Raw genomic sequence first — 72,089 nt, forward strand, 5'->3', positions numbered from 1 at the left:
AGAGAAAGAGATTCTTATGATATATATATATATATATATATTATTTAATTATTGTTTTATTTACATTAAATTATTATATATGTCATGATATATATATGTTTGTATATTTGTGTGTATATATTATTATTATTATTATTATATTAGTTGGATTTAGGTTATGATTTGTGGGTAGCTTATATATATGTGTAATAGTTAGATAATAGGGTTTTCAGTTTCTACGTGAGTTTTGAGAGAAGAAGAAAAGGGGGCTTGGCATAAGAAGAGAATGAAGAAGGTGATCGGAATCATTGCCGAAGTTAAGGAAGATGACCGAAGAAGAAGCATAAGGTGTATAATTTATAAGAACTATGGGGAGGGAGTAGAACATAGAAAATCAAAGAGGCAAGTTCTATGTTCTACTCATCCCCATAGTTCTTATAAATTATACACCTTATGCTTGACTTTAGAGTTTAATTTAGAGGAAAATGTATACGATTACATGTTTTAAAGTGATATATATTAAATTGTATATGCATGTATATATATGTATATATATTTGTCTTTGTTTCTCTAAAATTATTAACTTAGTTTTGAAAACCCTAATTTGATTAATTGTTATTGTTGGATGAATTTAAACCTTGTTTATGTTTTGATTAACTTTAATTAAGTGATTAAATTGTTCTGTACAATTATTAAGAAATAATCTTCAGGCGATGTAAGGCAGAATATAATTATGTTTGGGCAAAATTTTGAACAGCAGTTCGATAAGTTCATTTTTGACCAGATAATAGTATTTTTTGGGTGAAAAAAATCGATTGAGAAAAATCCACTACATTTTGCTTATGGGCCATGTTAGTTTAAGGCCAAAAACTATCGTTTAGGGTTCCGAAATCGCATTTTGTAATTGTTAGGAGACATCAAAATATTTTGTGATTTTTGTTAGAGGCTAACACAAAGTCCGATTGTCCTTATATTTTAAATTTGATTATTTTTGTTGATTATGTTTCTTATTCTTCTTTTCCAGAATTTTTAGAGAAAATTTATTTTTATACTTATTTTTAGAATTGCGTTCATCGCACTAAACTCGATAAATTTTAAATGTTGAGTTAAATATAGCGTGTATGTTTAATAAATAATATTAATCATATTGAAAATATACCAGGTATTGTATTAGAAGATAATAATCATAGTTAGAGAATATGGTATAATGTGAGAAGCGTTATTAAGTGTAATTATTCATTCTCGTTGATAAATGATACTTATTATATTATTGTTATTATTTGATATTTTGATAAAAAAATATTGATCATATTTTAAATGATGTTAGTTATAATGTAATTTATGATATTAATTATATTATAAGTGATATTTATCATAATCGGGTTTAAAGGTATTTATGATATTAATTATGTTACTTATGATGATTAATCGTAATGAGATTATAATTGTGTTTATGATACTAATCATATCAGATTACTATGGGATATTGTAATAGATGATGTTAATCATGTCTTTCTATTTTTAAATAATAATTATCATATTAATGATTTGTACTCTGCACAAGGACGAACTTATTTGACTTATAAGTTGTAAATGATAATAATTATTCATATATGAGTCGTGTGCATTATAGAGAACACGTGGGTTGATTAATAAAAAAAGACTTGCTTTTATTATCTGGTTTGATTGATTTTTCTGTTGGAGCCATTATCAGGATATGGATATGTTATATTGATGTATAGGTGGACTACCTAATAAGTTAGATCTATTCTATTTTATGCCATTGTCAAGATATAGCTGTGTGATATATGATGTGTGGGTGAGCTGGTTAATAAGTTTTCACTCTGTGTTATGCCATTGTCATGACATGGCTACGACGTTTTATATATTTTGCCATTGTCTGGATATGGCTATAATATTTTATATGATTGTTGTGCCATTGTCAGGATATGGCTACGATATTTTATATGTTTGGTGTGTCATTGTTGGGATATGGTTATACTATATATTTATGTAAATGCTCGATACGAGTTTAAGATCTCGAGATTGGTGGGTAGGACTGAGGCATATATTATTAGTTGAAATGGGTAAGTGGATATAGGAAATGTGTGTGCCCTGGTAGAGGGGGACTCTAGACCAGCTTGTCTGCTATTTTTCTTGAGATACACACTATTCGGTTGAGTCTGCCATATATAGTCCAGTGAGAGTCTTTAGTATGTATATATATATATATATATATATATATATATATGTATCGAATACGTAGCTATGGCATGAGTTTGGCTAGTGGCGTATCGTTTATCGGTTCTCTGATTCAGTTGTAGTAGAAAGAACTCGTTTGTGGGTCTGACCCACTATTTATTTTTCAGGTCCACATCAGTTCTAGACTTTGAGTTCGTTCGTACTAATCAGAGAGCATTCATATTCACTCTTACGGATTGTCGATGTAGGACATTACTTTAGATCGATTTCATTTATTGTTTATACTTTATTAGTATTTTAGTTTTTTGATTTATTTAAGGGTCCTGTATTTATATATTCCTAAGTTGTATTATGAAGAATCTTATTGATGGATATTTATAGAGATTATTAGCTGAGGAGTTATTATTTATTTATTATTTAGTTTTTCTTTCAACGTATATTTATTTATTTTATTTATTCTCTTGTATTCTGTATTCGTTTATTATTAATTGTTTTGATATCCTCCAATCTTCGGGTGCAGACCTGATCAATCCGTATTCGAAAATTGGAGAGTATCACAACAATGGACTTCCTTTGGAGTTTAAAAGGGTATAATGGTTATTATTACGTGGTGAAAACGGCATTTTAGTCATATAAAAATTAATAAGTTGGCACATGATAAACACATGCTCCTTTATTATGGCAACTAAACGGAGTGTGGTAATTTGATAGATTTTTGAAAACTAACAAAGTTTTTAGTAATTCAATTTTTTGGGTTTATATAATTGTTTTGGGATGATAGCATAGGTTTTAATTTTTTTTAATGATTTTAACACATAAACAAATAAATAAAACTCAAAAGTGATTTCAAAAATAAATTTGTAACACAAAATTTAAAAAATAATTACTTCGTCTTTATCATTTAAATAAATTTAAAAAATAATTACTATGTCTCTAACATTTATTGTCTTTCTTATTATACTGATTTTTTTGTTTTTTATTTTGGAAAATAAGGTAAGTGGTAGTAGCCTGCTGACTTTTTCTCATTTCCAGGATTTTTATGACTTTTACAATACTTATGTCTTCAACAAATGTACTCCATCCAAACAATTGATGTGGAACAATAACAAATGTACACATCTTATTTCATTATTATATTAGAGATGATATATGTATACTTCCCCACCATTTATGATTTTGTAGGTGAGTATGTACCCAGGTCACATTTGATTTGACAATTAAAAATGACACATTCATTTATTATTAGTCCACATTAAAAGTGAGGACAATGCATAACCACATTAGAAGTATTATCCACTTCTAATTAACATCTCTTTAATTAATTCATAATTTTTAAAAATAATACTGTCTCTAACATCTTTTGTACTTCTTATTCTTATTCTACTGATTTCGTATTTTTGGTAAATAAGGTTAGTGGTAGGTATTTTTATTTATTTATTACCAAGCTGGGCAAGCAAGAGCAATATATTAAATTATTAATAGCATCAAACATGGTAAGTGTTGTATACTACTGATTTTCTCTCTTCATTCTAAGGATTTTCTTGAATTTTTCCAATGACCATGGAGCTCTCTTTCATTAATTGACAAATTTAAAAAATAAATATAAAAAATTAATAGGTAACCGAACTTTGAACCGTCACAAATCTACGGCTATTCTAACCTCATTCTCCTATGAAGTGAAGATTCTCATCTAAATTCTAATAAATCAGATTGAAATGTCTTAACACTTAAGAAAATTTCTCAAATAATATTTTATTCCCAACATTTACGCTTTCTCTAATTAACATATAACCGCAATCCAACTCTACTTTTTTATGCATCCACATCACATAGTAAGATAGTAAACCCCGTATAAGTTTAAATGGAGTAGATACATAAATAATAATAATAAGAAATAAGAAATAAAAAATAAAAAATAAAAAGGTTAAGTGTGCAAACAAATGCTTGACCCATTTAATACCCTTTGTTCTTTCATCATTTAATACCCTAAAAATATGCATGTAGATATTATTTGAAAAATAAAAAAGAAAGACTCACGAGTCAAGACCCTCCCATCTTCTGGTATGTATATAGAAGCATAGGTGTGCAGAAATGTGATCACACAGAAAACCAAGAGGTTTTCTTTTCCTTAACAAAAATACCTAGGGAGAGAGAGGAGAGAGAGAGAATGTGTGGCACAGAGAAGGCTCGTGTGGTGAAAAGCTTCTTGTCATCTCCTGGTCTTGTTCACTCTGAACTAAGAGAGAATGGCATAACCCTTTCATCTCATTGTCATTGTACACACAAATTTTGTAATCTGAATAATAAGAAACAAAATATAGGCAAAATAAAATTTTTATTAATTTGTAAATTTAGAGTACAATCCTTTGTAATAATATTGCAAGAAATAAGGTCCTCTGATTCGATCTCCTTTTTGGTTAGTTGAATCCAATGGCTGCACGAGCTTGATCTTGAATCATCGTAGAATTTGGATGAAGAACGGCACGTCTTTGGATGTACTTGTTGTTGATGATGAAGAACGACACGTCTTTAGATGTGCTTGATATTCTTCGCTTTTGGGTTTGGATTCTGAATTTGAATTTCTGGATTTCTAAGTCTCTGGATTTCTGGACTTCTGAATTCTGAATTTGTGTGTCTGAATTTCTGGACTTTTGAATTCGTGTCTGAATTTCTGAACTTCTGAATATGTGTCTGAATTTCTGGACTTCTGAATTCGTGATTTGTGTCTGAATTTTTGAACTTCTGAATTCTGAATTTGTGTCATTTGTTGAATTTAAGGAATAACGGCACGTTTTTGGATGTGCTTGTTGTTCTTCGTCTTCAGAGAGAAGAGAATTTGTTGAATTTGGTAAAGAACGGCACGACTTTGGATGTGCTTGGTATTCTTCGCCTTCAGTTTTGCCCTCGGGATTTTCGGCCCTCTGAATTTCTAATTCTCTTAATTTATGGACCTTCTGGACTTCTGAGTCTCTGGATTTATGGACTCTGAATTTGTGTCCCACTTCCTCCTTCCTCCAGGCCTCTATTTATAAACTTGTTGGATTAATAGGATGATGACACGTATCCTCTCCTGATAAGAAAAAAATCATAACTGGGCCGGGCCGGACCGGTTATATTATGATAATTATCCTTAAAAATAATTATTCCAAATATATTTTATTAGGAATAATTATCTTTCCATTTAATCATCTGGGTTGGGCTAATTAAATAATTTAAGTGGATCAAGATTGGGCCAATTAAATAACTTAATTAAACATTAGGCCCATATTTAATGGGTCCATTTGTCAAAACCAAAGCCTACTAAAATTTTAGTGTCTACAAATTGCTCCCACTTCGAGTCTCAAGATTGACAGAATTTATCTCCTTTTTCAAGTGGGACTTGAAATATCCAACTTTCCTTTCTTTTTCTTTTTTTTTCTTTTTTTTTTTCCAATTTCCTATCCAACTTTGGATTGTAAGATTTCCGCTTTTGCTTTTCCATCCAACTTTAGATTGTAAAATAAGATTGAAAGGTTTCTTCTTTCGCTTTTCTTTCCAACTTTGAATTGGAATTTTACTTTCTCATTTGAACTGAATTATACAAATCCCAGTACAAATAGGAGATATTTGGTTGCCTATATATACCACCTATGTCATATTGTTTGACATTAATTCCAATATTATTGAAGATTTGTGAAGTTAAAGCCATCTCTGAAAACTAGTTAGATCGCAAACTCAGCCCAAGTAAATAATTGGTATGTAATGCAATTTTTTTTTTTTTTTTTGGTTAATCTCTTCTTCTGTCGTGTATATCGGAAAGTTTGTCTTGTGCAGTCATGACAAACTCTGCAATTTTTTTCTTCCGCTTATAACTTGGCATGTAAATTTATTTGGACATACATGACATGCACATGGTACTTGTTTACTTGAATAAATAAAACTAAGTAAACAATTATCATGTATATATCCTTTTGCTGCCAAGTAATCACTGAATGCGTCTATAAAGAATAATGGGATTTGAGTAAAGATTGCATCCAACATATTTGCTTCTCTCTCATGCTGCTACTCGTGGGTTTGACTTGTAACATTACAATGTTAACAAAATCAACTTCTTTATGGTCTTCAAGGAAATTTTGCTATTTCGTCTTTTTTCCATTCACTTTATTCACATGCGAAGCTATCAAATCCATATACAATATAACCATGTATAATGCATAACCACTGTGCGCGCCAAACTAGAATAAAGGATTAACAAACTTTTTTTTTTCTTTCTTTTTCTGCATTGCTTTTTTTTCACAAATTTTTTTTTTTCTTCCTTTTTTTTTTTTTTTCCTTTCCTTTTTTTTTCCATGCGTTTTTTTTTCCACGCACTTTTTTTTTCTTCCTTCTTTTTTTTTTTCTTTCCTTTTTTTCCGCCTTTTTTTTTTCTTTTTTTTTTCTCCATGCGGTTTTTTTTTCCACGCACTTTTTTTTCTTCCCTTTTTTTGTCCTTACTTTTTTATTTTTCCTTTTTTTTTTTACTTTTTGTTTTTCCTCCTTTTCACGGGTTTTTTTCTTTTCTTTTTTTTTTTCCTTTTTTTTGCTCTCTCTCTCTCTCTCTTTTTCTTCCTTCTCTTTTGTTTTTTTTCATGCGATCTTTTTTTTTTCTTCTCCTTTTCACGTTTTTTTTTTTTTTTTTTTCTCTCTCTTTTTTTTCACAAACTTTTTTTTACTTATCTGTAAGGTGTTCCGTAAGGACCCATTGTTCATTCAGAACGCAACTAGTCTATAAGGACCCATTATTCCTTCGGAACGCATCTAGTCCGTAAGGACCCATTGATCCTTCGGAACGCAACTAGTCCGTAAGGACCTATTATTTCTTCGGAACGCATCTAGTCCGTAAGGACCCATTGTTCTTTCGGAACGCAACTAGTCCGTAAAGACCCATTGTTCCTTCGGAACGCATCTAGTCCGTAAAGACCCATTGTTCCTTCCTTCGGAACACAACTTGTTTGTAAGGGTCCATTGTTGCTTCGAAATGCATTTAGTCCGTAAGGACCCATTGTTCCTTCGGAACGCAATTAGTCCGTAGGGACCATTGTTCTTTCGGAACGCATCTAGTCCGTAGGGACCCATTGTTCCTTCGGAACACAACTAGTCCGTAAGTGTAACGACCCAGCTCCTCATGGATCTGGATCATTAAACGGTTCCTTACCCGACCCAAAAACGTCCGAGGGTAATACGGTCATTTCGTGCTAAATTTAAATATCAAAGTCCAAAAAGGGCAAGATGGTAATTTGCTATAATTCAATAAATTGAGACTCAAAGGGGTAAAACAGTCATTTACTTGCATCACATAATATATATAAAAAGAGGTTCGAGGTTCGGGGCAATATAGTCCTTTCGGTGGTCAAAACATAATTATTGCATTTATTTGGGTCATAAAATAATTATGTGTAACCTCACTTGGGTACCAAAGTGTAATTTAATAATTAAAAATAGCAATTACATGCAAAACAGAAACTGGTCGACCTTCGTACGTCAACTGTTTTGAGATGTGAACAGTAGTGATACCCACTGCCGAGATACCGGTCGACGTATGGGAAGCCATACGTCGACTGGTTTCGAACGTAAGTTACAATGGATACCGGTCGACGAAAGCCATACGTCAACTAGTTTGCAACGTGAGCCACAATGACCCACACTGTGAAAATACCGGTCGACGTATAGGAAGCCACACGTCGACCGGTTCTGGAAACTCTCACTTCTTTTCCCAGTGATAACCCAAATACACCAACATTGGTAATTCAACCACCCACGTCACTACACTTACATGAAATTTTATTCACATTTTAACATCAAATAAAAATACAACAACCATTAAAAACATAAATCGTAACACGTTACTTAAAACCTATTAAAGGATTTAGTGTAAATCAAATTTAATTACATTACTCCAAGGGTCATATACAAAATGAATCTAACCATTTTGCATGTTGCAAAAAAAATACATATTGATAACAAAAATTTTGTAGGATACATAACAAGTTCCAATACATGACCGAATTACATAAGTTTCATTTTATACAATATCCAAGGATTAAATACAAGGTTGGGGCCTCCATAGCCAATATTCACAAAACTTTAATATAAACAAGATGGAAGTGAATTTCCTAACTACATCAATGTCCATGGATGCACATCAACTACCGGCTCATCTCCAAGTCCCTGAAAAATGTTAATGTTAATGGGGCGAGCTCAACTGCTCAGTAGAGTATAGCCTAAATCACATTCCTAAAAATCCTGTGAGCCATAACCAAAGAATGGGATTCAAGAAAAGGGATCATGGGATTAAATCATTTCAACATTCATGAAATTCACAATTTCACAGATTGTACCATCAAATATGAAATGCAATGTCTCCTTCTTTCTTTCCAACCCAACCTCACTACCACCTTCCTAACCATCACCTTGGCTTACCACACAAACTCCCGTCTCATTCTCTAACCCTCTTTTCCGCATTAACCTTCATCTTCTCAACTCACCCTCATGCCATGAATATGCATGTCATACAACCAATCATCATTATACAAGTTATATTTTACCTTTAAGTTATGATATCAAACATCCAAACATAGAATTTGATAACATAAATCATACTTTTACATTTTCTCATAGAAAAGTAGCATGCTTGGTACAAATACAAGAAACCATAATTTTCTCATTCTTCAACAATTAAATCATCACAATTCATGCTCAACATCACCACCAAAATTTTAACAAACTAAGCATGCTTCACAACCTTAAAATTATCATGCAATGAGACATATAGAAACTCACTAAAACCATAGGAAATTTGTACGTTAGACTTCCCTTACCTCAAGATAGCAACCAATCAATGGCTTAAACCAAATCCTCTCTAGCATGAACAAATTTTAGAGAGAGGGAAGAGAGAGATAGAGAGAGAAAGAAGAAAATGGAGGAAGAGAGCTTGTAGGGTGGGTGTGGTCCGAAAATTGAAACAAGAAAAGAATGGGTTAAAAATTAAAGCCATACTCATGTCTCTAGAATTCTCTAGACTATTCCATGGAGCTAAAATGACAAAAATGCCCCTTTGAATTTCTTTTTATCATCAACCTTGCCAATAAATACCACCCTCCATATAATACCATTAAATACAAATACATATACACGTGTGAAATGCATATAACGCCCCTCGGGGCCGGCATGGCACGCAAAACGAGGCAAGGATTAAACTAATCCAAAAAAATCAAATAAATTCAGAAATCAGAAAATAGGAAAAATCGATAATGTTACCGTAAGGACCCATTGTTCTTCGGAACCAAAATCTTCCATGCATGCCATTCCACACTTTTAATTTTATTTATTTATTTATTTTCCAGGGGGTGCTAGTTAACCATGGTGTTTTTCAAGAGTTTCAAACCCCATACTATCACCGTGTTGGAGCGAGAACAGACTCTGAGAGGTCATGCCACCAGCACAGACAATGTCGTCAGCAACCACGAATCCACTCGGAGAGCAACGAGATATGTAGACGCAGGGAAGCTTTACCAACAGCCCAGACAATGTTATCAACACCCATTGCCAGAGCGTCTTCATTAGTCATGGATCATCCAAAAACCATTGATAGAGCGAGAACATACTCAGAGAGGTCATGCGACCAGCACAGAAAGTGTCGTCAACAGTCATAAATCAATCCAGAGAGCAACGACAGATGTAGTCGTCATTAGCCACAGATCAGACAACAACCATTCAGAGAGTAAGAACAAACTCTAAGAGGTTATACCACTAGCATTGTTAGCCATCGCCAAAACGTCATCATCAGCCATGGATCATCTAGTAGTCATTGATAGAGCGAGACTATACTCTGAGAGTTCATAACACCAGCATCATTAGCCATTATCAGTTTTGATGATGATTTCAAGTCGAAGCTCTACCAAAAGATCTGACTCAGTGTATAAGTTTACTTATGCACCAGACACCAGTAGTCACTTAACATAAAGTTACTGAGTTACGTAAGTGTGCTTGTGCATATCTATCTTGAAGATAGAGCTCTGTTGCAGATGTTGTAAGGATATGACAGACAAAGCTTACACGCCTATGCCTCCGTGTAGTGATTTGTTTTTACTTCAGCAATATCTTGACAATGCCGTGAATTTTTCTTGACGCAATACCTCAATAGAAAACCAAATTTCTCTTTCAGCAACACCTCGGCGGCAAGCAAATTTTTTTAGCGACACCTCGACGATGAGTCAAAACTTTATTGCAGCAACACTTTGGTAATGACCCGGATTCTTCAGCGACGCCTTCGCAGCAAGTTAAAATTGTCTTTCAACAACACCTCAATGGCGAGCAGAATGTTTTTTTAATGACACCTCAGCGGATAGCCAAATTTCTCTTTTAGAAATACCTCGGCGGCGAGGAGAATTTTTTTCTTCAATGACGCCTCAGAGGAAAGCAAAATTTCTCTTTTAGCAATACCTCGACGGTAAGCAGAATTGTTTTCTTCAATGACACCTCAGTGGATAGCCAAATTTCTCTTTCAGAAATACCTCGGCAGCGAGGAGAATTTTTTTCTTCAACGACGCCTCAGAGGAAAGCAAAATTTCTCTTTTAGCAATACCTCGACGGTGAGCAGAATTGTTTTCTTCAATGACACCTCAGTGGATAGCCAAATTTCTCTTTCAGAAATACCTTGGCGGTGAGCAAAATTTTTCTAGGTAGCTACAGTTTGGCGACAAACCAAAATTTCTTTTACAGCTACAATTCGGTGGCGTGCTAAGTTGACAGGGTGCGACGAGCACTTTTGATATTGCATAATGAGTGACAATAATATCTTGACAACAAGTGAAGATGACAAATTGCGACTTGCCCTTTTGATATCATGTGACGAGCACACTTTGCTATTTTGCAACTCTAAGGAGTTTTTTTTTTTTTTTTTTTTTAGCATCATACTGAACTTAGAATAAAATTCTAAGCTGTCTACGTACCCTCAAAAGAGGGAACAAGTCATCACGTAGTTCAATAGAAACATTTTTTTTTCTTTTAGGGAGACAGTTTAAACTCGTATCAAGGAGTTTTTGATATTTTTTTTTCTTTAGGCGGACAATTTATACTCGTGCCAAGGAGTGTTGTTTTTTTTTTTTTTTTTTTTTTTTTTTTTTTTTTGTCTTCTTCAGATAGACAGTTTATGCTCATATTAGAGAGTGTTAATTTTTTTTCCAGGTAAACAGTTTAAACTCGTGTCAAGGAGTGTTGTTTTTTCTTCTTCAGATAGACAGTTTATACAGATATTAGGGAGTGTTACTTTTTTTCTAGGTAGATAGTTTAAGCTCGTGTCAAGGAGTGTTGTTTTTTCTTCTTCAGATAGATAGTTTATACTTATATCAGGGAGTGTTAATTTTTTTTTTTTCAGATAGACAGTTTAAGCTCGTGTCAAGAAGTGTCATTTTTTTATTTGGGAGACAGTTTAAACTCGTATCAAGGAGTTTTTGATTTTTTTTTTTTTTTTTTTTTTTTTTTTCCAGTAGACAGTTTAAACTCGTGTCAAGGAGTGTCATCGACAGTTTAGGCTCGTATCTGGGAGCACTTCGACAGTTTAGGCTCGTATCTAGGAGTATCATCGACAGTTTAGGCTCGTATCTGCGAGCATCATCGACAGTTTAGGCTCGTATCTGGGAGTATCATCGACAGTTTAGGCTCGTATCTGGGAGCATCATCGACAGTTTAGGCTCGTATCTGGGAGCATCATCGACTTTAATAACTTTCTTCAACTTTGCAAGAGTCAAACGACAATCCAAGCTTATGCTGAAGGGTATGGACTATCTCGGCGTCACTTTGAGGATTTTTTTCTTGGTTTCCTTGACTTAATGCCCCTTGTGATTTTGCACTTTCAGTTGAAGTCATTGTTGTAACATGGTGCGTTTCTTGATGCAAGTCTTTTGAGATGATGCTTATAATGATAGATGAAGTTAGTTCGTCATCCGAGTTAGGAAGTATATTGTCTTCTTCTTCGGACTCACTTCTCTCATCTTCTTGAAGGTTGTCGGATATATCAAGAACATCTTCTCTAGCACCATGATTTTCCATGCTAAGCTCCATGTCGTAGGTTCGAGTAACAAGCTCTTCAAATGTACGAGGCTTAATCCCTTGTAGGATGTAAAGAAGCTCCCAGCGCATGCCTTGCATACATGCTTCAACTGTAGAAATTTCAGACAAACGATCCTTGCAGTAAAGACTTAGAGTTCGCCAACGGTTGATGTAGTTAACCACGGGTTCACTCTTCATTTGTTTTGTATTTGTAAGCTCCAGTATACTAACAGTACGACGAGTGCTATAGAAACGGTTGAGAAATTCTCGTTCCATCTGCTCCCAATTATCAATACCTCCAGCTTTGAGGTCTGTGTACCAATCAAATGCATTCCCTTTGAGGGAACAAATGAATTGGTTGACAAGAAGATCTCCTTCTGTACCAGCATTGCCGAAAGTCTCTACAAAGTGTGCGACATGTTGCTTAGGATTGCCTTTTTCGTCAGCTGTTGAAGCTTTGGAGGTTGATACCCAACCGGCATTTTTAAAATGTCAATTCTTTCTATGTAAGGCTTTGAGTACATGCGAGCACTTTGAGGGACGCCATTGTATTGTTCTCTTATGCAATTCACTATTATGTCTTGAAGTTGTTGGACAGAAAGTGAGGTAACAGAGGCAGCATTAATTGTTGGATTGGCGGACACGTCATTTTGATCATCAATTGGAGTGTTCTCTAGTATGCAATTAGAATGAGGAATTCGGCCTTTGCTTGACTCAGCATTGTCATCACACAATTTTAACTTTTCTGTCAGCGAGACAATTTTTAGATCTTGCTCCTTGAGAGAGTGTTGTAATCTTTCAATTGCACAGGCTATAGTCATCAATTGCTCTTCGTACGAGGTAATACTCATCATCATGACTGGCATAGTGATGGAGTCAGAAAAAATCTTTGGCCTTGGGTGGACTAGCCTTGAACTTGTGACTGGAGCAACCTTTGAGGTTGTAGGAACCTTCCTCCTTGCCCCTAGCGAGGTGGAACTTGAACTTGTGACTGGAGCAACCTTTGAGATTGTAGAAACCTTCCTTCTTGCCCCCAGCGAGGTGGAACTTGAACTTGTGACTGGAGCAACCTTTGAGGTTATAGGAACCTTTCTCCTTGCCCCCAGCGAGGTGGAACTTGAACTTGTGACTAGAGCAACCTTTGAGATTATAGAAACCTTCCTTCTTGCCCCCAGTGAGGTGAAGATGGTATGAGTTTGAGTTGTTACTTTGACAGATTTGGCAGAATTGACTCTCATCGCATCATGCTGTCTTTTGCCAGGAACTGATGATTTGACCATGCTCCACATCATTGAACTTGCAGAGGTGTTGGTACCACTTGACGAAGTTGCAATCTTCTTGCCAAATTTTGTGATGGTATTGATGTTGTCCGTCATGATCGTGATGTCTTTGGTAGTATTCTTGCTCTTCGTCTGAATCTTATTGGAAGTTATAGAATCTGACGATGAATTTGTTGAGGATTTGATGTAGGAGAAAGAGATGAGAGGTAGAGGATGTCCCACCGGGCGTGCCAGAAATTTGTACAAATAAATTTTGTAATCTGAATAATAAGAAACAAAATATGGGCAAAATAAAACTTTTATTAATTTGTGAATTTGGAGTACAATCCTTTGTAATAATATTCCAAGGAATAAGGTCCTCTGATTCGATCTCCTTTTTGGTTGGTTGAATCCAAAAGCTGCACGAGCTTGATCTTGAATCACCGTTGAATTTGGATGAAGAACGGCACGTCTTTGGATGTACTTGTTGTTGATCACCGTGGAATTTGATGAAGAACGGCACGTCTTTAGATGTGCTTGATGTTCATCGCTTTTGGGTTTGGATTCTGAATTTGAGTTTCTAGATTTCTAAGTCTCTGGATTTCTGGACTTCTGAATTTTGAATTTGTATCATTTGTTGAATTTGAGGAAGAACGACACGTCTTTTGGATGTACTTGTTGTTCTTCGTCTTCAGAAAGAAGATAATTTGTTAAATTTGGTGAAGAACGACATGACTTTGGATGTGCTTGGTGTTCTTCACCTTCAGGTTTGCCCTCGGGATTTCTGGCCCTCTAGATTTCTGATTCTCTTAATTTCTGGACCTTCTAGACTTATGAGTCTCTGGATTTCTGGACTCTGAATTTGTGTCTCCCTTCCTCCTTCCTCCAGGCCTCTATTTATAGACTTGTTGGATTAATAGGATGATGACATGTGTCATCTCCTGATAAGGAAAAAATCATAATTGGGCCGGGCCAGGCCGGTTATATTATGATAATTATCCTTAAAAATAATTATTCCAAATATATTTTATTAGGAATAATTATCTTTCTATTTAATCATCTGGACTGGGCTAATTAAATAATTTAAGTGGATCAAGATTGGACAGTTAAATAACTTAATTAAACATTAGGCCCATATTTAATGGGTCCATTTGTCAAAACCAAAGCCCACTAAAATTTTAGTGTCTATCGTCATTAACCTTGACCAGTAAATCCATATCTCAATCTATATCCATCCATTTTTTTGGAATGGATTCAATTAGATAACGAACATATGTTGATCGGTTAGACTTAAAACCCTGTTTGAATGTTAGTTATACTGTTGGTACCAAAATCAAATTTGTAGTGCTGCATGGAATTACAATTGCAGAAAATCTAGTTTATAATTTGAACGAATTTTTTTCAATTCTATTTTCAAGACACAAATTTCATAAGTAGCCCGACATAGCATAAGTTCTATTTATATAAACTAAAGTCACTGATGGTATGATTAAAGAAAAATGATTTTCAAATTGAATACTAATGCGTAATTGTCCGACAGAATTATTTATAATCTTCTGATACATTAAAGTTAGGTTTTTAGTATGACCCACTTTAAGACATCTTACGGTAGTTATTACTTTGGTGAGACTATGACATATAAGCCTAATTATTATTTCATTAAAAATATGCATTATAACTTGTTGATATCTGTTGAATCTCCCATTTATAAAAGCCGGAAGACAATGGATCAAATTTCAGTTTGAACCAATGAAAAAAGAAAGAAAAATCTATTTGTTGTGATACACTACATCAAATTAATTCATTTTACTTTATTTAATTTAACTCCTGGTATGGTGATTAATTAATAGTGCTAATATGAATTTTTTTTTTGGACAGCGGCGATCCAACCATGTGTGAGATTTACTGGCAGCGGATGGGTGACAAGGGTACGGTGGTGATCTCGGGCACTCAGTCACTGAGCTATTTTGTCAATATGATGAACTTAGGTTGGTTTTTGCAGCCAGAATTAGAGGAATCGATCAAGCGATTGCATCATGTGGTTGGAAATGTAGTGACGAAAGATTATCATGTGGTGGTTGGGACGGGTTCCACCCAGCTCTTTCAGGCTGCATTGTACGCAATCTGCCCTTCTGATGCACCAGAACCTGCTAGTGTGGTCTGTGCCGTTCCTTACTACTCGGTGAGCCTCAATCGGAAACACTTCATGTGGCAATTTGGATTTTTAAGATTTTAAATTTAATTATGTCAAGATTTTTTTTAGGTGTCAAGATTGACTGTTTAATTTTAAATTTGTAGATTTACTTTGGAGTTTCGGTTTTGATATTACAGTTTATAAAAATTAAATTTTGGGTGATTAGTTTTTGTTTCATCTGCATATATATATAAATATATATTTGTAGCATCTCTTGAAGGTAGAATCAAATGAGCGGCTGGCAGAAGGAGAAGGAACAAGTGGGCTGGCCGAAAGTGGAAAGAAAAAGATGGAAAATTGAAATGGTGATTTACTCATTTGTGATTTTTAATGTGAAGATGCAAGAAATTCGTTCCTCTTTCTCTCTCTAGAATTCTTACACCCCAACCCAAAAAGATCCCCTTCCTTTTTATTCCTTCTCCTATTTATAGATATTTACAAGATATTTACAAGATATTTACTGATTGCTGGATCTGGACCTATTCCTCCATAAGTCCTGGTCACCTTTGATGGGCTTACTCGCGTTCGGCCCATATGGCAGTGTCTTTATATGGGCCGACCCAGCTGTACAGACTGAATGTAGTGTTTGCAAGTCGGATCCGGCCCATGTCGTCCGGGGCCTCCTCAACTGCCCCCATAATTGCCCCTTATTTAATAAGGGGTAATTATTGATGGCGTCTCATCATGATGTTGACGGCTCGAGATAACCACGGGGGGGAGCGGACGGTCAGATCCAGAATCAATGTTCCGGGGCTCGAGGAATTTCTCGCCTTCCCGACGCTTTGGCCCTCGGGCCCCCTCGCCTTTATAATGCTCTAGAATTCCACTTCACTTCCTTTTACCGTCTCCATCATCAGTCAAGTCTCTCTCTTTCTAGAACAGTGCTAAGCTTTTTCTGGTGAAATCCTTCAAGAGTCATTCTTCCAGCGATCTTGCAGTCCTCCGAGGTTAGTTTCGTTCTTTTTTACTTTCGGCAGGCTTCCATTTACCTCTTTTAGATTCTTCAAGCACTTCCACCATGGTTGTAGATCTGGATGTTCTTCGTATGAGACTTAGACTTCCTGACAACATCGAAGTTAGGGTTTGCCCCCAGGACGTTAACATTATGACCGGCGCCGGCCTCCTGCCCGGCGAAGTCTTATTCACGAACCTTCAATTGAATGTAGTTAGGTTCCCTCTGCACCCTTTCTTTAGTTATGTCTTCAATAGATTGGGGATATCCCCTCTGCAGGTCAACCCCAACTTCTTTAGAATCATATCTGTTATGCTCTTGTTGATGCGTGACAGAAATCTGGACCTTGACCTCATAGACCTCCTTCTGTGCTATAAGGTCAGTAAGATCCGTACTAACGAACCCTTCTACCACCTCTACCCGTTCGAGAAGATGTCCATATGTACGGATACAATAAAATCTGAGAAGGGTTGGAGGGATAGCATCGTGGGCATTAGTGGGGCTTGGTCTTCGCCGGCTGCAGAGGATTACCCAATCCCGAGCGCCTTTGGTGTCTGTTCTGTCTCCTCCTATAAGAAATTCAAATCTCATAAACATGACTGCCCCTGCGAAACATGCGTTCCTCGTTTTTGCACTTTCTTATGCCGTTCCTTAGGAATACCTTGTGATGACTTGAGCTATAGTGTTTGCAGGGATAGGAGTAACTACTTGAAGAAATACGTTCTGAACGATATTCCTTCCTGCTCAGATCTCCTCACTTCAGACAACCTCTTAGCGCTCTCATCACTCGGCTACAACATGAGCAGACTTCAGATTCCTTCTTTTGGCAGGAAGAAAAATACTCCCCTAGCCACTCCTGCTGCTGGGGCGACCTCCTCTCCAGCGTCAGCTTTTTCCTCAGCCACCATCTCTGACACTGTCCCGAGCACAGTGGCTATTAACGCTGTCGCCAGCGCCCCTGCTGCCAACCAGAGCGCGTCTCCCCAAGCTACCATAGCTCCTGCTGCTGCGGGGGGCGTTCGGGACAAAGAACGAGGCAAAAGGCCTCATCCTGACAGTGAAGTCGATCCTGAGGAGGAGCCTCTCATTAGAAGGACCCGGGTCTCCGGGCTGGGTGCTCTCTTGCACCGAGCGATCAGAACTCCTGCTCCCTCTGGGCCTGCTGCAGCTGGTGGCTCCGCTTCTGCTTCTGGCCCCCCTTCTATCCCCACCTTACCGCCATGGGCCCCTTGGTACACCCGAACGGATGGGACGTTCGTGAAACCGAACGAGACCATGCTGAAGGATGGCCAGACCGCTATGGCCTACTACAGGAGCATGTGGACTCCAAAGGACCTTGAGGCGGCAAAGGGCCTTTCCCAGAAGGATGTGTTCAGCCGCTTCCCCCAATCTGCTATGGAGGTGACTTTTATTTTCCAACTCATGAATTCTCTTATATTATTTGGTCTTGCCCTCGCCCGACCTGACTATTGGCTTAACCGTTTTTAATGTGCACCTATGCAGACATTGTTCGGAATGATGGCCATGCAGAAGCAGGTGGAGATGGGGAACGCCAGGGCCCGTAAGTTTTCTGACAGCCTGGAGGTGGCTAATAAAGAAAACGACCTCCTCGCCATGAAGAACACCGAGGTACTGGCCCGGCTTGACAAAACCGAACAAGAGAGAGATGTCCTGAAGAAGGAGAATGATTCCCTTCAGGATGAGAAGGACGCCCTCCAGCTTGAAAAGAGCGTCTGGCAGACTGAGCGTGAATCAATTAAAGAAGAAAAGGCAGAACTCCAGCGCCTTCTGGCTGACGAACAGTCTGCTCGGATGGCTTTCGAGAAAAGAGCTCTGGACGAGCGTACTGCTCTGATCGATGCGATCAGCAGAGTGGGTGGTGGGATGCTGGCTCTTCACGCTCGGTTCTCAAGGGTCGGTGCTCTTAGGTATGCTCAAGGATTCCGGGAAGGTTTCGCCGACCGGGTTCCGGATGAGGGACAGACCAGCTCCACTCCGGATGAGGTAGACAAGGATCTGGGAATCGAACCTCTGGGGGTCTATGTCGACCCAGAACCCACCGAAGCGGAGCGCATATTCGATGAGTGCCAGGACATTGCTTCCTCGAGGATCATCACAGCTCCTCCTACCGCTCTGCCATTGACCGCTCCTCAATCGTCTACCGTGGTTCCTTCCATAGCCACTGCTGATGCTGAGCCCCAGCCGAACGATTCAGTCATTCACCTTGATTCCCCACCTCGTGAAGGTGAGACGGCTGATGGGGCCGAGGAGGCGAGTCGGCACGATCAGGATGCGGTTGGTACTGAGGCATCTAGCTAAGGCTCCTTTGGACTCTTCCATTCCATATCTTTTTGTAATGATGGACATCTCTCTTTTGTAAACTCAATGCCCAATATCAATAAAACGACAGAACTCTTTTTCCCTATGTGTTGTGCTTTATTCAACTTATTTTCAATACATACATATCTTTTCTCTCTTTTTCTTTTATATTAGCTTTGCCGTGTGTTTGTTTATGGCAAGTGCCTGGCGCTCGGCTAGAATGCCACTTGCCACTTGGCTTTAAATTTTTAGCAAGTGTCTGGCGTTCGGCTCTTGGTGCCAGCTGCCACTTGTCTTGCTTAAGTGCCTGGCGCTCGGCTAGAATGCCACTTGCCACTTGGCTTTAAATTTTTAGCAAGTGTCTGGCGTTCGGCTTATAGTGCCAGCTGCCACTTATCTTGCTTAAGTGCCTGGCGCTCGGCTAGAATGCCACTTGCCACTTGGCTTTAAATTTTTAGCAAGTGTCTGGCGTTCGGCTTATAGTGCCAGCTGCCACTTATCTTGCTTAAGTGCCTGGCGCTCGGCTAGAATGCCACTTGCCACTTGGCTTTAAATTTTTAGCAAGTGTCTGGCGTTCGGCTTATAGTGCCAGCTGCCACTTATCTTGCTTAAGTGCCTGGCGCTCAGCTAGAATGCCACTTGCCACTTGGCTTTAAATTTTTAGCAAGTGTCTGGCGTTCGGCTTATAGTGCCAGCTGCCACTTATCTTGCTTAAGTGCCTGGCGCTCGGCTAGAATGCCACTTGCCACTTGGCTTTAAATTTTTAGCAAGTGTCTGGCGTTCGGCTTATAGTGCCAGCTGCCACTTATCTTGCTTAAGTGCCTGGCGCTCGGCTAGAATGCCACTTGCCACTTGGCTTTAAATTTTTATAGTAGGCGGTTGGAAAAGAAAGTTATTTTTTGTAAATTTCAGTAACTTGCTCATTCATACGTATTTGATTGACAACAAACAACATCCAATTAAAGCCGGAACTTAGCTTTTATTGGTAGTACCTCTTCAGAGACGTGGCGTTCCAGGGCTTGCTGACCAACCTTCCCGCCATGGTTTCCAACGTATATGCCCCCTTGCCAATGACTTCTGCAATTCTGTATGGGCCTTCCCAGGGTGGCATCATTTTTTTGACCATCCCCACCTTTCTTTTCAGAACCAGATCGCCAGGGGCAAAATCCCTATGTTTTACTCTCTTGTTGTGACTATTCGCCAACACTTGCTGATACGATGCTAACCTTATAGCCGCTGCGTCCCTCCTTTCGTCTATCATATCGAGGTTCAATCTTAACATCTTGTCGTTCTGATCTCGACTCCATGCTAAGCTTCTGATAGTGGGGACTAAATGCTCAACCGGTATAACTGCCTCGGTACCATACGCCATTGCGAACGGGCTCTCCCCAGTCGGACGCCTTGGGGTGGTTCTGTAAGCCCATAGAACGTTCGGGAGTTCATCCAACCACTTCCCCTTATGATCTTCCAGCTTCTTCTTAATGCAGGCGAAAATGGTTCTGTTTGTGATTTCTGCTTGTCCGTTGGCCTGAGGATGACTTACTGCAGCCAACTTCTGGTTGATTCCATACTCCTCCAGCAGCTTTCTTACTTGCCTGTTGTCGAGGTTTGTGCCATTGTCCATGACTATTGATCTGGGAACACCGAAACGGCAGATAATATTGTTCCAAATAAATCGTCTCACATGAGTCTGAGTCACGCTAGGATATGGTTCTGCTTCCACCCATTTAGTGAAGTAATCCGTGGCCAGTAACACATACTTGTTCTGAGCTCTTGCAGTTGGCAGAGGACCGACCACATCCATCCCCCATTGCGCGAAAGGCCATGGCGAGGCCATTACGTGCAATTCCTCAGGTGGTTGGTGGATCAATGGTCCATATCGTTGGCATTTATCGCACCTTCGAGAGAACTCCTCCGCATCTCTTGACATGTTTGGCCAGAAATACCCTTGTGTCATTGCTTTATGCGCTAACGATCGCCCCCAGAATGATTGCCACACACACCCTCATGAATAGCTCGCAATACCTGCTGCGACTCCGCGGGGGTGACACATTTCAAGTATGGGCCAGAGTAGGACCTTCTGTACAGCTGGTTACGCACGATGGCGTACTTTGCAGCATTCTTTTTGAGTTTCCTAGCTTTATCCCTTTGCATAGGCAAAACGCCATCTCGAATATAGGTAATGATGGGGTCAATCCAACTCGGCTCATACGGTATGACGTTGACTTGCCAAGGGTCAGAGTCCAACGGTTCTTCGAAAATAGATGGCTGGGTCACTATTCCTACTGGAATCACCCTCGCCAATGTCTCACCGCAACTCGAAGCACTACATGCTAAACGGTCTGCATCTGCATTCTGTTCCCTCGGCAGCTGTATGAATTCAATCTTTGCAAAGTCCTTGGCTTTATGCAGAACGGCAGAACAATATGCCCCCATCGTGTCATCCTTGGTCGCGTACTCACCATTTATCTGCCGAACAATCAGTTGCGAGTCACTATACACTGTCAAACTTTTGATCTGCAGCTCTCTGGCCAACTTTAATCCATTTAGCAACGCCTCGTATTCCGCTTCATTATTGGTGGTTCGGAACTCAAGTCTGAGTGCTTGGCTCAAGGAAGTACCTTCTGGGGTTTGCAGTTTGATCCCAATCCCAGCCCCCATCTGGTTAGAGGAGCCATCCACAAAAAGTTTCCAAGAGCCGCATCTTAGGTCTTCTTCCGTATCTTCGGCGTCACATTCTAGTAGGAAATCGGCCACCGCTTGCCCTTTAACAGCTGTTCTCGGCTCATACGTTATGTCAAATGAACTCAACTCTATGGCCCACTTTGTCATTCTGCCCGAGAGCTCTGGCTTGTGCATAAGCGTTCTGATTGGGAAAGTTGTTAGAACAGCTATGGGGTGGGATTCGAAATAATGCCTCAACTTTCTTTTTGCATTTACAAGTGCAAGTACCACCCGTTCGGCCTTTGAGTATCTTTTTTCTGCCTCCGTCAGTGTTTTGCTTACATAAAATACCGGGTATTGCACCCCTTCCTTGCAACGAATCAGAACGGCACTCGTCGCGACACCAGATACTCCAAGATATAGAAATAACTTTTCTTCCGGTTCTGGGGCTGACAGGACTGGTGGATTCTGCATATATTCCTTCAAATGAGTCAATGCTTGTCGTTGCTCATCCCCCCAGACCTGCCTTCCATGGCTCCGAATCGTGTCAAAGAACGGTTTGCAGTGATCTGACAATTTTGAAATAAATCGACTTAATGCAGCTATTCGTCCTGTGAGGGCTTGCACCTCTCTGATCGTCTTTGGCTCGGCATTCTTAATCAAAGCCTCTGCTTGAGCGGGGCTAACTTCGATGCCTCTGCGGTTGACCACGTGTCCCAGAAACTGTCCGGAACTCACACCGAACGAGCACTTGGTTGGATTGAGCCTCATCCCATATCGCTTTAGTACATCAAATACATCTTGCAGATGCTTCAGATGATCATCCTTCTTCCTACTCTTTACCACCATATCATCAATATAGGCTTCCACAATCTTACCCATTTGATTCTTAAAAACTTTGCTAACAAGTCTTTGATAAGTTGCTCCCGCATTCTTTAGTCCGAAAGGCATAACTTTGTAGCAGTATGTTCCTCGCTCGGTGACAAAAGAAGTTTTTTCTTCATCTGCGGGGTCCATAGGAATCTGATTATAACCTGAATAAGCGTCCAGAAAGGTTAAACACTCATACCCAGTGGTGGCATCCACCATTTGATCAATCTTAGGCAACGGGAAGCTGTCCTTCGGACAGGCTTTGTTCAAATTGGTGAAATCAATGCATACTCGCCATTTCCCATTCTTCTTCTGCACAACAACGACGTTGGACAACCAATCAGGGTAGTGCACCTCTCTGATAAATCCCGCATCAAGCAGCCTATCGACTTCTTCCGCTATGATCTGATTACGTTCTAGAGCAAATCTTCGCTGCTTCTGTTTCACTGGTTTGAAATTGGGATTGACATTCAGGGAATGACAGGATACGGAGGGACTAATTCCAGGCATGTCTAGGTGACTCCATGCAAATACGTCGGCATTGTGGGACAAGAAATCCACTAGCTCTTGCTGCTCTTCTCTGGTCAGTCTTATACCTACTCTGGTAGTTCGTTCTGGCCTGGACTGATCGATCTGCACATCCAGAAGGGGCTCCTCGGTCAAGTCGGCTGACTCCTCCACCCTATTATACTCGAGCGGAGGTTCCTGTAATTGCTATCTGGGGCTTGCCGAACGAACGGACGCCTTTCCTTTCCCAGCATGCTTTAGTGTGACGGAATAACACTCTTTGGCTGCAACCTGATCCCCCCGAATGTCTATCACTTTATCTCCATCGGGTCCGAGGCACCTCATGACCTGATGCATAGTTGAGGGTACACCTTGGACTCTGTGAATCCATCCTCTTCCCATCAGGAGATTATACGAGGGGTGAATTTCCACAACCACAAAAGTTTCCATAAGAGCTCGTTCTGCAGCTTGAACTTCCACTTCCACCATCCCGACGGGCTCCACCCTCTTCCCATCGAACCCTAACAAAGGATTTCCAGTGGGCTTGAGCCTCTCTGGTTTAATCTCGAGCCTGTCAAATGTGTCCCTCGGCATAACATTCGCACTGCTCCCAGGATCGATCAGAACTCTGCGCACCAAGCAATCGGCCACTGTCAAACTGACTACCAACGGGTCGTCATGAGGCAGTTGAACACGCTGCAGGTCTGTCCAGTCGAACTTTATCTGCATCGACGGGCTCTGCTGGTGTAGAGTATTCACACTGCCGACCCTTTTCTTCATCTGCGCCTGCCGCAGGCGCACCTGAAGCAGCTCATCTGACTCTTCACTAGGCTCGGGTCGACCATGGATAGCATTGATTATACGAACTGGTTGTGAATTGTGGGAGCTTTGTTTATGACTCCTTTTTATTTGTTCCACCGATCGATTCTGCTCCATCGCTGAACCTTGAACATAACTCGCGAACTCCCCTCTAGCTATCAACATCTCCACTTGCCTCCTCAGGTTCCTGCATTCGTTAGTCTGATGACCGAAATCATAATGAAAAGCACAATGTTTAGTTTGATCCCTCTGTTCGAGGGGTTGCCTGATTGGCAGTGGTGGATGAAACTTATCTTTGTTCTCCTGATACAGCCTCGCCAGAGTGACCTTCAGCGGAGTAATTAGCTCTTCCTCCCTGGACCTTTTTTCTGCCTTCCAAGAGGTCTGACGTTGCGGCTGAGCCTGCTTCTGTCTGATCTTTGCCTTGGACTTTTCCTCGGTCGACACGAGCGACGTTGTCCGAGCATTAGCTGCCTCTTCTTCTTCTAGGCGCACAAAGCCATCGGCTCTTTCATTGAGTTCATCCATAGTAGTCGGCGTGTTCACTACCAGACTGGTGTGAAACGGAGTTCCGCGTGTCATGGCTAGCTTGAAGGCTTGAACTGCTGTTGAAGGGTGGCATTCGATCACCATACTCTTAGTGAGATTAAACCTGGTGAGAAAAGCCTGGAGACGTTCATCCTTGTGCTGCCTCATCGTGAATAGGCTCAAGATGTCCTTCGGCGGGCGCTTGTTCCCATAGTACTGGCTTATGAACCGATCGCACAGGTTTCTGAAACTACCAATGGAGCTCCTAGGCAAGTTTTTGAACCAGCTGAGCGCCGGTCCGGCTAGGCTTGTAGGGAAACATTTGCACATTAAAGAGTCGTTTTCCGTATTCAGGGCCATTTTCAACTGGATATGATACACATGATCGATCGGATCGGTCGTTCCGTCGAACAGAATAAAGACTGGCATAGCAAACTTCCTTGGATGCGGGGCATTCAAGATCTCGTCGGTGAATGGTGAATCCACCGTCCGAGCTGCGGATCGGAGAGCTTCATTCTCTCTCTGGAGTCCAGCGGTAGCTCTGTGAGTTACGGTTCTGCCCTCCGAACCGTGATGAGTGATAGTAACCATGGAGGGCCGGTAAGACGGATCGAACGACCGTTCCTCTATAAACTCTCTTTGCCAAGGCGACGCTACTCGACGGCGATCAACCTCTATCACTTCCTCTCGGTCGAACCTTTCCCGATGCGGATCAACGTGAGTCGATCCTTCGTGATCTTCAATTCGACGAACATTTGGCGGCAAATTGTCCATCATCCTTTCATCACGGTGGTGAGCTGACTGATTGTTCTTGTCCTGTTCGCCTTGACGCGCGATATTAGATTGAACACCTCCTTCTCCGACCGGAAGTGGATGCGAAACCGCAGGTATTTGCCGATGTTGCATTCCAGCTTTCAATTCTGCATTCTCTTTTTTGAGAGCTTCAATCAAGTTCATCAACTCCTCAAGCTTTGTTTGCTGGACAGCCTCCATCGGATTGGAGCTTTCACCTATCATTATTCCTGAACGGAGTAAAGGCATTAATCTCAAGTTCGCGAGTAGATCCGAGCTTCGTGAGTAGGAATTTTTAGATCTGGCTTCTAATTCTCCGAATTATGCTCACTGTTTACGAGATCTGAATTGTCTGAACGCTAAATCCGTCAGATCCTGCCACAATCGAACAACTCGTTGTTGCGTAGATCTGAAGCCACTCCTGCCAAAGCTTCAAGAATTGTAATTCCTCCAGAGTAGGTCACAATCGCTCAGATCTGGATCCAAATCCCAAAGATCGAGTCTCGATCAACCGAATTGGTTTGAATCCACTTCATTGATCAACCAAACTTCCATGCGTTTCCCACAGACGGCGCCAATTGAAGATGCAAGAAATTCGTTCCTCTCTTTCTCTCTCTAGAATTCTTACACCTCAACCCAAAAAGATCCCCTTCCTTTTTATTCCTTCTCCTATTTATAGATATTTACAAGATATTTACAAGATATTTACTGATTGCTGGATCTGGGCCTATTCCTCCATAAGTCCTGGTCACCTTTGATGGGCTTACTCGCGTTCGGCCCATATGGCAGTGTCTTTATATGGGCTGACCCAGCTGTACAGACTGAATGTAATGTTTGCAAGTCGGATCCGGCCCATGTCGTCCGGGGCCTCCTCATAATGGGTTGAATAAAATTTTGTTGCACATATTATTTTTGTTGAAGATTAATTAGTTCATTTAATTTATGATGGATTTAGAAAGGAAATGGAAGGAAGCAATCGAAATTAAAGAGGAAGGGAAGAAAGAACTGTGTAGTGATTTTGGTGCGGGTCCCATTTGATGATATTAATGGGTTTGATGTTTATTGCATATTATACATATATATATATATATATATATATATATGTATTGTGTGCTGTGTTTGAATGACGAAGATTAGGGAGCGGTGAAATAGGGAAAGAAAGAAGAATTGATGAGTTCGTGGGACCCACAAGATGATATTTAAGTAAGCAAATTTGGTTTTGTTGCTTTATATACATATATGTATATATGTTGTCTTGATGATGATAGGTGGCTGCCTTGGTTCATGCACGTGGCCTTGTGTGGTGAGCAGATTGAGATTTTGTGTTTGTGAATTTGCTTTATTTACAGGGTGTTGTGCACTTGGTGACTATGCAACGAAAGAGAAATAAATTAGGGATTAAAGATGGAGGGAGACGAGCCATACGGTGAGAGAGTCGAGAGTTACGGAGGAGGCCAGACTTTGAAATTTGATGTTTCGATGAGGAGAAAATTGTTTTATAGTGTATTATTTTTCATATTTTGAATGACCTGCATGATTTTGTTTTAATTATTTTATTAATTATTATTTTGTTAAAATTGCGTATATATATTTTGTTTAAATGTATATGTATATTTTTGTGAAATTATTTTTGCATGAAATTTCTTGAAATCTTTGTTATGGTCTTTTGTACTGGACTTTTCCTGTCTCACTCCCTTCCAGTTTCAGGTACTGAGGATGCCGGAGGATTTCTAATTGGGGCTTAGGTAGAAGAGTTGGTGTTGAAGATTTATTTAATTTATTTTAGAGATGTTGTATTTTTATTTGAGGAAATTAATTTTGTATAAATAAATAAAGTGTATTTCTTTTGAGATCCTGGATGTAATACTGATGTATTTAAATTTGAAATAATTGAGGATTTTATTTAAAAAATTCAGAGCGTGACACTTCATGAGATTGAGGAAGTTCATTTAATTGATTTATACATGTTGACTTCTTGATCTGAACAAAAAAGTTTAAAAAATAAATCTTGATTTATGTCTTTAAGTCACTTAAAACAAGGACATGGTGTTTCGTGTGCCTCTAGGTGACACTTTGTTAATAATTTTCTCACGTTTGTGTCCAAGTCACACACACAATCATTCTAAGGGTTATCACTCTCATGCTTTCCGTGTGAATCGGTATTGTTAGACAAAATTCTTCTCCAATTTATAAATTCAATTTTATCAATTCTCGAATTCATAACGATGTGTTATTTAAACAATATCTCATTAAGAATCTATAACAAATATATAGACTCATTAAGAATCTGTAACAAATATATAGATTTCTCACTCCAGCTCATGCTATACGTGACTTAGGTTTATGCAGTAGCTACTATAAGTTAGAGGATGAATCAGAGGATTAGGAACAATCATTGCATAAGAAAATAAATTTAGAAAAACAGCTTCTGTTTGAATAGGAAGAACAAGAATGACAACACGCACATGCAGGTTCGTGTGTTTATGCATACAAACAGTACTATATTGTGGCCTTCTAGACATTACAAAAACATAGCCACATACAGACATCGTATACATTCATAGCCACATACAGACATAGTATACATTTGTAGCCATCTCATTGTCAAGATTGCATATGCCTGCATTTATTAAATTTTGAAAAAATCCTGGTCTTGCATTGCGAAAACACATCATTATGGCAGGTACATAGTCACACCTAATTTGGATTCGACAATCAAATTACACTTCGAAACAAACACCAATGCCCATCACACACACGCAAAGACTCCAATTATTTTCTCTTCTTCCATTTCTTACCATTTATTTATTTGGGTAAATCAATGTATTTGTTTTGGTTGTATGCAGTCATATGCCGAAGTGACGGACTTCTTGCGTTCAGGACTGTACAAGTGGGGAGGTGATGCGCATGGCTTCGATAAGGATGGTGCTTACATTGAGTTAGTCACTTCCCCAAACAACCCGGATGGCACCACTAGAGAAGCCCATTGTCGAGGCAGGAGAAGGTGAAGGGAAGCTTATCCATGACCTTGCCTACTATTGGCCAAATTTTACTCCCATTACCAAACCAGCCGATCATGATATTATGCTGTTTACCGCCGCCAAATGTACCGGCCATGCAGGATCACGCATTGGGTAATTTTTTTAATTTTCATCAACAAATATTTATACATTTTGTGACGAACACCGACATTATGGTTTACTTAATCTTATACCAATTTAAATTGAACCCTTGATGATTTTTTTTATTTTTTATTTTTTTCTTAAAAAGTTGGGCACTTGTTAAGGATAAAGATGTGGCGGAAAAGATGACAAAGTTCATAGAGCTCAACACAATTGGTGTGTCTAAAGAATCCCAACTGCGAGCTGCAAAGGTTCTCGGTGTTATTGCAGATGGTTGCCTATACTGTGACTCTTTTGACTCAGATGATGTGTTTGAATATGGTAAACTTATATTGTCTGAGAGATGGAAGAAGTGAAGAGATTTGGTAGGACAAAGTGACATTTTTCAGTCTGCCTAGGGACCCAAAAGAATATTGTAATTTCATGGGAAAGTTCACAAAATCGAATCCCGGTAATGATGCTTATACACTCAGACTTTGATCTAAAGTTTTATATATAGTGCAAATATAACTAGTTAATATCTTGGTTTTCTGTTTCTTCTTGCAGCCTTTGCATGGATGAAGTGCAATAGGCTTGCAGAGGATAATATTGCGCAGAGTTTTTTCGAGGACAGAAGATTCTAACAAGAAGCGGGGTGCGATTTGGGGTTGTAACAAAGCATGTTAGGGTTAGTATGGTGAGCAAGGATGAAGAATTTAACCTCTTTATAGAGAGGTTGCAGGCTATTCAGGAGATCAGTAATGGATATCATATTTGATGGGTTGAGGAAGAATCTGTAGGCCAACTTTCTTTAGGATAAAACAGAATAAAGAGAAGAATGACGAGAAAGAAAAAATATGCAAGAGTTCATGTAAGTAGCTAGTCATGGTCATAAATGGTTTGATTTTCAATTTTAAAAATCAAATGGTTTGATCCAAAGACAAAGTATGGCTTGTTTGTTGTTGTATTGGTCCCTTGGAGCTCTCTTTCATTAATTGGTAAATTTTAAAAATAAATACCAAAAAATTAATAAGTTACCGTCACAAATTATAATGACTCAGATTGAAAAGTCTTAACATTTGAGAAAATTTCTCAAATAATATTTTATCCCCGACATTTACTGAATTTCCCAAAATTTTGGAATTTTTTTTTATTTTTTTTTTCATATATGGAAATTTTTTTTATTACCTCTTAATTGTTAATTAATTTATAAATTTTGCCTCTAAATCTATTAAAATTTTTAATTCCCCCCCAAATATTTTTAATAAATATATTGACCAGTCAATCTTTTTGAAAATTCTATTAATAGCCCCTAAATATTAATTAATTTATAGATTTTGTCTCTAAGATTAATTAAAATTTTCAATTGGCCCCCAATCTTTTTCAAGACACATATATTGATCCAAAATAAAGAATGTGAAAATAAATTTAATTTGTGTTTTTTTGAAATTTAGATGTTTTTCAACTTGCACTCTTTTAATTATACTTTTAAAATGTCAAATTTTATGAAACAAAAATTTAAGCTCATTATTATTATAGTCATTTTTTTTTGGTAAATAATTATTATAGTTGTTATCTCAACACATTGTTATTTTATTTATATATACACGTACAATATCTATAATATTAATTGAAGAGAGAGAAAAAGGAATAAAATAATTAATGTTCCCTCATGTTTGGTAAGAATGCATGAAGTATTTTTTGTATAATGGTATTTACAAGAAAAATATCTAAGATTTTATAACAATCTTTATTGGCAAGTCCTAAAAATATTTGGAAAGAAGAAAAAGTACAGTATTATGAAACTCTCAATAACAATAATAATATCATTTATATACTTTTAGTTATTACTTTCTAAATAACAAATTTTATAACTATTTGTATCTTGTTTAATAACTCAATAATAATCTTGTTAATTTTTTTTTGTTAAAAATTGAGTTAAAATTCATTATGTTGTTGAATTGTGGAATCTACTTAATTTTCTTCTTTCAAAAATTATATATTTGAAAAATTAAAACAATTGACAAAGGAAATTTGTTTTTCTAATAATGCTTATTTCTTTACATTTCTTCTCCATAATTTTCTTTTAACATCAATTTTTTATTATTAAGTTGTATTTTTTTTTTTTTTTCATTTTCTCAAGATATATATACTATGACCAGTATTTAAAAATAAATTAAATTACAATTGATTTATAAATGTTTCTTTTAAAATTTTTTTTTTTTTGTTACATAGTTCAAATTCAATCCCCCAACCTTAAATTCCTGACTCGGCCCTGAATTAACATATAACCGTAATCCAGCTATACTTTTTTGTGGATCCACATCACATTGTAAGATAATAAACCCTGTATAAGTTGAAATGGAGTGGATACATAAATAAAAAGAAGAAATAAAAATAAAAAGAGTTAAGAGAGCAAAATAAAGCTTGACACATTTAATATCCTTTATTGTTTCATCATTTAATACCCTAAAAATATCTAATTTAGATATTATTTGAAAAATTAAAAAAGAAAAGAGTCACAAGTCACGAGTCGACTCACGACCCTCCCATCTTCTGGTAATTAATTTATATAGAAGCATAGGTGTGCCTACCAAGAAACATTTATACATGTGATATTAACGTATTCTTGTTGTTTTTTAAAGATGGGCTCTTGTGAAGGATAAAGATGCGGCAAAAAGATGACAAAGTTCATAGAGCTCAACACAGTTGATGTGTCCAAGGAATTCCAACTTCAAGCTACAAAGGTCCTAGGTGTCATTGATAACTGTCAATACTGTGATACTCTAGATTCAGATACTGTGTTTGAATATGGTAAACTTATAGTGTCTAAGAGATGGAACAAGTTAAGAGACGTGGTGGGACAAAGCCACATGTTCAGTCTACTATATAAAAGCCACATGTTCAGTCTACTATATAATACTGTAATAATTATTCATGTACATTTTTTCTTTTTAATTGTAACTCATCGTCTTTTCTTTATATTTTCCTTTCTAATATCAATTTTCATCTATTATTAAGTTGTATTTTTCTCAATTTTGAATTTTCTCAAAATATATATACTATGACTAGTAATTATAAAAAAAATCATATTACAATTGATTTATAAAATTTTCAAACTTTAGTTACATAGTACAAATTTAGCCCCCCAACTTAAATTTTTTGACTCCGCCCTTGCTCTCGTTACGGTCCAACCACCCGGCACCTTACGGGTGGACACACCCAAGCAGGCTCGAATCCTCTCCCTCCTTAAAATGGGAATGTTATATCATTGAACTAGATACCCTTTAGTAACATCAATGAAACTTTGTCTATAATATTTATTGTCTAGGATAAAGTTTACAATACGAGTGAGTATTCACCCCGCCTAATGCACAATCATAAAAAGCTCTCAATTTGCCTTGATAGTAGAGAAATTAATAATTTTCAAGGGAGAGAGAGACAAAAAAAAAATAATAATAATAAAAATAAAATAAAAAAGAAAAGAAAAGAGAAAGAAACATGACTTTGTATTGAGTGGAAATTTCATGTGTAAAATACTTTTGGAGTATTGTATACTTTCTTGTAATCATACAAAAAAAATCCTACTGATTTTCTCTCCTCATTTTTAGGATTTTGACGACTTTTTCTAATTACCATCTATCTTTAATTAATCGGTAAATTTTAAAAATAAATTCTCTGTCTCTAAAATTTATTGACCTTCTTAGCCTACTGATTTTCTCTTCTCATATATTTCAGGATTTTTCTAATTATCATGCATCTTTCTTTAATTAATTGATAAATTTTCAAATAATAAATTTAAAATCAATAGTAATGGTATGTTGAACCGTCACGACTCCACGACCTTTCAACCTCATCTCTTAGATGTAATATAAATCTCATTTAATGTATGAGATTGAAAAGCTTTAATATTTACAATAATAATAATAATAATAATAATTCATTTATTATTTCTTTTGTCTCATATTAATAGTCTATTTTTTCCTTTTAGAGTGTCTCAAATTAAATATCTATTTTGAAAGGTCAAACAAAATAAATGTTATCTTTTCATAATTACCCTTCTAACTTTTCAAAAATCTTACAACTTAGTGTTATATATTCTATTTGTTCCATAATAGATGTCCTTATGTAGAGTAGAACTTTTTAAGGGGATATGTAATTATTGCATTGTCCCCTTTTAAAATTATAAAATTATCCTTTCAAGTTTAAATATATATATAATCATGTTTGAAATTTTTTTAAATTTTAAGGGTATTTTATAGAAAAATGTGAAATATATTGTTTAAATTTAGTAAGTTGACAAGTATTTTGGGATAACTCAAAAATAAAATATGGACAACTATGATGGAATGGAGGGAGTATATTTAATATTTAAAGAACAATTTAGTAATTTGAAAAAGAGACAATGCATTAATTAATTGCATGTCCCTTTTAAAAATTATAAAATCAAAGATGGACAACTAATAAGGGACGAAGTGAGTATCATTTTTATCACCAAGTTCTTCCTAAAATCTAGGAAGCCCTGTGCTCTTTCATCATTTATTAATACCCTCAAGATATTTGAGAAGAGAAGAGAAGAGAAGAGAAAGAGAAAGAGAAAGAGAAAGAGAAAAAAAAAAACAGAGAGAGAGACACGACCCTCCAATCTTCTGGTATTTATATAGTGCTAATACCTAACCAGAAATGTGTGACTCAGAAACGACCAAGAAGTTTGGGTTTCCTTAACAAAAAATATACCTAGAGAGAGAGAAGAGAGAGAACGTGTGGAACAGAGAAGGCTCGTGTGGCTCGTGTGGTCTTGATCACTCGGAAGCAAGAGAGAATGGCACAACCCTCTCATCCCATTCTCTCATTAACCTTGATCAGTAAGTCTCTTAATGCATTCTTTTTTCTTTTTTCTTTTTGGGTAATGTTTAAATTAGATAACCACCATTTTGATCAGTTGAAAATGGTGGTGTTTAAGTTGGATAACATACAAACTTGCTTCCGCAAGAAAAAAACAGAATGTTGGGTTGAGATGATTGTTCACTTATTTCATAAAGTTAATTGGTTTCGATCAACATACAACTATTCAAGTGTTGCAATCACAGTCGATCAATTAATATGTTTGGAAATAACTCTTGCTATATAAGTTTTAAAGGGACAGATTCTAATGAATTTAAGATTCTTGCATGGTTAGAATTAGAACGGAGGGGTCCCTAAGGAAATTTTCTATTTAAAGGTGTATACATAAGCTTAATTAGTCCCAAAACCAAATTTAATTATTGAGTTCTATGTATATTAACTTTAGTCATTGATTGTATGATTTAAAAGCAAAATGGATCATAAGTTGTGGATATGTGTTTCATGTTTCACTTACAAATGGTACGGTGATTAATATTACGTGCTAATGTGAAATTGCTTTTTGTTTTTTTGGTGTGACAGTGGTGATCCAACCTTGTTTGAGGCTTATTGGCGGTGCATCGGTGACAAGTGCACAGTGGTGATCTCGGGCTATCAGTCACTGAGATATTTTGCCAATATGAAGAACTTATGCTGGTTTATGGAGCCAAAATGGGAGGTATCGATCAAGCGATTGCATCGTGTGGTTGGCAATGCAGTGACCGAAGATTATCATGTGGTTGTGGGGATGGGTTCCACCCAACTCTATCAGGCTGCATTGTATGCACTCTCCCCTTCTGATACACTCGAACCGGTCAGTGTGGTCTGTGCGGTTCCTTACTACTCGGTGAGCCTCAATCGTAATTCGTTGACTTTTCTTTTGAACTAAACGTGTTTAAGGATGGACAGTGATTAGAATCTTTAAGTCTCTTAAAATAAAGAACTTATTGTTTCATGTTTTTGTCCATCATGATCATGTCTCTAGGTGATACTTTAGAAAAACAGACTTAGAAAAACAGACTCTTAGTCTGTCTGAATAGGACGAACAAGAAATACTACAAACACATGAACGTTCGTCTAATTTTGAGGACTTCTAGACATTACAAAAGCATAGTAACATGGATATAAAAAATTCTGAGAATCCTGGTTTTGCATTGCAAGAACACAAAATTGTTATGGCAGGTACATATATAGCACATGTAATTATGGCGCCCACGCAATTATTATTTCAGGTACACAAAATTATTGTGACGGTACATAATCACATGTAATTTTTATCATTTTAAATTGAATACGAGTGAACCAATCAATACAACATTAATTAACACTTTCTGTTCCTAATTTATAATTTAATTTATTTGTTTTGGTTTATTGTTTAAAGTAATATCTAGAAGTGACAGACTTCTTGCTGTCAGGGCTGTACAAGTGGGGAGGTGATGCACATGGCTTCGATAAGGATGGAGCTTACATTGAATTAGTCACTTCGCCAAACAACCCGGATGGAACTACTACAGAAGCCATTGTCAAGAGAAAAGGAGATGAAGGGAAGCTTGTCCACGACCTTGCCTACTACTGGCCACAATTTACTCCCATTACCAGTGCAGCTGCTCATGATATTATGTTGTTTACAGTCTCCAAGTGTACTGGACATGCTGGATCACGCATTGGATAATTTTCTACATTTTGATCAACTTTTAAACGTTTGCCTATCAAGAAACATTTACACCTGTTGTGACAAACATGCAATAGCAATGTACAAAACAAGTACACTACACAGAATATAGAGATTTAATTTAGTGTTATTAATTAACCATATAGTATACTTAATCAAGAGATTTTTATTTTATTTTTTTAAAGATGGGCTCTTGTGAAGGATAAAGATGTGGCGAAAAAGATGACAAAGTTCATAGAGCTCAATACAATTGGTGTGTCCAAAGAATCCCAACTTCGAGCTGCAAAGGTCCTTGGTGTTATTGCAGATAGTTGCCAATATTGTGACACTCCTGACTCAGATAATGTGTTTGAATATGGTAAACTTATAATGTCTGAGAGATGGAACAAGTTAAGGGATGTGGTGGGACAAAGCAAAATGTTCAGTCTGCCTGAGTACACGAAAGAATACTGTAATTTCATGGGAAAGTTCACTGAATCATATCCCGGTAATGATACTTATATATAGATTGAAAGTTTGATGTAAAAGTTATAGATAATATGATGGTTGGTGCAAAATATCATATAATTTAATTAATATATTGGTTTTTCTGTTTCTTCTCGCAGCCTTTGCATGGATGAAGTGCAATAGGAATATAGAGGACTGCGCAGAGTTTTTTCGAGGGCACAAGATTCTAACAAGAAGCGGAAAGCGATTTGGGGCTGATTCGAAGCATGTTAGGGTTAGTATGGTGAGCAAGGAAGAAGAATTTAACCTCTTTATAAAGAGGTTGGTGACTATTCAGGAGAATATTTGATTATGATGTAGAATTTTACCTAGTCATGCAACATTTAGGTTAGTTATAGAAATATAGAAACATAGGATAATGAGTCCAGTTTATGATGTTGCTTCCTTGATGCCTAGATGGTGTTATCATATATGTATGTTAAAATATTGTTCTATAATTAAATAAATCTTGAGAAATAAATTGTTGTCATCATTGAATTGGCTGAGGTGATCTGTGTGCTAATATGTGGTTCATATCTACATGATAAGAAGTTAAATTTACTATGCTATACTATAAATTTCAAATTGAAATATACTATAAATTTATACTTAGTAACGGTGGTCTGCAGCTTGGTTCGGTGACATTAGGTTCGGTCACATTGGGTTTGGTGTACTGTATGACCAGATTTATGCTTGAAAACCTAGCATCAAACAACACAGGTTTGCTACCATCTCCCTTTACAACAGCAGGTTTAACTATGTTCCTCATTTCGACCCTGTTCTCTTAAAGAACTTCCTAGTCTCAGCACAGGTATCCCGGAATCTTAATTTCCAAATACACTGCAGACATTAACGTCGGCTGCATAACTAGAAGATATGGAAAAACCCACAATACTTCTTCGAAGCAATATTTGCCTTCCCCAGTATTGTTACCAGCACCAGTATTGCTACCGACAATTCCTTCAGCAATATGGTCGTCATTGTAGCAGAGTTCAGTTGCAATGTGCCACAACGGAAGGCTTTCATCATAATATGTTGGGAGAGATAACAATAAACAAACACAACGGAATAACTCTTCTCCCTATATGCAAGCAAATATAGTGTATGTCTATTTTTATATGTGCTGAAAATAATAGAGGAAAAATTTAATCACACCAGGCCACAAGAACACAAGCAAATTTTTACGTGGAAAACTTCCCCAGTGTGAGGAAAAAAAAAAACCACGGGACCTAGTCCAGTTGAAATCTCCACTATCAACCAAATAATGGGTACACAAAGTCTTCTCTAATCGTAATTAGAAGTTACAATATATCTCATCAAGATATCACCAATCTTGGCAAAAAACAAAGAGAATTGGAGAGAAAAATACCAAAAACCCGGTTACTGTTCACGGGCACGAATCACTGTTCCCGAGCTCAAAATCTGATCTTCACCGTTCAGATTTTAACTCATTGAGTCGTGAACTTCTCCTCCAAATTTCAGCTCGATCGGACCACGGACGAAGCGGGATCGGAGGTTTGATGAAATCTGGGCAGTATATGGAAAAACTGCGTTTTTCCTCTCTCTCTTTCTCTTGTGAAAGCTACGGCTTATCTTCCTCTCTTTTTATTCTGACTTCCTTAAGGTTATTCACCCTAAAGAGTTGGGCTTTGGGCTTTAATAAAACCCACTTGGGCTTTCCTCCATATAGAAGGAAATAAACCCAACAAATCTCTCCCATTCCGACTATATAGAGGGAATCGCCATCCCGGCGATCGAACAACAAACTTCAAGCTTCGCTCTTGGTAGGGTCTTTGTCAACATATCAGAACCATTATCATTAGTGTGAACCTTCTCAAGTTCAAGTAACTTACTGTTCAACGCATCTCTGATCCAATGGTATCGTACATCAATGTGCTTAGATCTTGCATGAAAACTGGAATTCTTAGCAAGATGAATAGCACTCTGGCTATCACAAAACAACACAAACCTCTGCTGCTTGAAACCAAGTTCTCTTAAGAACTTCTTTGCTGATAGCAACTCTTTAGTTGCTTCCGTTGCTGCAATAAACTCTGCCTCTGTCGTAGAAAGAGCAATACACTTTAGAAGTCTCGATTGCCAACTTACAACCCCACCTGCAAAAGTGATCAAATAAGCCGAAGTAGACTTACGAGTATCCACATCCCTTGCCGAATCTGCATCTGTGTAGCCAACTAACAATGGTTGTCCGTTTCCCAAACCAAGTCTCAAACGGGAAGTGCCTCGAAGATACCTCATGATCCACTTCATTGCATTCCAATGCTCTCTTCCCGGATTTGACAAGAATCAGCTAACTACACCAACTGCATGGGCTATATCTGGTCTTGTGCAAATTATTGCATACATCAAACTTCCTACTGCCGAGGCGTAAGGAACTCTTTCCACGTCTTCCTTTTTCCCTATCTGTAGAAGGACATTGCTTTGTACTCAGTTTGAAGTGGGTAGCAAGAGGAGAGCTAACCACTTTAGTGTTGTCTATATTAAACCTCTGAAGCACTTTTTTCAATGTACTCCTCCTGTGACAAATATAACTTCTTGGCACTCCTATCACGACTGATTCTTTCTTTGCTAGCCCCAAATCCTTTATAGCAAATGACTTACTCAATTGTTTCTTCAACTGGTCAATCCTTGAAGATTCCTGCCAACAATCAACATGTCATCCACATAAAGCAGTAGAATAATAAAATCATCATCAGAGAAATTTTGAACAAATACACAGTGATCAGAAGTTGTCTTCTTATAGCCTTACTCCCCCATAATAAACTCAAACTTCTTATACCATTGTCTCGGTGCTTGTTTCAAACCATATAGGCTTTTCTTCAGCTTGCACACATAATCCTCTTTCCCTTTCACTTTGAAACCCTCTGGCTGCTTCATATAAGTCTCTTCCTCCAAATCACAATGAAGGAAGACAGTTTTCACATCCATCTGCTCAACTTCCAAGTCAAGACTAGCTGATAGGCCGAGTGCTATACGGATCAATGACATCTTTACGACTGAAGAGAAGATCTCATCAAAGTCAATACCTTTTCTCTGACCGAACCCTTTGACAACCAATCTAGCTTTGTACAGTGGCCGTGAAGAGAACCCATTTGGCTTCTTCCTGTAAATCCACTTGTTTTCCAAAGCTATTTTTCTTTTAGGTAGCTTTACTAACTCAAAGGTGTGGTTATCATACAATGACTGCATCTCATCTTGCATGGCCTCAACCCACTCTGTCTTCTGTTCATTTTCTATGGCTTCTGCAAAACATTGGGGCTCTCCCCCGTCAGTCAATAACACATACTGCTCTGCTGAATACCAAGTAGAAGGACATCGATCTCTGTGAGACTTCCTGGATAGAATCTCTGGTGGAATCTCTAGCGCTGTCAACTGCTCATCAGTCTCAACATCTCCCTGAACCTGTAGAGGAACATCCACATCACCTGTACACTGGTGGTCATCCTGAACATCATTCTCAACCTGAGATGACAGATTCTTTAGATGAGCTAGATCTACATCAGTTAAGATATCATCTTGTTGAGACATAGATTTCCCTGCTTTCTCAATATCCTGAATCATCTGATCTTCTACAAACACGACATCTCTGCTTCTCACAATTTTCTTCTCAACTGGATCATAAAGCTTATACCCAAACTCATCTTGGCCATAGCCAAGGAATATACACTGTCGCGTTTTCACATCAAGTTTGGACCTTTCATCTTTTGGAATATGCACAAATGTTTTGCACCCAAAAACACGCAGATGATTATAAAAGACATCCTTACCTGTCCAAACTTGGTCTGGCACATCAAACTATAGAGGAATACAAGGTGTAAGATTCAACACATGAACAACTGTGCTCAATGCCTCCCCCCAAAAGGATTTTGGCAACTGGGCTTGTGAAAGCAAACATCTCACTCTCTCAACCAGTGTCCTGTTTATCCTTTCTACTACGGCATTCAACTGAGGAGTTTTAGGAGTTGTCTTTTGATGCCGGATACCCTGCTGTCTACAATACTCATCAAAAGGACCAAAATATTCTCCGCTGTTATCAGTACGAATGCATCTCAGTTTCTTCCCAATCTGTCTCTCAACTAGGGCTTGAAATTGCTTGAACACTGCTAACACTTGGACTTTTGAATTTAAGGTATATACCCACAACTTCCTTGAATGATCATCTATGAAGGTTACAAAGTATCTGGAGCCACCAAGTGTTCTCTTCTTCATAGGGCCACACACATCTAAATGTACCAAATCCAGTATCTCTGACTTTACCGAATGAGGGGAATTCTTAAAGGAGACTCTGCTCTGCTTCCCTGACAAACAATGAGTACACTTTTTCAGAAGTGTACTTTTTAGTCCACATAGTAGACTTTTCTTCCCAAGTAGAGCTAATCCTTTCTCACTCATGTGAGCCAATCTCTTATGCCACAACTCAGTTGTATCATTATCCTCCATCGCATTAACAATGTTATTGGAGATCTTTGTTTGCAGAACATACAACGCAGAGTGCTTAATGCCTTGAGCCACAACCATAGCACCTCTAGTGAGCTTCCACTGGCCATCACTGAAAATGCTGCAATACCCTTCAACATCAAGTTTACCTGTAGAAATCAAATTCAAACGAATGTCAGGAAAATGCTTCATATCTCTGAGAACTAACCTCGTGCCATTATTCGTCTTCAGATACACATCCCCAATTCCAATGGCTTTAACCAAGCCATCATTGCCCATCATTACTGTTCTAAAATCACCAGATTTATAAGATGTAAAGAAATCCTTCCGAGATGTAGCATGAATAGAGCAACACTGTCAATCACCCAATTGGTCTCATTGTATGCAACATTTATCGTCTCATCATCATAAATAATGAGGAAGTCTGTAGGAGTGGTGGTAGCAACTCTGTCATCACCATCTTTGTCATCTCTATTCTTCGTTCCCTTCCCTTTCTCATTCTTGTTTTCTTTCTTCAATTGCCTGCAATATTTCTTGATGTATCCCTTTTCCCCGCAATGATAACACTCAACATTTGCAAACTTGTTGGACTTACTTCTATTGTTATTTCTGTTCTTCGGACCTCTGCTCTTACTTCTCCCCCTCTTTTCTGTAACCATGATCTCTGACTGTGAAGAGGATCCCTATGTTTTTCTTCTCATCTCTTCATTTAGCAAACAACTCTTGGCCATATCCATTGTGATTACACCTTCTGGAGCGGAGTTAGACAATGAAGTTCTGAGCGTCTCCCACGAGTCCGGTAATGAACCAAGCAACTATAACCCTTGTATCTCATCATCAAACTTAATTCCCATTCCAGCCAGTTGATTAATAATTCCTTGGAATGTATTCAGGTGATCAGATAAAGGAGTCCCGTCCTGGTATCTCAAAGCCATCATCTGCTTAATCAGAAACAATTTATTATTTCCAGTCTTTCTAGCATATAGCTATTCAAGCTTACTCCATAGAGAACGTGCATTCATTTCTCCACTAATATGGTTCAAAACATTATCATCTACCCACTGCCTGATATACCCACACACCTGTCGATATAAGAAAGTCCATTCCACATCAGACTTATTTTCTGGCTTTTCAGCACTAAACACCGGTAGGTAATAATCTTTCACATAAAAAAGATCCTCCATTTTTCCTTTCCATATGTGATAATTTGAACAATTGAGATTAATCATTCTACTCGTATTTGCTTCCATAACTTAAACTGCCAACCTGACAATCTGTTAACCTGGCGCTCTGATACCACTTTGTTAGAAAATATAACAATAAACAAACACAGCGGAACAATAAATAAACACAGCGGAATAACTCTTCTCCCTATATACAAGCAAATATAGTGTATCTTTACTTTTATATGTGTTGAAAATAATAGAGAAAAAATTCAATCACACCAAGCCACAAAAACACAAACAATTTTTTACGTGGAAAAGTTCCCCAGTGTGAGGAAGAAAAAACCACGGGACCTAGTCTAGTTGAAATCTCCACTATGAACTAAATAATGGGTACACAAAGTCTTCTCTAATCGCAATTAGAGGCTACAATACATCTCATCAAGATATCACCAATATTGGCAAAAAACAAAGAGAATTGGAGAGAAAAATACCAAAAACCCTGTTACTGTTCACGGGCACGAATTACTGTTCCCGAGCTCAAAATTTGATCTCCACCGTTCAGATTTTAACTCATTGAGTCGTGAACCTCTCCTCTAAATTTCAGCTCTATCAGACCACGGACAAAGCGGGTTCGGAGGTTTGATGAAATCTGGCTAGTATATGGAAAAATTGCGTTTTTCCTCTCTCTCTCTTGTAAAAGTTACGGCTGATCTTCCTCTCTTTTTATTCTGACTTCCTTAAGGTTATTCACCCTAAAGAGTTGGGCTTTGGGCTTTAATAAAACCCACTTAGGCTTTCCTCCATATAGAAGGAAATAAACCCAACATAATCCACATCAACAAATATAAGGAAGTAAGGTGCTGTAGCCTGGTCCTTTTCCAAGAATCTAATCACCTCTGAACATATCTTCTTGGCAGTTACCAAATCTTCTACTTTCAAAGATTTTTAAATGAGTTTAACTTGTTTTGTATTATTGAGATTTCTCTGATTTTCAAGTAGTAAGAGTGACCTTATGCCGGGAGTACTTTTTTTCATCTCATGGATCAAAAAGAAAAATATAAGTATTTCTGCGTTGGGAGACTCTTGTATTATTTCTGCTTTCTTGCATGTTTTTCTTCTTTTTTGTATGTTTCTATGGGTTGATGCCTTTTTCTTGTATTGTTGTGAATAATATAGTAAAGGTTTGAAACCTTAGGGGCTTTAGTAAATTCGTGGGTGTTCATGTCTTTATGGTGTTCATTTCTTACATTCTTGTAAACTTAAACAAAGAAAAGTTATTTTTATTTTTGACTTAGTGCCATCACGGAGAATTCAAAATCGACCTCAGTTATTTTTATTTTTGGCTTAGTGCCATCATAGAGATTCAAAATCGACCTCCGTGACATCTAAGCATTCTTTTTTTCTATGTATTATTGTAGCATTATCACTTTCAAGTATCCATATGAGCCTTGCTGCTCGCCACCTATTGCAAACGTCTCCACTTGAAGCACAAACACTGCCTACCATCCCTACAATACCACCTCGATCTGCCTAAAACCACATTGCCTCCATTGCCCGCGATGCCAACACTGCCTAAAGCCACAATGCCACCATTACCAAGCACCGCGCTACCAGCATTGCCAACCATGCCCACACTTCCTAAGGTGGCACTACTTCCATTGCCGGTTACTTCACTGTCCACTATCCCATCTTCAATCCCGACCATCCAAGCAACAATGCCAACAATTCAATTCTTCTCACCACCTCCATCCACAACTAGCCCATGAGATGCTACCACTCCTTTCATCTTTCTTCCAATTAGACCATGTGATATATGCTTTTACTTTGGTAGCGAGTGAGTCCATATAAGTATTTGTTGTCTATCAGTGTGTAAGATTTCCATTTTATTGATTTGTGGAGTCATTTTTTTATTGTTTTATTGTCCTTGAAATTATTGTTTATTGTTGTTCTGTATGAATGCAATTCCATGGCCTTCATGTGCTATTTAATATATATATATATATATATATATATATATATATATTTCTCTTTTCAGAATAATAAAAATTAAATGAATGAAATGAAAATAAAATTGTTGTGTGAAGGACATATCAAACGTAATCTTACAACATTGATAAAGATAAATAATAATATTAAAAAAAAAAATCCTACAATGAGTGCAATACAACAATGGTACTTCTTCTAAACAATAATTATTTCAGATTAGTCTAAATGAAATTTTCTCACATTTCGGATTTCCTGTCAGGATTGCAATTTCAATGTTTTATTTTTTATTTTTTTATATATCCACAAAAAACTTACGACTGTCTGTGTGAGTGTAAACTTGTTCATGGAAGTGATGAGAATGAAGTAACTTAATTTTTGCTCAAAATTGATTCAAATTTAAAACTCAAACTGTAACAATTTCGAGTCAACCAATCTCTAGAGTTGTGTTGAAAATAAACTTGATTTTAGAATTTTAGTAGTAATTAGTATTTTCAAGTATTTAGTATACATGATGCATATATGTGTGCATTTTATGTAAGTGGCGTAGTAAATAGTCTTTTTTTTATTTTTTTTATTTTTATAAGGGTAAGCTTGTATTGATGATAGAATAATTACATGGAGCCCTCAACGAAGAGGGGAAAACAAAATAACATGAAAGCCGAGGCCATTTAGAGACAATAAGACAATAATAGGTTCAAGGCCCTATATAATACACAGCAACCATTGAAACATTGCAAAAACTTTGTCTTGTTTTTTTTTTTTTGGATAATGGTAAACTTGTATATAAGAGGTGAGAATGTACAAGGGGCCAAAAGAGGGAGAACAACAACACACTGCACTCCAAGGCAGCCAAGAAACAAAACAAACAAAAGAAAATCCTAAAATAAACAACTACAGCACTGATGCAACAGGCTAACCCAACAATGAACTGGACAACTTATAACCTATGAGACTAGCCAAGACTGTATACATGAAATGGAACAAGCCTGCATAAATATGGCAAGAAGATCACTCTCAGTTGAGATAAGCTTCAAATCAGCACTCCTTTTAAGCATGATTGTTGTAAGTCTTGATTTAAGCAATAATGTGGCGAGGTGAATAAGAAACATTTTTGAAGGCTTTTCCATTTCTCTCAATCCAAATGAAATAGATGGCTGCTGACAGTAAAAGCTTATGTGTTAGGCTTTCTGGAGCAATCCAATGTATTGAACACCATTGGATCAAGTCGTTCCAACCACAAAGAGATATGTGGAAACCTGTAACCTCTTGTATGAACCTCTAAATCTATGAGCTGTAACTACATTTGAAGAACAAGTGATCCATAGACTCACTCTCAGTATGACATAGGTAGCATCTATTTACATAGTGCTTGTGCAGCATTGGTTTGGAGTCAAGTATTAAAAGTCTACCTCTGACTGTTAGCCAAGCAATACAGCTATGCTTTGGAATGTGATGCTTAAACCAAATTAGCTTGTTCCAACTGAAGATTGGTAAAGGAGGTGAAAATTATGCTGTGGTGTGAGAAAATGAGAAGATATCTGTAGGACTGGGCATCCACACAATGCTGTCCAGCTGATTCGAGGGTGAAGGAAAGGAGTATAACTGAGAAATGAAGCATAATGATTGAAAATAGTGTGAGTAGGCTGCTGAGATAGGAACCATCCAATGATTATTGGAAATTAGGCTATCAACTGTGACCCTAGTGTCCAGTTGAAGAATTTCAAATTCACTGAGTCCTAATTGTGAAACAATGGGGCTATTTGGGAGCCAATAATCCAGCCAAAGTCTTGTATCCTTCCCACACCCTACTCTGCACCTTATGATGCCTCTTGCCATCCTCCTCAGCCTAAGTATGTCTCTCCAAAAATCAGAACTCAATGTAGAGGGTTTGATGCTCCAAAAGCTTCTTCCTTTGATGAGATAATAATTGGTCCAAGCCACCCACAAACTCACCTTTCTCTAGCACAGCTTCCAAAAATGCTTCAACATTACAACTCTATTTGACATTTCAAGGTCTGGAAACCCCAAACCCCTATGAATTTTAGGCCTACACACTACAACCCAGGCAACCTTTGCTCCACTCTTTTTCAAATCTGTTCCAGACTAATAAAAGCTACTAAGGATTTGGTTGATATCATCCAACACCTTGTTAGGAAGAGAAAATACTTGAGACCAGTAAGATTGGATTGCAAACAACACAGACTTAATGAGGACAACTCTCTCAGCATAAGATAAGAACTTGGATGTCCAACTCCCAACTCTTCTAGTTATTCTTTCAACCAATGTTTGTCAGTCCCTTGCTTTGATTGTTATGGCAGACAGTGGTAAGTCCAAGGATATGGTTGGAAGAGTCCCTACATCAAATTGCAGAAAAACAAGAATGCTGGCTTTAGTCTGAGAATCAACCCTTGAGAAAAATGCCTTGCATTTTGAAGGATTCATTTGCAGGCCAGAGAATGAGCAAAACAAATTGAAAGCTTCCAAAATGGTTTGGATAGAATCAAGGTTAGCATAAGAAAATACCAGTATGTCATCTGCAAAAGTGAGGTGTGTAATAGACAGCTTCTTGCACCTCTAATGGAACTTAAAATAGGGGTTAGACCTGACTTTGTGATTAATTGAAAGAGTAAGGACTTCCATTGCAAGCACAAACAACAATGGTGAGATAGGATCACCCTGCCTAATCCCTCTCTTACCCTTAAAGAAGCCAAATAGTTCACCATTGAGGGAAATAGAGTAAGCTGGTGTAGTAATACACTGTGATATCTAATTCACAAATGTTGCATGAAAACCAAAAATGTGTAAGGCATCAATAATGAACTACCAGTGTATTGAATCAAATGCCTTCATTAAATCAATCTTGAGAGCACAATTTGGAGGGTGGCTTGATTTATTGTAACCATTCAAGAGTTCATGGGCCAGGATGACATTATCTAAAATGTGCCTACCTTTGACAAAAGCATTTTGACAAGGGCTTATAAGGGTTGAGAGAATAGGGCCTAATTTCAGTGCTAGAAGCTTGGAAATGGCTTTATAGATCAAATTACAGCAGGATATAGGTAGAAAATCACTTACAACTGAGGGGTTAGGAACCTTTGGTACCAATGCTATATATGAACAATTAATCTCTAATTAGCATTTTTCCAGAGATAAAGAAATCTCTAATTGCAGCTGTAATGACCCGGTTATTTTATTCCTTTTCCTTTTTCCTCAAATTTTGCGGATAAATTTTTTTCCGTTGTTTTTTCTTTTCTGTGGATAGTTTTTCGTCACTTAGTGTCGTCTTGAATGCTTGGAAATGGTTTCTAAGAATCTTTTCCATGGATTGACAACTTCCTTTGAGGACCGAGTCATTTCCACAATTTTCATTTTTCGACACTATTCACTTTTTTGTCCTTATTCCTATTTCGTCCTTTTCCCTATTTCGTCTTTTCCCCGTTTGTCACTTTGTTGCAAAACCTCACTTCTTGTGCTCGGAGTTGATTTTTGACTTCACGTATCTTTATCATGAGTGGTTTCCACGAAATACGTATCTTTACTTTTGTAGGAAAGTACTCTGATTGCTCCCGGTGTCCATAGGGGCATGGATGCATAATTCTTTGAAATTAATTTCTTTTCTAGGGGTATTTTTTGTAAATATCTTTTGAAGATATTTTATTTCAGGGGTATCTAAGAAAATATCTTTTGGAAGATATTTTCATTCTGGGGCAGTTTTGTAATTAACCTTTTTTTGTGGGGGCCATTGTGCAATTAATGAAAGTTCTGCAAATTATCTTCTTTTGAGCCTGGATTCTCGTACAGGATTCATTTTCACTTTTCATCGAGTCGTAAACTCTTAGAAGTCCCTTCTGGTCCATGTTTTCCAATTTCAGGGTTTTTTGCCCCAGTTTGCGCCAAACTTGTTTGGGGCATAACTTTCTGCTCAGGACTCAGTTTTTGACGTCATTTATTCCGTTATTCTTATTTTCTCATTTTGAATCTTTCTCATTCACAGAGTTTCATCATTTGAGAGCGTCTTCTCAAATTTCACTTTTCCGGATCCGGCGGGGCCCGTTTGGGGCACTTTTTGAGATTTCTATAAAAGGGGGATGAGATATTTTATTTTTTCATCTTCCTCACTCTCTTGCACGACCTAAAGCTTCCATGGCAGCCCAAGGGAGGCTGCCACCTTCTCTCTCCTCATTTGAACTTCATTTCTTTGTCAAAACATAGTAAGGCCTTTGCGTTTTGTGTTCGTGTTGACTACGCGCTTCTTTCATCCTTATTAGAACCCATTTCTGGCCAAATTTTGAGTTTGGTTTTGAAGTCAAGTTGTGATTTTCATGGGTCCTCTTTGGAGTCTATCGTTCATGGCGTTGTCCCTGACGAAACCCCGAAGTATTGTCGGATTCGGAGCCGTTTCGTTTTGCTGACTTTTGAGATTTTCATCTCAAATTGAGGTAAAGGGTGTCTTAGGTTTATATTATTGTTGTATTGATTGTTTTATAAGCATATACAACTTGTGAGCATGCCTTGTTCAAGTTTTTAGAATTTAATTTAATTATTATTTTTGTTTAAGATTTAATTCTCATGATGCTAGGCAACTTAAAATCAAATTGTGGCATGCTAGAAATTTAGGCCTTGGTATGGTGGTTGATATATATTAAATTGGGGTTATTTGAATAAGAATTGCAAATTTTATTTAATATTTATCTTTTGTGAAAGTTTAATTCACCTAGTTGTATCAAGCATAGAATCAACTTGTAATGTGATAGTAAAGTAAGCCTTGGTGAGTTATTTAACATATATTAAATTGAGGACATTTAGATATGTTTGAAAATCTAGAGAAAAATTAATTAATGAGCTTAATTAATTTTATTTTAAGTGTGTTGGTCACTTAAATTGATATTGGAGGTAATAGGTTGATAATCCCTTGAAATGTGGTCTGTTTAATCACCTAGTGAGCATGTTACTAATTTGATGTAGAATTAGTACTTGAGACATCTTGAAATGGTAATTGGACTTAGCATGATATAGAATATCATTGACTTGCATAACTTGTTTAGATATATCTTGTGTAGGTGTATAACTTGTTAGAATATTACAATTGTTTACCTTGGAAGCTAGTTACTAAATTGGGACTTATTTAATACTTGTGGCTTAGTGTGGTAATGTGGTTCAATTGTTGTAAAATATTCTTGTTTTGGTGTATAAATTGCATATTGGAGGCTTGACATGTCATATGCTATCTAGACTTGAATTATAGGACATGGTTTGTGTGGATTCAACCTTATTTGTGCATGGCAGATGGTTTTATGCATTAGTGGATTTGGTATAAGTTTGGTCTAACTTATTGATTTTTGTATGAGTTTTGGACTTATTAATTTTGGAAAGCTTGTAAAGACATATTTCACGTGATGGCTAGGGTTTGGCTCTAGTACAGAGACAAGAGTCTTCTAAGTCATAAATGCGCACTAGGTAGTACCTTGTGAGTCGTAATTGCCTGGAATAACTTATGCATGTGCGCACTAGGTAGTGCCTTGTGGGTCGTAATTACTCGGAAACACTTGATTGGTCTAGTGACCACATGTCCTAGTCTTTCTACTTTGATTTCGCATTCAATTTCAAGTTGTTAATCATGGATTACTTGTAGCTTAAGAATTAATGCTTGCTTTGGATATTTGAATCTTACTTAGTATACTAGAAACTGTATACTTGTTTTGTGTATTTAGATCTCATATAGTGTACTTGAACTTGTATACTTGCTCTGTGAGTTTAGATTTCATTTAGTATGCTTGTGCCGTGTATACTTGTTTTAAGCGTATCTCTCTTAGCTTAGTATATTTGTGTCGGTATACTTGATTTACGAGATTTTCATATAAAATGCATACTTGTGTAAATATGCTTAGACATTGCATGACTTGTCTTAATGTGGTTTAGTATACTTGGAAATGTATGCTTGTATGTTGTATAACATGTTTAACATTGTTTAGTATACTTGAGCATATATACTTGTATGCCGTTGTTCACTTTAAATTGCATGAGTAGCTTAGGATGATCCCTGAGTCTCACTTGACATAGACGTTAGGTGGCATGAGCCCCTTTAACATGTTTCACCTTAAGGTGATATAATTGTAAAACGCTAGGTCGATGCATGCTCATCTCCTACGAGTAACTTTATGTTACTCACCCACGTAGTGGGGACATTTTTCAGGTACCGGGATCAAGATTCGGGATTCACATCATGCTTGGATGATTTGTAGACTTGAAGTTCTCATTTCTTGTAAATATTAGCTTGAAATGCCATTTATAACTTTATATGTCAAAATGTGTAAATTTGATTCTATTTTTGTAATGTGTGCATAAGTACACTCTTTACAATGTATTTGACATGTATGAGATGAGGCCATAGGCCAATGACATCTAATTTGTATCCTATGTAACTTTTAACTTCATGAAATATTATGAAAATATTGAAAAATGCCGAGTCATTGCTTCACTATGCTTGCATCGGGTGTGGGAATTCCATTTTTATTCTTTTATAGGGTCTTATAAATCATGTTTGAAGTGTGGCCAAGAGCCAAATGGTAATTTGAAATCATTTGATAATTTTGGTTTTCAAATTTCCCTTTTGTTGTTCATTTTTGCCTTTTTGCCCATTGGGGGGTCGGATTTTGTATCGGTGGTATTTTTAAGCCGTGGACTATTGTAGCGTGTCCAAATAGGTAAGTTACGTTTGCATGCATGGTTGTTTCCGGGCAAACCTTTTTCTTTGGTGCAATGAGCCTCCTATGGACTCATTTTGAAATTTTGTTGCATAATCTGATCTAAGGGCATTCTAGACCTTTCACATCAGTTTTAATTTCTTCTTTCGATATGGTTGAATAGAAAATGTGATTTTTGGGGGGGGGTTTCTTCTTCGTGTTCTTTCAAAAAATGTCATCTTGGTACCGAAAATCCCTCGTGAAGTTTCAGCTTCCAGTTTGCATTTTAGCAGCTTTTTGGACTTCATGACCAGATTTCATGGAGGGGCATTTTAGGCATTTTACAGTGAGTGTTTTTTGAATTCTCTTGCGAGTCATGTAGAAAACTCGATTTTAGGGGGGCTTTCTTCTTCATGTTTTTTCAGAAAAACTCGTCTTGACCTCCGTTTCAAGCCTCAGTTCTGGAAAACTTGCTTTGGACCCTTGCTATCAGCATGGGCATGCCATTGGGCGCCGGCATGGGCGCCGGGCGCACATGGGGCATGTCACGGCCTTCGTCGGGCCGCCGTGACGTCAAAACTTCAAACACTCGTTTCTCGCTCGTCCGGACTCCAAATCGAGTAAACTTTTTTTTGAACTTGATTAATTTTTCGCTGTCATTCCAACGGTCTTCTCAGTTGCACCCAGATCATCCTGGATAATTACCAGTTTACCCTTTTAGCCTTAAGTGCTCGTTTTTCTTCGTCATGCCGTTTCTCCTTCATCCGGACTCCGAATCATGCGATTCTTGAGTCCATCTTGGTTAGTTTTTCGTTGTCCTTCCAGCGGTATGCTCGGTGGCACCTGAGTCCACAGTTTTCAGAAATGACTATTTTGCCCCTGAGGGCTTATTTGTCATATTTTTGATCTTTTGCTTCCACATCAATTCTCATTGAGTTCCACAACCTCATAGAAGGTCACTCTGACTTCTTAGAGTCTTGTTTTCTGTTTTCGCTTCCGCAATTCGGATCTGTTATCGGGTCAATCTTCGGTTCATCACAAGACGCACTGGCTTGAAAAACCTGGGCCGTCACAGCAGCAATAACATCTTGACCAATGATAGGCCAAGCATGAGAGAAGAAAAATGAATTAAATCTATCAGAACCTGGACTCTTGAAGGGATGAAAAGAGAGGATGGCAGATCGGATTTCCAAGTCATTGGGAATTGAGGTAAGTGTTGGTATGCAGTGATTTGGAACCTTCTTGGAGATGAGGTGAGCAAATGATGACATACCTATGTACTGTTGGTAGCTTTGGCCAAGTATGGATTTGAAATGATTTAGAAATTCATGCTGCATATCTTCCCCATTCAGTTGAAGACCATTTGAATCAGTGATAGACAACACTTTTCTTCTATTAGCTTTGGAACTGAAACTCCTCATGAAGAATGCAGTATTTTGATTCCCCTCCTTGAGCCAATGGACTTGTGCCTTTTGTTTGAAGAACATCTCTTCAGCCAGTGAGAGTTCTGTGAACTTGCAAGCCAACTCCTTCTCATTTAATCTTAAGGAATCATCTAGTGGATTTAGGTCCAGGCTTCTTTGACAGAGAGAAAGCTCCACTCTACAAGCAGCAACTCTTGCTGAAATATCACTATAGGTTGTTTTGTTGAGCTATTTGAGGGGTTTCTTAATTGTTCTCAACTTTTGGACAAAAATAAACATCCTAGAACCATGGAACTCTCTCTACCATTCATGAGAGACAATGAGGAGGAATGCTGGGTCAAGAGTCCAAAAATTAAAAAATCTAAAGGGAATGTTTCTCTTTGGGGTGAGATTACCAAATCTAACAACCATTGGAGAGTGGTCTGATATGCCATAAGGCATGAATTAACACTCAGCTTGTGGAAATAGTGCCATCCAAGAATAATTCACCAGGACCCTATCCAATTTCCTTGATATGTTGGCGCATCCATAGCTCCCATTGGACCAAGTATGGAACACCCCTGAATACCTCAAGTCATCCAAACCATTTCTTTCTAAACAATCCATGAATTCATGCATTCCTACTGTCCATCTTAGTGCCCCTCCAAAAGAATCATTGACATGGAATAGGACATTGAAATCCCCCATCACAATCCAAGGTTCATTAGATAAACAATGTGAGTTCAAAGCTCTCCAGAGAGCTTTCCTTTCAACTGCTGTGTTAGCAGCATACACAAATGAGGCAAGAATTCTCTTCTTGAGATCAATCAATTCTATGTAGCAATTTATCACTTGATTATGTTCCACTGTAGAGATGAGAGAAATTTTTTGGGGTTCCACAAAATCTAGGCTCTCCCCAATACTGAAGTCAGATAGTTACATGAAATACTCTATTAAGGAGCACTAAACTTGTGAATAGCATGCATATTACTACTGTTGACCTTGGTTTCCAATATAGCTAACAAGCTAAGATCTGAGTTTCTGATAATACATCTATACTCTATTTGTTTGAGGGTAGAGTTTAACCCCCTTATGTTCTATGCTGCCCAATTCATTTGGAGGAAGTTGTTAGGCTGCAGAGACCCCTAAACCCTTTTAAGGAGACACCATTAACAACTGGTTTGGCCACCCTTGGCCTTCTTGTAATTTTTGAATGCTTAGTATGGGATGGTTTTCTTGGTTTAAGTAGCTTATCCATTATGGGAATGAGCTCTGAGTCCTTATGACTTTCAGGGGGATCTTTATCTGAGGGGCAACACTGGTCTTCATTATCATCATCCTTTGAAAGAGCATCAAATGAATTGGTAATCAAAATCTGTGAAGAGGGAGCTGGTATGACATTATGAGGCTTGAGTTTATGCTGAGATAGATTGATGACAAAGCTTATAGCCTTACTCTTGTTAATGGAATTACCAGGAAGATGTGGAAGAGGTAAAATAGGACTAGATGGTTTCTATGAGATTTGGGTGGCAGCAGCAACTTCAGGGATGTGGGTGATAGCATCAGTTACATTGGCATTGATCTCTGAGACAGTAACATCATCATTTGTAGCAACTTCATAGGGGGTTTCAAAAGGAATCACTGAAGTGGATGCTTTGACCTATGAAGGACAATTGTAACTTGAGAAAGGGCATGGGATTAGCTGACAAACACTTTTGCCTTTCCTTCTAGTAACAATCTGCCAATTATGAGGGTTTATGCTCTGGACATCCTTAAGCATCCTTGGGTTTGGCTTTTCACATTCATCATTGGAGTGGCCAAAAGAGGAGCAGTGTGAACAAGTGGGTGGTATCCATGGATACTGAACCTTAACAGTGGCAATGTCACCACATTTGAGTGTCACAGGGAAAGATTTTGGGAGGGGAGAAAAATGAGTGATTTCCACACAAACCTTAGCATTGTCAATCCTACTCCTCTCTTGTGTGTTAACATCAGCTAAAAAGGGTCTACCCACTACACTTGCTAAATAGCTCAGACCTTCAGGAGACCAAAGCTCAAAGGGAACATTGAACAACTTGATCCAAATTGAAATGGATTTGGTTCCTTCCAAAACTGGATGGTTAGCAGAATCATAGTGCCAAAGCCTAAGTGAGATGGCCTTTCCAGCTAAAAACCACTGATCACCCGCAAGTATGGAGTTATATTTATCAACAGAATCAAATTTGAAGAAGAAAGTACCTTTCCGCAAGCCCTTACCATCCCAGAGCTTGTGTGCACAGTCAGAGATTAGCTTGTATGGCATCCTTCTACTAAAGGTACCAACAATACAAGACTCCCAGTACCGTAGACCACAGTGCCTCACCTCCTCTGGTGGATTAATAAGGAGATAGTCATCCTTCATACTTGGTTCAAAGTACTGCATCTCCCAACATTGTGCCTGCGATTGAGCAACCGAGGCCCAACTTCTAATCTGCTGATCATTACTTTGTTGGGAGAAAGAGTCCAAGCAGTTAGTTTGACCAACTTTTCTATTTCCAGCAAGCGGACCAGGTGAAGAGGGTTGGTTAGGATATGATAGAACTGGTGGAGTCTGGTTGGGATGGAAGGAGAATGAGTGATTGCTTGGTTGAGATGTCATCAGATAATCTTGGAGAATGTGAGATTTTCCTGCAGAAGGGGGAGTGGGCTTTACCGTAAGACCAGGAAAAGCGGGTATCACCTCAAGATTCAAATTTGAACCAACAACTGTTTTGGGATCCGCAGCTGGTGGCGCGTGGTGATCATTGCTAGCCTCAAGAGCAGGTAGATCGTAGATGTTCGCCGGAATTGAGAAACTTGGCTCACCATTCATACCTGCTCCCAATTGAACTGCAGCAAGTGGACCATCAAATTTGCTTTTGATATAGATAAGTTCATCTTCCTTAGCTTTAAGGAGCTCAGTGAGACGAGCTACTTCTTCAATAAGCTCAAATTTTGAGGCTTTCATAATGGACGCATCTAATCCTTCTGGAATATAAACAATATCATCAATGACCAAATTAGAAGGATTAAGGATTTTATCCTGCTGGAGTGCTTTCATATCCCTTGCTTTAGTAAACCCTATGATAAACGGCTCTCGTGGGTTGAGTCTCTTCTTGCTCGGGAGAGATGTTACTGTAGTAACCTGAGTTTGCAGCTTACCTGCATGAGATGGTTGAGTGTCTGCAGGTTTGGAGGTTCCTTCTTGTCTGACTGTTTGAGCTCTATATGCTGGGGAAGCATTCTGATTTTTCAGCAAGTAGGAGGGGGGTTTCCGTGTGAGGAATTTGTGTGTGGAGGGGACTGGAGAGTGTAGTGAGGAAGGAGATGAGTGGGGAAGTGGTGGTAAATGATTATTGTGTTTTAGCTGTATGGAGTTTGGGAATGTGGCAGGGTGTGATGAAGGGGGCTTTAAATGTTTTGACTGAGGATGCTTGTACAGGGTTGGTTGTTTGGAGGTAGATACAATGGTGGATGAGCTGTTAAGTAATGATCTAAGGGGTTTGGTTGATGTTGGAAGATATTTATCCGAATGCTGGCCAAGATATGAAGGTGGCAATAGGGGTTCATACACTTCAATCTGCAGGGGAAAATTGGTAGTTGAGAAAGGTGGTTTGAGGTGGTTAGGGGCTGGGTTGTTCCGGAAAGGTCTCAGGGAGGCTGCATTAGTAGATCCTCTGAAGCTTAAAGTCACCTCTGTTACTTTGTCTTGTTGTTTGTGAACAAAGTAAAGAGACACTGCTATCTACCAATCACAGCTTCTTGTACCCTCCAGTACCTCAAAAATCAGTGAATCAGTTTTAAGTAATCAAGCAAGAGTGCCCATATGCTGCTCCACAAGCTTGTGCAAACAAGTTGTGAAATTCAGCCTCAGCTGAAATCCCCCTTAGATCAGCACAGTTTTTTTAACTTAATTGCTGCAAGTTTAGCTCGGACACAAGATTTGATTTGAGAGAAGATGTGATTAGGGCTAGTGTATGCATTTTTGAATGCTCTTCCATGTCTCTCCAACCAGAGATAGTAGATTGCTTGATAATGTGTATAATCCTGCCCAAGAATAGTGGTGAAATGGTTGAGGAATTCATTCTTGATGATGAAGGTTATGTAAAATCAAGAGGTGGGGGGAATTAAACCTCCTAAATACCATGTTAGTGGGAGTAGTGGGAGTTAAGCCTAAAGGTTATGTTAGTGTGAGTAATAATTGTTACACTTATGTTCATGTGGCCTATATATTCATATTCTCTAGTCAAATAATAGATGAAGTGGAATAAAATAATTTTTCAAGTATTCCTCTATATCATTCTCTTCCAAAATATTATTGAGTGTTGTGTGTATCTAAACCACTATTTTCAACAAAGTGATATCACAGAAAAAGTCCGAAAGTGGTCTAAGAGCAAAAGCTAACAAATTATACGCCATTAAGGTCAACCAATCTTTAGAGAGTTGTCATGATGCTCTTTTGATCGAGCTGAATAAACACTGCTAACTTAGGCCTAAAGCTTATAAAAAAAGTTATGCTTCATTTGCAACATTATTCTGTAACCCCTATAAATTAAATATATATATATATATATATATATATATATAAACCGTCATTTTATGTAAGATGTGAAATATTCTTCCAATGCCTGTTGAATTAATAGATCTCTTTTTCTAGCGACATTTGTGAACATGTTGTTCAGGGCAATAATCTCAATTAAAAAAAAATAAAAAAAAATTGTGAAAAATGAAGTAAAATAAAAATCTACCAATCATCTCTCTTTCTTGCTTGAATGTGGCAGAATTTAGAGGGGTAAAAATGCATATTGAGTATATCAATTGCTCCAACTCTTCAATTTAAAAAGAAATTTAAATTTTACAGGGTTTACTAACACTTAAAAATATTTAAACCCTTTGATGAATGTTTTAAGGAAAATGTTACCATGGGATATCATGAAGTCTTGAGATTTTCAAATATGCAAATTGTGGTCTAAATATTTGATTTAATGAAAAATCATTTATTTTATAAACGGAAATTGGTTCTGAAGACACACAACAAAGATTAGTTGGTCGTAGCTAGTTATATAATCAAGGCAAAATATTGTATATCTATGTTTTTCATTTAATCAAATAGTTGGTTTTGAATTTTCTCAGGAAAATGATAAATAGTTTGGAAGTCGGATACATCGGGGTTTTTTTTATGTGAGTCGTGAATGTTGTCATTATATTAAATGTGTCATTTTTAACTCACATCAATACAATGAAAGTCTAACTTTCGGACTCTATATCATAAGTTGTTCACTGATTTTAAAATCTAAAAGGCACACTTGGACATCTCATGAAAATTTTCTCCCACCAACTTTGTTGTTCATAACATGATAAAGTTGTGCCCTTAGACTGAAACAGCATCTAGATATTTTCGTGCGCGCTCAGATTTATCCAAACAAGAGAAGCATAATTTTCGTGAGGAACAAAGATTACTTTAAATCCATAAAGTAGGTTAATTATGAATTCACAAAGTAGGGTAACTTTGAATCCATAAAGTTGAAGAAAATTCACAGAGAATTTTAAAATATTATTGATAATTGATTTTTTATTTTTTTTTCTGCTCTCACAGTACATCTACTTATAATAAATAATAACTTAGTCACCAAGAAATCAAATACCTTAAGGAAACTAATTGCTTAAGTAAACTAAAAATACAAGGAAATTAACCTAATAATAAACTTCCTATAAAAAAAAATATAAACATAAAATAAATAAGAAACCTAACTATTAAACATATTAAACACTAAGGAACATGTCCTACATCACATAAGAATTTTTCGGTAACAATAAATCCTTTCAACCTTTTGACCTCTGATTCATGAGATTGTAAGATAAACTCAATATATGCAATCACCCTTAAATCACGTATACTAATACTATAATAACAATAATAATGTAATTTTAAGCTACTATGAGACATCACAGAATTTCCCTAAAGTTTGTTCAATTCTCCCACTGGCCTATTGATCAGTCATAACGCCCATAAGTCAACTAATTTTGTGTTTAAGATGGCTTGGTGAGTTAGCACTTCTGTTAATTTTGCTATGAGTCAAAGTTTGGGAGGTGAACTAACAAGAGCTCCCTCACTTAGGTCAACCACACTCATCAAACACACATTTGTCCTACCAAATCTTAAAAATCTTCAACATTTGTTCTCTATATATATACCCACAAGTCCATGTTTTTCTTAAACAAAAAGAGAACTTGCAGTAGTATTTCTTCTGAAAAAAAGCAGGGTGACCTTCAACTACTATCAATCTATGGCAGCTTCTAAGCATTCTTTCATTCTATGTTTGATAGTAGCATTATCACTTTCAAGCATCCATATGAGCTTCGCAGCTCGCAACCTCTTGCAAACCTCTCCAACTGCAACACCTACACTGCCTACAATGCCAACCATACCTCCTCTGCCTAAAGCAACATTGCCTCCATTGCCTGCCATGCCAACACTGCCTAAAACCACATTGCCACCGTTACCAAGTACCCCGCTACCAACCATGCCTACACTGCCTAAGACCACATTGCCACCATTGCCAAGCAACGCGCTACCAACATTGCCAACCATGCCCACAGTTCCTAAGGTGTCACTGCCTCCATTGCCAGCTACTTCACTGCCAACTATCCCGACCATTCCGACGACAATTCCTTCAATCCCAACCATCCCAACAACAATGCCAACAATTCCATTCTTCTCACCACCTCCATCCACAACTAGCCCATGAGATGCTACCACTCTGTTCATCTTTCTCCCAACTAGAGCATTGTATTTTGGTAGTGAGCCCATATATGTATCTGTTGTCTTGGGGTGTGTGAGGTTTTCCTTTTATTGATTTGTGGAGTCATTTTTGTATTATTTTACATGAAATTATTGTTTATTGTTGCTGAATGTAATTCCTTCTTTTCTGGTTTAATATTAATCCCTTAAGATCTAGAGACGATTCTTTTCTATTCATGTATAACCTAAAATTAAAGAAGAAAAACATACAACTGTGCGTGGGTAAACAGATTCATGACAACAGTTGTGCTAATTTTGATTAAAAGGCCTGACGATGTTTGAATCTTAACAATTGCAATCAGGAATATTTTTGGAGATGTACAAACAGTTAAAAATGTTTAGCCCTTTGATGAATGTGTTACTCTGGGGGATTTCAGGAATTGATGAGAGCTTCAAATAAAGTCAAGTTTTGTTGAATATATTTAAGTTCATGAATGTAATCTATTTTTTATTTTTTTGCTCAAAATTGATTAATAAGTTAGTTAACTAAGGTTAATCAGAGTTAAATTATAACAATTTCGAATCAACCAGTCTCAGAGAGTTGTCATGAGGGTGAGACTTGTCACGAGGCCTTCTTGAGCTGATTAATAAACACTCAATAACCAAGGCATTTGGTCTAACGGTATAAGCACCCTATGCTCAAGGAGGAGGGAGGTGTTCATGGTTTGAGTACATTGATTCAAAAAATATATTATTATTATCTTTATGAAAGATTAAGAAAAATAAAATTTTACTAAATAAGATTTTGTAAGTTATAACAAAACAAGATTATTTCTTTAGGAATTTATAAAAGAAGCAACCATACAATTTGTTATTTAGCAAGGGATAATTAAAATTATTAGCATATATGTTATTATTGTTGTTGTCGGTATTTTTGTCATTATTCATACAACATTTTAGTTCTCCTAGTTCCTAACGAACCCAACACTTGCCAATGGTAACTAGTACACAACTTTAGATATTTTAGTTGTAAATCCAATAAGACTAGAATGTCTAACAAATATTAGTTATTGCATTTTTATTAAATATGAGGGGACATTTTCTCTTAAATTAATATAACTTTCATTTAGTTTATGTGTCAGTGTCTGTAAACTGTATTAGTTAATGTGTCTATTTGGCAAATCATCGTTTGGCATAGGTTTTTTTTCTACTTTTACGCAAATGAAAAAGATATTACTTTCATTTAGTTTATGTGTTGAATTAGTTAATGTGTTGTTTGCCAAACCATTTGTTGACCCTAAAATTTATTTATTTATTTATTATTATTTTTTTTTTTAAGGATTTGGTAACATAAAGTAGTTATTATTTTTTTTAAAAACGCATATAAACAACCCTTCCAATATAATCAAATTTAATTCAACTTGCCATTTATAAAAACCTAAAACATAGCAATTCTACGAAATATTGGTTCGCCAATTTCCTCTGGTATATTATTATCTTTTTTTTTTTATCATAGGGTTGAAATTATAATTTACCAGTAGATTGCATGATTGGACATTATAAAACACATACATGGATTATCTAGTTTTCTCCAATATTTCAAGCACAATATAAAAACAGCATAAAGAGCATGCATTGATTATAAAAAAAAAAAAAAAATGTAAGAATGCCTTCTGTTTATAAGTATATGTATCCATGTATCATGCAAAACTGGTTTTTCTTGCGAAAATAGTTGTTTAAGTCTTCATGCTATTTATATATCATGCAAAAATTGTTATTTAATTTATCATGCTATTTAAATAAACATTGTAATTTTCATGTAATTAGAACATTCATATATAACAATAGTCGGTGATTACGTGTTTATAAGAATCTCTACCTACAAAATATCACTTTTCTATTGTAAAGAAAAAAAAAAAATTGTAGTAGACCTTGCCATCTATGAAGTAGAAAAGAAAGCAACGTCAAGAAGAAACATTCGAAAAAAAATTAATAACAATAATAAGATAAAGGAAAAAAAGAGAAATGTATATTGTGTAATATGAATTGCTGCTCCATGTCACGCCCCGCAATTATAGGTTACGCCATGAAGGCACCATGCAGGTCCAAGTCCGTGACATCCAACTCTTCAATTCAACCCTAGCAGAATAAGTTTTGTGATTTGTCTACCATAAAACGAGATAGAAAAATGACTTCACTAAAATAATTACCAATCAATTAGATTGGATTAATCAGAGCTGGAACGAGAACTATATGCATCATAATTGCAAACAGGAAATTTAAATTTGACAGGATGTAAAATACTTGAAATATTTAAGTACTTTGATGAATGTTTTAAGGAAAATGTTACTACGAGATATCATGGTCATGAAGCTAGTCATGAGCTTTTCATGTATATGCAATTGTGGTTCAAATAATCTCTTGTTCGAGTGAAACTTATTTTTCTCTCTTGTTTTTTATTCGAATGATCATATTATGGATAAATTTGTAATTATCATACGAGAGGGAGAGGGCGAATGAACTTGCGAAGTTGTGCTGGGATCCAATTTTGACCCAATTATTGAGTTTTGTGTGTGTGTTTTGTTAGGATTTGTATGCCCTGGCATTGCGAATTCCTCTTTGGATTAAAGTTGTGAGTTGTACGCAGCGGAATGTATATAGAAAAGTTTTTGTTTGTGTTTATAAAACAGATCTGTGTCCTTACTTTACTTATTTTATATTTTAGCAATTAAACAGTTAATCACATGCAGATAAAATAAAGCAAAGTATAAGTTAGAGATGACACCATGATTTTAGCGAGGAAACCCCAGTTGATAAAATACGTCAACTGTAGAAAAAACCTCGTAGACTTGTGCAGTCCAAAGTAAACCAATCCACTATGCTTGGAACAAAGTATACTGAACTTTGACTCTGACTCACACCCTATTGTTCTACACCACACCAACCGCTGACGATCCTCTGGCTTTGTGACTCCTCGTCCAACGGCAACTTGATCTCTGACTGACACTTGATATTTGTAGAAGAGTAGCAGGTAGATCAGGCAGCACTCCACGAATGCTCCAATCCTTCCAAAGTGTGACTGTGTTTACTTCTGTTCTTCAATCGTCTAAATGATATAGAAGAAGATCTGCTTTGCCTGATCGATATTGATACAACTGTATGATCACGATCAGGATTCGAACACCACAACTCTAACCTATCTAGGTGAATATGTGTATGACCTAGGAAGACTACAGAACAATCAACTTTGATTTTCTGAGAGAAAGAAACTTCCTAAGGCTTTGAAAAATATATGACTTATAATGTAAAAGCCGTGAATAAACTAATGTATATAACATGGTTTATATAGTTTCTAGAATGACCTAATCCCTCTGAAAATAAGGTAAATTTCGTGCATAGGATTTAATACAATTCTAGACCAACTGGGAAATAAATCAGAATAAGGAAACTGTTGTTGTATTGCATATAGGACATCTTGAACCGGTTCAAGGAAAGCTGAACCGGTTCAAGTTTGGTAGTGTGTCAAACTTGAACATCTTAAACCGGTTCAAGGAAAGCTGAACCGTTCAAAGTTGGCAGACTTGTGGATTTAGAATTCCTTCAGCCTTGGTTCATTCTACAGAAGTTGTAGTCTAATATGGAAAGTGTAGAATGTCCAACCTTATTCATATTCCTTCCTAATGTGGTGTCCTTACCCTTTTCATCACAAACTTTTCAAGTATGGTAAGTTTGAACTCCTTCCCAGTTGTGTAAATCCTATTGACCTCGATGACTTGTAGAACAAGTAATATAAATTATAACTCAACTTGGACTTGTTATGTCTACGATAATTGCCAATACATAAACAATATCTCACGAAAGTGACATATGTTCCTAACGTATCTGAAATATTTATGCTTTATACAATTGGTAAATCCAATGTATATGTTTCGATTCATTATGGAATTGATAGTGTTTACATGATTACAAGAGATATTTATATATGTATGTGATGACGATCAATACATGAATATAAATAGTAATCATAAATAGTTCATAGTCGGTAATTATGGATGGACTCATTATTAACTAAGACTTGAACTAGATCCGCGTTAGATTTAGATATATTGCGAGAGCCGTCGTATGCAATTGCTCCTTATCACTGTCATGGCATTTGATTCTTAAGCATGAAAAAAGTATAGACTCTTTTATTAATTAATAATTACTTTGATTTGTTCAGCGGATTCTTCGGAATCCATAGATCGGCACTTTGGATAATTATGTCATTAATAGTTAGAGGATTATATTTTTAATATTTACATCATTGCTACTTGTAGTTATTTTATATTAATTATGGTTGATCACAAAGTAAATTCGAAAGCCTTCGTGTATTTTTAGACAAAATAATTTTCTGTATATATGTTTATTTATTTAAATTATTATTTTTGTCAAACAAATTTTTTATTGTGATCAAGCCGGAAATAATCAAAGGTACCAAAATAAATATATTAATCTAGTAATCGGATTGATGGATTTATTTATCCGATAACTAATTATGCATAGAGGGATCAAAATGCAACATTAACTTAGAAGTTATTTATTATTTAATTGGAGTTCAATTAATTTCTTTTAATGGAGTATAAATTAATTTATGAATTAATTAAATTGGGTCTATGGTATAATGGATCAGACAATTATTAATTCATTGTATATTGGAGGCCCATTAGATTTGAGATATCACGTTACTTTTAGAGATTAAGAAAAATATAATGTCTTCAATTATTATTTTTATGTTGCCTATATATACACGGAGTCATGTATATTTAAGGTTACGCCTTTGTACAATAATTTTGGAAGAAAAAAATATTTTCTCTCTTTAGTATTTTAGGGTTAGTGTTCTCATCTAATGGAGAATCCCACAAGCTTAGCTCTCCAGCGTCATTCTTGGAGGCTTATGAGTGATTCCTAAAGAAAAGATCATTATCAATAAGATGGAGATCCATGGAAGAGGCATCTAGCAAATGGATCTTCAATAAGCAAGAACATTCACTTTAGATGAGAGATCTAAGGTTTACTCAAACCTTGATTTAATTTTTCTATCCCTAAAATGAATGGATTATCATATTCTCCGTGCATAAAACTTGTCTCTATACATGAATCAAGATCGCTATTTGAAAATCCCTCTAAAAGTTTTTAAAACTTCCGTTTCCTCAACAGTTTTTGACCTAATTATTGGGTTTTGGAGTTGTGACTCAAAATTTTCTTTTACCTATTTTTGTTTTGCGGGTTGTAGATCCAAAATTTAGTCTGTGTTGTAACACGGTATATAAGGATATTAGGGTTTGTAGTGTGGGATAGAGAGAATACTAAAAACTGAAATAGAAAGTGAAACAGAAACAATGTGTTGAGGGCTTGATAACTTATAATACTATTCAGTGATATTAAGGATAGACAGATATAAGTTTTAAGCCAAACTACATATATGTGTTTTATATGGTGCATGTTTTATGTTTTTAGTTCTTTTTATTTTGTCTGTGGTTTGCTCATGATTGTTGTAACGGAACTATTGTGTACTACATCAATTCAAATGCTAATTGTTAACTTCTTCTTCTGTTTGTTTGTTTTTTTTTTTTTTTTTTTCAGTATATAAAGATTGAAGAATATCATAAATCCAACAATGAAGATAAATCCAACCTAATTTTACTCCATCACGAAACTGAGCATTTTGTGATCTTCAATGCACAATTGAATTAGACTCATTTCAAGCAAAGAGCACATGGGCTCAAAGATGAAGAAGTTCTTTTTTTAACCTCGAAGATGAAGTTAAGGCTGTTGGGATTTATATGCCCTGGCATAGCAAATTCCTGTTTGGATTAATTGACATATGTTCCTGACGTTTCTGAAATATTTATGTTTTATACAATTGGTGAATTCAATGTATTATATTTCGATTCACTATGAAATTGATAGTGTCCATGTAATTACAAGAAATATTTATATATATGTATGTGATGGCAATCAATGCATGATATATAAATAGTAATTATAAATTGTTCATATTCGGTAATTATAGATGGACTCATAATTAATTAAGACTTGAACTAGATCCGCGTTAGGTTGAGATATATTGCGAGAGCCGTCGTATGCAATTACTCCCTATCACCGTCATGGCATTTGACTCTTAAGCATGAGAAAAGTATAGACTCTTTTATTAATTAATAATTACTTTGATTTGTTCGGCGGATTCTTCGGGATCCTTAGACCGACACTTCGGGTAGTTATGTAATTAATAGTTAGAGAGTTATATTTTTAATATTTGCATCATTGCTACTTGTATTTATTTTGTATTGATTATGGCTGATCACAAAGTAAATTCGAAGGCCTTCGTATGATTTTAGACAAAATGATTTATTATATATTTATTTATTAAATTATTATTTTTGTCGAACAAATGTTTTATTGTGATCGAGCCAGAAATAATCAAAGGTACCAAAATAAATATATTAATTAAGTAGTCGGATTGATGGCATTATTTATCCGATAACTGATTATGCATAGAGGGGTCAAAGTACAACATTGACTTAGAGGTTATTTATTATTTAATTGGAGTTCAATTAATTTCTTTTAGTGGAGTAGAAATTAATTTATGAATTAATTTAATTGGGTCCATGGACCGGGCCAATCATTAATTCATTGTAGCCAATAAAATAATAGGCCCAATGGATTCTCACTCATAGCCTAACTTGATATTGGAATCATATTAGATTTGAGACATGTGAATTAGAGATTGAGAAGGATTAGTTGTTTCCTTTTCTTTACCTTTATGTTGCCTATAAATATACATGGTCTATGTATATTTTAGGGGTGATTTTGATGAGAAAGAAAAAGGAATAAATTTTCTCTCTCTAGAAAATTAGGGTTTATGTTCTCATCTAATGGAGGCTCCCACAAGCCTAGTTTTCTAAGGTCATTCATGGAGGCATATGAGTGATTCCTAAAGGCAAAACAATTACCAAGAAGATGGAGATCCAAGGAGAAGGCATCTTGCTAAGGGATCTACAATAAGTGAGAACATTCACTTTAGAGGAAAGTTTTAAAGGTTTACTCAGACCTTTGATGTAAGTATTCAATCAATTAATTGAATGATACATCATATTAATATTTTTGCATAAAACTTGTCTCTATGTAATGAATCAAGATCTATGAATTTAAATCCCTCGAAAAGTTTTTAAAACTTGCACGTTTCCGAACAGTGGTATCAGAGCGTGGTTTGATTCATTACTAGAGATCATGATTTTATGAAAATCATCATTCATAGATCCAAAATTATATTCATATATATTTTTATTGATGTATGTTGATGTATGATTTAATATGTTGATATATATTGATACATGATGATGTATGAATAATTGTGAATGAATGATGATGTATGGTTGAGCCATGGATGAAGCTTATAGGAATATTGAATGTAATATTATCTTTGGGTGAATGTAATTAAGGCTTTGATTTAGCTGTTTGAAAGTTCAATGATGTAATTTATTTTTCCCATTGTCTTTCAAGTTGTAAATATTTTTAAAGCCATGTAATATTCATTAAAGGATGCTATGAAGCTTCAAGAAGGTCCAAAAGGGTTAAATTATGCTTCAGTAATTTTCTGGAATTTTTCCGAATTTTTTGGAATTTTTCTGAAATTTTTTGAGGCTTAATTTAATTTTTTGGGAATTTTTCTGATTTTTCTGGAATTTTTCGGCGATTTTCCGGCAACCGGAGTATGGCCGGCGACAAGGGACAGCTCCAGAAGGTGGACGGATGATCCGGTGTGGTGCGGTATACATGAGCGCACATCAGCAACCGTCGGATCAAAGTTCAGCGAGGCAAAGATCCAGTGGAGTGCGGCTGGAAGTTGCCCCATGCACCAGCAGTAGCAAGGCGCGTGCATGACACGCGCCGGAACCACAGCAGCGCGCATGGCGCGTGCCAGCGCGTGGAACGCGCTGGCAATTCGCACACGCGCGTGCCCGAGCGTGAGAGCGCGTGGCACGCACTTCAGCATTCTCCCAGCGCGTGCAGGCGTGTGGAAGCGCGTGGCACGCGCTGGAGACCTCTAGAGACGCGTCCAGGCGCGTAAAGAGGTTGGAAGGCGCGTGGTAAGCGCGTGTTGGTGCGTGTAAGACCTTTCAAGCGCATTCGGACCGCCGTTTCGCTTCTCCCGGTGCGTACCAGCCTTATGTGGGTGTTTGCAAGCCGATGGATGATCTTCCCGTAATACTTAGAGTAGTTAAATGTTAAAAGCTGATTCCATTGGCTATTTTATTTGTTTTATCTGTCATTTATTTATTTATGCGATGTATGAAATGCATGGAATATATAATTGTTAATTAATTATTATTCATATATTGGATCCATGATATTTATTTAAATGGCTTGATTTATATTAATTAAGTTATGAAAATTAATTGGATTTGATTACTAATTAATTTGAGGGCACCTATTGGGAAACGCAAAATTATTTTTGTAAATTATTTTTAAAGTGTGCTTCAAATTAAATATTAGTGAATCGTTTAAAGTCCAAATATTTTCTAAATTTAATTGGATTAAAATCAAGACGTTTTGCATGCATTATATTATGTGAATAAATAAATTCAAAACCCTAATTATGAATGATTAAAAATTGAGTGGGAGCGGGGATTTTTATACATTATTTCATGGCCTTCGTTATTAAAACCATTGTAATTAGATCTTCAAAAATAAGGCCCCACGCATGATTTGAAGAGTCTTAATATTACAAGAATGGTTATCTCATGAAAATAATAATATTAAATTTTCATTGTAATTAGATCTTTAAAAATAAGGCCCTACGCATGATTTAAAGAGTCTAGATTATAATGACAAGATCTTTAATATTTTATTTTTCATTAGAGCATTAATAATGTTATACACTCAATCTAAAATCAATAGTGTTAGCTCCCCAACGGAGTGGTCTACACTAGGTGATTTTAGAAAGGCTAAATATAATCGGGAATCATTTCATATAGATAGACAAGGCATTGTCTTCAGAGATATGGAGATGATGGGATTTGTCCGCCAATAGCAATAATGAACTTCGCCTACTGAATAAGTTATTGGTGTATTGGTTATCCGATTTTTCATGCAGTGGTTAAGGGACCCACATACTATTTTAATGGAAGTGCTCACCTAATAGTAGATGAATCTCAACAATAGTAATAATGAACTCCTCCAACAGGATAAGTTATTGACATATTGATTGGTTGATTTATTTTGCTACAGAGTTGAAGGACCCGCATTAATTAAAAGGGATTGTTCACCAATAATGATAATGATCTCTTGTTCAATTGAGATTTATTATATTATGTGGTTAACAAACTCATTTTAATTTAAAATATGCATGACAGTATTAATAATTCACCTTGCATATTGTATGAATGTATTTATATTCAGATTAATTATGTCTAATCCAGTTTATCTGTTTGCTTACATATTCAATGTAACTGGATCTCATTAATATTGACTGAGAAAGGAACTTAGATATTTTATTCACAATGTGGTGGTACAAATGTATTTACTACTCCTAAACCTAATCCTTTTACTTTAAGATACCTAAGAGAACATTAATGCTTTGAATAAGTGAAATAAGGCAAATGAGATGACTTGGTGCAATATTCTAGAGATTACCTCGAATACGCTCCAAAGATAACATTTACATTATTTTATTTTCTTCAAGCATCATGTTAAATGTCAATAAGATGTTTTGGTGAGATTAGATAGAGAGTATGCCAAAGTACTATGTCAGACTTGAATAGCATCAAGATAGCCTAAGGAACTCCAGTATGAAATCGAATTTTGGAAAATGATTGTTTATTATTTAAAATAAGCTGGAGATCAATAGGGCTGACTTGGGTGGTAAGTTTCAAGTTGACATGATTATTGCCTTGTTACCAAACTCGTTCGACTCTGTTAGAGTGAACTAAATAAGGAATCAGTTTAAGTTCACACTCGCTGATATTCTTATAAAATTGGTAACAGAAGAAGGGATAATTAAAAGTATGGGCGTTCCTATCAATCTAACCTAACGCCTATCAATCTAACCTAGTCTATACCATCTTCTTCTAGGCCCAAGTGGACGGGCAAAGGATGATAATAGGACTAGGCTAGCACAAAACATGGGTATCCAAAAGGTTAAAGGGAATAAGGTAGTGTATGTTGAGGGCAAAGAAAACTGTTTCTTTTGTCGCTAACTAAGACACTAAAGGACAAACTGTCTAAGCAATGACGTGGCATAGGAAAATATATATTTAATCATTGAGCCAGGTTCTGTGGTTGTATCTATTAATTTCTGATGAATAGATTCTGGAGCCACTAAACATGTTTGCAATTCATTGCACGGATTTCAGGAATCCAGAAGCCTCGATGATATGGAATATATTTGTACTTGACCTGATGTCAAGGTTGTAACTAAGTCAGTGGGAGTATTACATCTGAAATTAGAGAGTATGAGGATATTAGTATTAGAGAATTATCTTTATGCACAGAGGTTAGACGCTATCTAATTTTTGTTTCACTTGTGGCTTATAAAAACTAGATCGTTATTTTGTAAAACTGGTTTTATAAAATTGAATAGATATGCGATTGCTTCTGGTGCATTGAAAGATGGTTAATATACTATAATCACAAGTTCTTAAGATTTGCAGGATGTAGAAACTAATGTTGCATCTTCTAGATTGAATGTTAAGAGAAAATTTGTTATTCCTGACTCATTTTATTTTTTTGGTGTCTATTTTTGGGTTGTAATCAATCAAAATGAGATTTAAAGATTGGTTAAAGAAGGTTTATTACCTAGTGAGGCAGAGGAGCCTAAACCAAACTTGTGAATCTTGTTTTGAAGGATAGATAACTCTAAGGGCTTAATCAGCCAAATGAAATAGACATAAAGAACAATTGGAGTCGGTACACACGTACACGTGTAGTCTTATGAACATCCAATCAAGATTACTCACGTTTTGGATAAATTTACCTGTTGCGACACAAGTCTTATACTTTTGGTATATTCCGAGAGGGTCAAGACTGATGTGGAGCACAGATTAGGTAAACTTATCAAGACACTTCGATCTGATCGAGTATTTGAGTATTTCTTGGGATAGTGCAAAGACTATATGGTCAATGAGGGTGTTGTGTACCAGTTTTCCGCAATTGACGCTAAATTAATTTAGATGTCAAATAGGAATAACAGAATTCCACTTAACATGGTTAGATCTATGATCAGTTATGCCACATTATCTCTTTCATTTAAGAGTTTAGCGTTAATGACATCGATGCGCATTATGAACTGCATTCCATCTTAGTCTGTCTCAAGAATACCGTTGAGCTGTGTTTTTGACTAAATCTTAGTTTGAATCACATGCACATATGGGGTAGTTTTGCACATGTGCGCTTGATATGGACAAGTAAGTTGGAAACAGATCATATGCATGATAGATTTGATAGCTACTCTAAAATGTCACTAGGACGGATTATTTTATGATCTCAATGATAAAAGTTGATTGTTTACACTCACTGTTTATCTATAGGAGAATCATATTATGAATCACATACCTAGTAGCATAGTGTTAGAGAATATGGTAAGAGTACCAGATGTACCACATATGAACACACTTATTATAGAAATTGAGAATAATATATGAATTCCCCATTAATGCGTTAGCGTCATCGATTTCTGCATCGGTACATTGATGTAGTGGGAGGATTATCATCCAATTCGACAGAATCATGTTTTTAGGTGAGACCATTATGGACATCCCTGTTAAACATGAGTTGGACTCAGTAAGCTACACGGAAGCGTGAACCGATGTGGATACAGATCGTTTTGGTGAGTTACTATGAAATCAGAGTTGGAATCTATGTATTCTAATAAATTCTGGGATCTTGTAGAACTTTCTAGTAGGGTGATTCCTATGGAAGGCAAATTAATCTACAAAAGGATACCAGAAGATTTCTTAGTAAATAAATCATGAGTGTACAAGGGAATGTCATTATTTTTCTAATTCTATATATATTGATGACATCCTACTCATTTAGAATGATGTGGAAGTTTTGTCATTAATAAAGAGGTAGTTGTTCAATTACTTTTAAATGAAGGATTTTCAGGATGTAAGCTAGATTCCTAGGATCAAGCTTTTGCAAGATCAGGTTAAAAGGAAAATAGGCTTATCTTAATAATCCTACATTGATAAAGTTTTGACCAGGTTTGGTATGCATAACTCAAAGAATGAGTTCTTGCTTTATTGATATGGATGGCTCTCTCTAGTAAGTAGTTTTTCAAGACTATCAAAGGAGATTGAGCAAATGAGACTGGAACAATATCTTTCGGCATATTAGAGTCTCATATATGCCATGGTCTATACCAAACAGGACATCCGCTATATAGTAGGGATAGTCAGTAGAGATCAGTCCAATACTGGACTTGACAACTGGTTTATTCTGAAAAATATCATTAAGTACCTAAGAAGAATCAATGATATCATATTCATTTATGGATGTGATGATATGGTCCTAGTCAGGTATGCTAGTTCTGATTTTCAATCAGAAGTAGATACTATGAGGTTCATGACTTAGTGTATGTTCACTTAATGGAAGGGAAATCAGTTGGTAGATTGTCAAGCAAATTTCAACTGTTGACTCAAACCTGCAGGTGGAATATGTTGCAGCCTTAAAAGTGGCAATATAAGCCTATTGGTTTGATCTCACTGATTTAGAGGTTGTGGAGCATACTAGCCTGCCTATCGAGTTATATTGCGACAATAGTGCAGAAGTAGTCCAAACCAATGACCCAAGGTTCCATAGATGAACAAAATACACTGATAGGAAGTATCATGTTCTACATGATATTGTCCGGCAAGAAAATGTACTTGTAGCTAGAACATTGCATTGGAACACAACTTTGTTGATCCATTATCAAAGGTGTCATTGATCAATAATTTTGATCATCATCTGGATAACATTGGAGTTAGGTGCAATTTGAATTAGCTATGAGGGCAAGTGGGAGCTGTTGGGATTTATATGCCCTGGCATAGCAAATTCCTGTTTGGATTAATTGACATATGTTCCTGACGTTTCTGAAATATTTATGTTTTATACAATTGGTGAATTCAATGTATTATATTTCGATTCACTATGAAATTGATAGTGTCCATGTAATTATAAGAAATATTTATATATATGTATGTGATGGCAATCAATGCATGATATATAAATAGTAATTATAAATTGTTCATAGTCGGTAATTATGGATGGACTCATAATTAATTAAGACTTGAACTGGATCCGCGTTAGGTTGAGATATATTGCGAGAGCCGTCGTATGCAATTACTCCCTATCACCGTCATGGCATTTGACTCTTAAGCATGAGAAAAGTATAGACTCTTTTATTAATTAATAATTACTTTGATTTGTTCGGCGGATTCTTCGGGATCCTTAGACCGACACTTCGGGTAGTTATGTAATTAATAGTTAGAGGGTTATATTTTTAATATTTGCATCATTGCTACTTGTATTTATTTTGTATTGATTATGGTTGATCACAAAGTAAATTCGAAGGCCTTCGTATGATTTTAGACAAAATGATTTATTATATATTTATTTATTAAATTATTATTTTTGTCGAACAAATGTTTTATTGTGATCGATTCAGAAATAATTAAAGGTACCAAAATAAATATATTAATTAAGTAGTCGGATTGATGGCATTATTTATCCGATAACTAATTATGCATAGAGGGGTCAAAGTGCAACATTGACTTAGAGATTATTTATTATTTAATTGGAGTTCAATTAATTTCTTTTAGTGGAGTAGAAATTAATTTATGAATTAATTTAATTGGGTCCATGGACCGGGCCAATCATTAATTCATTGTAGCCAATAAAATAATAGGCCCAATGGATTCTCACTCATAGCCCAACTTGATATTGGAATCATATTAGATTTGAGACATGTGAATTAGAGATTGAGAAGGATTAGTTTTTTCCTTTTCTTTACCTTTATGTTGCCTATAAATATACATGGCCTATGTATATTTTAGGGGTGATTTTGATGAGAAGGAAAAAGGAATAAATTTTCTCTCTCTAGAAAATTAGGGTTTATGTTCTCATCTAATGGAGGCTCCCACAAGCCTAGTTTTCCAAGGTCATTCATGGAGGCATATGAGTGATTCCTAAAGGCAAAACAATTACCAAGAAGATGGAGATCCAAGGAGAAGGCATCTTGCTAAGGGATCTACAATAAGTGAGAACATTCACTTTAGAGGAAAGTTTTAAAGGTTTACTCAGACCTTTGATATAAGTATTCAA

The 72,089-nt window shown here is 36.7% G+C and overlaps 1 protein-coding gene and 2 pseudogenes across 1 annotated transcript; 2 read left to right on the plus strand and 1 right to left on the minus strand.

Moving 5' to 3' along the window:
- Nucleotides 1-13,632: 13,632 nt before the first annotated feature.
- LOC132316631 (L-tryptophan--pyruvate aminotransferase 1-like) lies at nucleotides 13,633-29,032 on the plus strand (annotated as a pseudogene).
- A 1,903-nt stretch (nucleotides 29,033-30,935) lies between these two features.
- Nucleotides 30,936-35,603, plus strand: LOC132316632 (L-tryptophan--pyruvate aminotransferase 1-like; annotated as a pseudogene).
- A 21,681-nt stretch (nucleotides 35,604-57,284) lies between these two features.
- Nucleotides 57,285-57,815, minus strand: LOC132316633 (uncharacterized). The gene has a single exon (XM_059815106.1). It carries the CDS (start codon nucleotides 57,813-57,815, stop codon nucleotides 57,285-57,287), a length of 531 nt encoding a protein of 176 aa, XP_059671089.1.
- Nucleotides 57,816-72,089: the final 14,274 nt, after the last annotated feature.

This window comes from Cornus florida, unplaced genomic scaffold (genome assembly GCF_030987335.1).
Source record: "Cornus florida cultivar Cherokee Brave unplaced genomic scaffold, ASM3098733v1 CherokeeBrave_3.0.0_Hap2_Chr07, whole genome shotgun sequence".
Lineage (NCBI taxonomy): Eukaryota > Viridiplantae > Streptophyta > Magnoliopsida > Cornales > Cornaceae > Cornus > Cornus florida.

What these genes read in the sequence shown, in the direction of transcription:
- LOC132316633 (XM_059815106.1), bottom strand. Translation starts at nt 57,815, where the DNA reads ATGGGCTCACTACCAAAATACAATGCTCTAGTTGGGAGAAAGATGAAC.